Source organism: Gasterosteus aculeatus, chromosome 15 (genome assembly GCF_964276395.1).
Source record: "Gasterosteus aculeatus chromosome 15, fGasAcu3.hap1.1, whole genome shotgun sequence".
NCBI lineage: Eukaryota > Metazoa > Chordata > Actinopteri > Perciformes > Gasterosteidae > Gasterosteus > Gasterosteus aculeatus.
In genome coordinates, this window is record NC_135703.1 from 5314327 (window position 1) to 5378360 (window position 64034).

The 64034-nt window shown below is 46.4% G+C and overlaps 9 protein-coding genes across 15 annotated transcripts in view; 5 read left to right on the forward strand and 4 right to left on the reverse strand.

Annotated features, from left to right (window-relative positions):
- Window positions 1-3109, reverse strand: part of pabpc4 (poly(A) binding protein, cytoplasmic 4 (inducible form)) — a 7375-nt gene extending 4266 nt beyond the window's left edge. For both annotated transcript variants that reach the window (XM_040199709.2, XM_040199705.2), the window contains exons 1-2: window positions 2430-3109; window positions 299-492 (exon numbers count right to left, since the gene is read on the reverse strand). In XM_040199709.2, the coding sequence (XP_040055643.2) occupies window positions 299-492; window positions 2430-2622 (387 nt within the window). In that variant the 5' untranslated portion in view covers window positions 2623-3109. The remainder of the gene's footprint in view (window positions 1-298; window positions 493-2429) is intronic.
- Window positions 3110-3744: 635 nt separating this feature from the next.
- On the forward strand, window positions 3745-6827 carry tmem54a (transmembrane protein 54a). Its single transcript, XM_040199710.2, has 6 exons — window positions 3745-3957; window positions 5203-5399; window positions 5549-5608; window positions 5862-6056; window positions 6191-6328; window positions 6437-6827. Exons 1-6 carry the CDS (start codon window positions 3945-3947, stop codon window positions 6566-6568), a joined length of 735 nt encoding a protein of 244 aa, XP_040055644.2. The 5' UTR covers window positions 3745-3944; the 3' UTR covers window positions 6569-6827.
- Window positions 6828-6912: 85 nt separating this feature from the next.
- LOC120832977 (putative histone deacetylase 1-B) lies at window positions 6913-11882 on the reverse strand. 2 transcript variants are annotated; one of them, XM_040199711.2, is made up of 14 exons: window positions 11379-11882; window positions 10590-10702; window positions 10389-10506; window positions 10228-10302; window positions 9982-10120; window positions 9585-9726; window positions 9412-9504; window positions 9205-9313; window positions 8972-9112; window positions 8601-8709; window positions 8358-8488; window positions 8082-8252; window positions 7887-7938; window positions 6913-7802 (listed from the first exon to the last, which is right to left on the reverse strand). In XM_040199711.2, exons 1-14 carry the CDS (start codon window positions 11428-11430, stop codon window positions 7775-7777), a joined length of 1473 nt encoding a protein of 490 aa, XP_040055645.1. In that variant the 5' UTR covers window positions 11431-11882; the 3' UTR covers window positions 6913-7774. The 2 variants fall into 2 exon arrangements, with proteins under 2 accessions (XP_040055645.1, XP_040055646.1); XM_040199712.2 differs by having other exon boundaries at window positions 8100-8252; window positions 11379-11678.
- A 248-nt stretch (window positions 11883-12130) lies between these two features.
- lck (LCK proto-oncogene, Src family tyrosine kinase) lies at window positions 12131-22582 on the reverse strand. The gene is made up of 13 exons (XM_078089820.1): window positions 22331-22582; window positions 20818-20939; window positions 20225-20285; window positions 19397-19487; window positions 18491-18589; window positions 18255-18358; window positions 17969-18118; window positions 17721-17873; window positions 16692-16871; window positions 14704-14780; window positions 13009-13162; window positions 12795-12926; window positions 12131-12704 (listed from the first exon to the last, which is right to left on the reverse strand). Exons 2-13 carry the CDS (start codon window positions 20923-20925, stop codon window positions 12508-12510), a joined length of 1506 nt encoding a protein of 501 aa, XP_077945946.1. The 5' UTR covers window positions 20926-20939; window positions 22331-22582; the 3' UTR covers window positions 12131-12507.
- A 2025-nt stretch (window positions 22583-24607) lies between these two features.
- Window positions 24608-26563, reverse strand: fam167b (family with sequence similarity 167 member B). Its single transcript, XM_040198730.2, has 2 exons — window positions 26125-26563; window positions 24608-25875 (listed from the first exon to the last, which is right to left on the reverse strand). Exons 1-2 carry the CDS (start codon window positions 26422-26424, stop codon window positions 25612-25614), a joined length of 564 nt encoding a protein of 187 aa, XP_040054664.2. The 5' UTR covers window positions 26425-26563; the 3' UTR covers window positions 24608-25611.
- A 913-nt stretch (window positions 26564-27476) lies between these two features.
- On the forward strand, window positions 27477-32123 carry LOC120832455 (myotubularin-related protein 9). 2 transcript variants are annotated; one of them, XM_040198726.2, is made up of 11 exons: window positions 27477-28021; window positions 28274-28330; window positions 28589-28697; window positions 28885-29010; window positions 29477-29650; window positions 29728-29945; window positions 30033-30194; window positions 30451-30592; window positions 31172-31392; window positions 31512-31663; window positions 31764-32123. In XM_040198726.2, the coding sequence occupies exons 1-11, from the start codon at window positions 27837-27839 to the stop codon at window positions 31862-31864; spliced, it is 1647 nt and encodes a 548-aa protein (XP_040054660.2). In that variant the 5' UTR covers window positions 27477-27836; the 3' UTR covers window positions 31865-32123. The 2 variants fall into 2 exon arrangements, with proteins under 2 accessions (XP_040054660.2, XP_040054661.2); XM_040198727.2 differs by lacking the exon at window positions 28274-28330 and having other exon boundaries at window positions 27478-28021.
- A 223-nt stretch (window positions 32124-32346) lies between these two features.
- On the forward strand, window positions 32347-35943 carry tdh2 (L-threonine dehydrogenase 2). Its single transcript, XM_040198729.2, has 9 exons — window positions 32347-32633; window positions 32777-32977; window positions 33526-33568; window positions 33655-33725; window positions 33844-33993; window positions 34080-34252; window positions 34352-34442; window positions 34538-34807; window positions 35027-35943. The coding sequence occupies exons 2-9, from the start codon at window positions 32791-32793 to the stop codon at window positions 35170-35172; spliced, it is 1131 nt and encodes a 376-aa protein (XP_040054663.2). The 5' UTR covers window positions 32347-32633; window positions 32777-32790; the 3' UTR covers window positions 35173-35943.
- A 147-nt stretch (window positions 35944-36090) lies between these two features.
- Window positions 36091-45971, forward strand: srrm1 (serine/arginine repetitive matrix 1). 4 transcript variants are annotated; one of them, XM_040198731.2, is made up of 17 exons: window positions 36091-36327; window positions 37251-37340; window positions 37435-37557; window positions 40384-40554; window positions 40775-40869; window positions 40981-41205; window positions 41418-41597; window positions 41716-41835; window positions 41940-42148; window positions 42292-42372; window positions 43008-43094; window positions 43279-43414; window positions 43498-43584; window positions 43689-44162; window positions 44284-44464; window positions 44825-44998; window positions 45136-45971. In XM_040198731.2, the coding sequence occupies exons 1-17, from the start codon at window positions 36307-36309 to the stop codon at window positions 45244-45246; spliced, it is 2565 nt and encodes an 854-aa protein (XP_040054665.2). In that variant the 5' UTR covers window positions 36091-36306; the 3' UTR covers window positions 45247-45971. The 4 variants fall into 4 exon arrangements, with proteins under 4 accessions (XP_040054665.2, XP_077945943.1, XP_077945945.1 ...); XM_078089817.1 differs by having other exon boundaries at window positions 45143-45971; XM_078089819.1 differs by lacking the exons at window positions 36091-36327; window positions 37251-37340; window positions 37435-37557 and adding an exon at window positions 37793-37918.
- Window positions 45972-46401: 430 nt separating this feature from the next.
- On the forward strand, window positions 46402-60581 carry clic4 (chloride intracellular channel 4). Its single transcript, XM_040199893.2, has 6 exons — window positions 46402-46888; window positions 54870-54979; window positions 56592-56717; window positions 57223-57329; window positions 58265-58446; window positions 58984-60581. Exons 1-6 carry the CDS (start codon window positions 46820-46822, stop codon window positions 59146-59148), a joined length of 759 nt encoding a protein of 252 aa, XP_040055827.1. The 5' UTR covers window positions 46402-46819; the 3' UTR covers window positions 59149-60581.
- Window positions 60582-64034: the final 3453 nt, after the last annotated feature.

Sequence of the window (64034 nt, forward strand, 5' to 3'; positions counted from 1 at the left end):
AGACCAGAAACAGTGGGAAATAGCAAGCTTGGGTCCGTACAAAATAATGTGTTTAAGCTTGTGCGTTTAATTTATGTAAAAACCAAGACGGAAATCTGTGGTATCATAGGGGTTGTTGGCCAGTTTTACTCTTCAGTTGTCACGCCAACAAACCTTCAAAGCTAAGTTTCTACAGGAAAGCAAATACGTGTTTCCCCCAAAGACGAAGAGCAGCTGTATGAGTTTACATTAGATGCATGAGAACGTTATTCTAACTGGAAGTCTCCTTATGCCGCAAGTCGCATCGCGCCAGTTGTACCTTGCAGGAGAGGATGTTGCCGAAGGCAGAGAAGGTGTCGTACAGGGCTTTGTTGTCAATGGACTTGTCGAGGTTCTTGATGAAAACGTTGCCCACCCCAGACTTCCTGAGGGAGGGGTCTCTCTGTGACCACATGATTCTGATTGGCTTCCCTTTCACCACGTCAAAGTTCATGGTGTCCAGGGCTCTCTCAGCTAGAAGGAGAGGGGCAGAGAGGTGGAGGGGGAACGTCATGGCTGGTTGTTCATATGGACCCGTGAGTCTGATCAAAACATTAGTCACTTGTATGTATATATATACACCAGATAACACTTCTATCAAGGGACAGAATGAGGCAGAAATAAAGCAGAAGTTCTTCAACCCACAAACACTGTGGTCTATTTGTCCTTTTGTGGGCTAAAATGGAGAATTCCTGCCCGCCAGCCCGTTTAACAACTCACATGAAATAAGGTAAAGAGTCTGCAGTAGACCATGATGCAGATGAGCAGCTGGGACAAGTGTGGGGGACAGCTGCAGTGGGCAAGCTGGGAGCACATGTCCCCCTTTCTCTAACTCGCCACATGCTCTTGGGCCACGTCCCACCGAGGCAAGTTGCAATAGCACAGCAGAGGGCCCTCAGATGACAAAATGGGCGTACAATGTGGTATCGAGATGTATTATGTTTCAATTCATCGAGTCAATATGCCTTATTTGAACCCAATGTGATCGCCAATGTTCAATTTATGGCTTTTCCATCCTTCCGCTGTGCTCTAACTCTCACATGGGCTCTCATGACCATGTAGCCACACATGCCAAAACATCCTTTTGTTCAGTCACTCACACACACACACACACACACACACACACAATCACACAGGCCGGGCTCTCCAGCTAAAAGTGTCTGGTAAACAAAACGGAGCTGCCTTGCGTCTGCTGGCATCAGCAGTTTGGCTCGCAATTGTACAGCTCGTGTGCTCAGAGACGGCGTGTGACCGCTGTCAAACATGTGGTCTTCTGGAAGGTTCAGGGAGGGAACCACGGGTTTCAGAAGGGGACAAAGCCACCCGCGCAACGCATTGTCCACATCGCAGAGGGAGGCCATTCGGCGAAATGTCGCCGGCGTTCACGCTTAAGAGCTTAAAACTATTACAGCCAGGCAAATGTTGGGCTGCTCAGAAAGACGACCTATATTTAGAGAGGGGTCCTGGGAGGTATGTGCTGGCGTGGAGCGTGAGTGGAGCAACCTCTATCATTGATGGGGAAGAGGAGACGAGACTCAACAAGAATGCTCAGATGAGCAACGCTGGGTCTCGTGAGCGGTCACAAATACAGCCGAGACGTGGGGAAATCCAACAGAGGGATCGCAAAACAACCTCGCCTGCTGTTTTACTCTGCATTATATCAGATGGTGACAGTTACAGTCACTGGTCTACACCGTCTACACTCCTTCGTGGTGTCTTCTCACCTCCTCCATTGATTCTTTCCAGTTGCAACGTGCCGTTACTCCAGCTTTCGGCGACTCACACACAGATAACGCACAATGTGACAGGTGTTAAACGTTGACACAAGAGGCCAAGAAGTCCGTGCAATGTAAACAGCGTGGCGGGGGCCTCCGAAGCCAACCATAACACCTGCTACTGTTGCTCAACGCTTTGATGGCATTCCTGTGGATTCACAACCCACATACGTCTTAGTTATTACAGGTAAACTAACTGTGAATCAGGTTATTTCCCAACAAGTAAACACTTTACTTGTGGACAGCGGATAGAATATTTGACGTTGATGCAGAAAATTCACTTAGGACATAAAAGAGGAGCATTGCAGCAGAGAGCAATGGGAATTAGTTTTATTCCGTTGTAACATGAGAAACGGGTCATTTGGGGCATTGTGAGCATGTGAGCGCAGTATTACTGGGACATGCGCCTATTTGGGTCTTAACTCCTCCAACCTGTCTGGGGATCCGCTGCTTTTACTTAGACTGTAGAAATATCTTCTACTCCAGCGACATTTTATTCGCCCTCAGTGTGTCGGTGACATTGTCCACATTTAAAAACGAATTCACGCGTTCCCTTTCGGCACACCGGTGCGCCAAATGCGCGCAGACTGCGCCGGGATCACTTGTCGGGGTTATTTTTTTTTCTTCTTTTCTTACCGTCAGCGGGTTGAGAGAAGTTCACATAAGCGTATCCGAGGGATCGCCGGGTGATCATGTCGCGGCACACCCGAATGGAGAGCACCGGTCCGGCTGGGCTGAACTTCTCGTACAGCATTGCCTCCGTGATATCGGGGTGCAGGTCGCCAACGTAGAGGGAAGCCATCGGATAACTCCCGGTCGATGTGTTCATATCTCGGGGTTCACAACAGGAATGCGGTCCAGGTTTCACTCAAAACGCCAGAAAAAAAAAATATGTATAATGATATCAATCCAGTCGGCGCTGTATTCCGGATCAGAAACTGCGAGTGAATTCTCGCAAATAATAAAAAGACAGCTGGTCGAGCTAGATGAGAGGAAAAAAAAGGTAAACCTGAAAAATCCGCGTATAAATGATTTCTTCTGAGGTATTTCTTCCTTTGGTAGGCCAAAAAACCTCGACCTTCTGTTTCTAGTATTTTTTGTAAATTAATATTTTTCAATTTTTTTAAATGAATGTTTGTATTTCTTTAAGTAAATGTTCTGGTTTTTATAAAGATTTTGTGGATTTTGTATTTTTTTATATTATTTTTATTTTAAGTTTTTGAAGAGCGGTGAGTTAGACACTCACGGTTGTTTTGTGGCCAGGGAAAGAGACTGCGTTTGGGAACTGGTGGGCACTTTATAGAGAGTGGCAGTGCGGAGGAAATAGTGACCAGGGTCACTCATGGGACAGAAAAAAAGAAAAAGCACAACTGCGCATGCGTTGGAAAAAAGAAAAAAGGAAAGGGGGGCGGACTGCAGAGCCCACAGCGACATCTGGTTGGGAATATAAAACACAAAAACTGGCCTCACTCCGTTTATTACTCAAAACGTCCATTTATTGAAGTGCCGTTATAGAATATTCATTGTATGATGGATCCTCCTGAGGATGAGAGATTGAGCCCTACCAAATTAGTCAAATCCACAAGCATAGAACATGATGACATAAATTAACTCAACAATTCCAGGAAAGTTGAACGCAGCCCTGTACGTTTAGGCTCCGGTTTTCTTTATAAAAGCAAAAAAGAAAGAATCTCAGGAGATGGAGAGACAAAACATTGTTGGATGAAAAGCTGATGCACCATCGTTGTGGTTCTGAAGTCCTAAGGTTGACAACTTGACCTAGAATCTGCAGAACTGGTCCTGCTGCTGCAGGAACCAAACAAACGAATATAATCCAACGTATGTGTGAACCAGATGACTCATCTCATCAAACGTACCTGTACGGATATGCAGCACTGTCGTCAAACTAGAACGGAATCTTTTAGTGGAACCACCGGTACTTCCACTATCTAGTCTAGGCATCGGGGCGGAGCCTCCTCACAGGTAGGCGGGACTTCCGCACAGGTAACGCCAGTGTGCCTGCAGGTGAGCGGCAGCGGAAGAAGACAGCGACGCATTAAAAAAAGACCGCACACACTCAAACGCTCTGTCAGAAATGACTTTTATAAAACATTTACACTAATATGATCCACTGTTGACATAACATCCACCATGGGGAGTTTAGGTAAGTTGACCTTCACGTGTATTTCATTGTCGTGGTAGAATAAATGTTGCGAGCGAAAGCGTTTTTAGGCGTGGTCTGCGCGGTAGTCAACTGAGACGTAACGTGGAAAGGGTTTTTTTTCTCTCTCTCTCTCTCTCTCTGTTGTTTGAGTGACAAAACACAGTGTGATATCTTAGTATTTCCGTTCATCAATGGAAACAGTTCCAAATACTGTTTGAGCCTCGCGTTTATTTTGGTAGTTTCCCCTGAATGAAAGTGAAACTTTCCTATATGATTCCTTGTGGCGTTGTAGTGGCACAATATGACTCCCACTGTGAGAATTTAAAAAAAACGTAATTGAGTGTCAGACATCAAACAGGATAATATCAGAGATCAGTAATTAACAGAGAAACAGAGAGAAGTCATATCTGAATAAAGGATACATTAGTTAGTTACCACGTCACAATCTTAATTCTATCAGTGTTTCTATGTGAGCTATGAGGGTCGTCATGGCGCAGGGGGTAGAGTGGGTGTGCTGGGAACCGCAAGGTTGGTGGTTTGAGTCCCGGCCGCCTCATGTTGAAGTGTCCCTGAGCAAGACAACTATCCGCTAATGTAAGTCGCTTTGCATAAAAGCATCTGCTAAATGATGTAATGTAATGATCACGTGCAGCAAACCGTCAATATTGTGACCAAAACAAAGTGGCCTTTTTGTTCAGCTGCATATGGTTTGAATGAGATAGACCGGAGGACGATATGTGTTTCTTCCTTACCCTTGGGGCCGGTTCAATGTGGGGGGGGTGACGATGTTTAAAATACCCAAACCAAAGCTTTGTCCTGGTTATGGTTGAGTGGCTTCCTCAGAGGATGGAAGGAAAACAAGAACAAGCAACACAATCCCCCTCAGACCTCCGTCCCTGAATTTCCCGCTATTGCTGCAGCCTCTGGCAGCACTGCAGGGGGTTGATTGGAAGTGTTGTCATGGTGTACTAAACATGGGCTCGCATTTTTTAATTTTTTGCTCTGCTGAAACCACAGGCTGACAATGTACTGCAGTTACATCTCGTCCACATTAAATCAACTTCTGTGTGCTTTTGTCGACAACGCTGACCCTCACACAGCTGGTATTTAAATACAGTCCGATGCCTCGGTGTGATAATATGGACTGGTCATACAGGCATTGTTATGCATTATTTACACATCTTGTCGGCCTAAGTCACAATGTTCAAAACAAAAGTTAAAATATCACCTTTCTGCCTCCTCCAGGAGTATGTTGTGCCAGCCTCAAGGACAACAAGGCCCTGATGAAGATGGGACTGGGGCTGGTACTGGTGGGCCACGTTAACTTCCTTCTAGGAGGGCTGGTGCACGGCGCCATGCTCAGGCACGTCAACGTGAACGCGGAGGCCCGGATCCTGGTGTACGCCATCTCTAACGTCATTGCTATTGTGGCAGGCTTGGTGGTAAGTGGTCTGAAATGATGAATATCTCCAAAGCAAATTGATATTTTTATAGCGGCCGGTGGTTTGAAACAGGTTTTTAGTAATAGTGTGGCATCCATATTTGTGATAAAAGACCTGTTTTGTTCCTGTTGGACTTCTTTTCCCCTTAGGGAACTATCAGTGGAATAATTGCCATTGTCCTGTCCAAAAACAAGAGGAACAAGATCCTGGTAAATACTGATCCCCCTCTTCTCCATTTAGCACCCACACAGTGATTTGCAAGCTCTTGTCAGGACCTGCCCTCCTGTTTTTTGATTGAGTGCACGAGCGTAAACATACAGAAGATGATATCTGCAGCAACAGGCAGCCTCCCTTTTCTACTACTACTCGACGATGTTATTTTGTCGGGAGGAAAAGTCTCTTTCACACAGCAGGTCCGGCGTTGTGTTTTCCCTAACGTCCCGTGGTGTTGTGTCCTCGCAGCAGTGGGTGCTGCTGGTCTTCAGCTTCCTGGCGGGCCTCCTGTCCATCGCCTGCACCGTTGGCTTGTTGGTTGCAGTGGTGAAGGCCATCATCAACAAAGGCAGCAACCTGCTGACACACTGCAAGTTTTCTGGGCAGGATTACGGCTCTTCCAGCATCACATACGAATGCCCCTTCGACCCCACCCGGATCTACGTAAGCGCGACGTAGATATTATCTGCTACGAAAGACTTTTCCATCAGCAGTTTTTGTATTGACTTGAAACACTGCAAAAAAAGAAGACAAGGTGTTCATGTGTCGTCGTCTTTTTCATTTCTTTAATCAACCAGAGCACCACGATCATCCTGTGGGTTCTGCTCATCTCGATGTTGGTGGTGGAGATGGTGTTCTCCTTCCGCTGCTTCGCTGCCTGCACTTCATTCCTCTACCTCTGTCCATGCAGGAGGCGGCCGATCCGGGGCATTAGGGTAAGTATCTGCTCCATCGCCTTTGTTTGCCCCGCCAATCTCACCGTGTCACATATACACACACAACTATCCTTTCCTTTAGCCAGTTGCCTTGGTTTGAATTTTCAGCCGCGCAGCCACGGTGAAACTCCATCACTGCCTCCGGAGCGAAACCTGGACAGCGACGCCGAGCGAGCCGAGCCCGCGGAGCACATGGAGCTGCTGGAGGACACGGCAGCGCAGCAAAGCTCGTGGCTCTGAGGCAGCGGAACCTAAAGAGAGAGACAGACAGACGTGTGGCAAACCGCTGGTCCCGCCTGCATGAAATGAAACGTCGGGAGTTTTGGTATTTAAGAGTCTGTTACAGATAAAATATCTAAAAAAAGATATGTCTTAAGGCAGAAATGGCATTTCGCTCAGATAAAGTACTGCCATTGTTTGTTTTTTTTTAAGATGTGTGATTTTGTGTGCGTTTGTGTGTACTTGGTATGGTCTTGAAAATAAATACAGAGCACTGTCACCTGCATCTTGAATCTATCGCCTTATCAGACCCCGTAAAATTTTATCAACTCTTTTTTTGGAAGAAATTAGGAGAACAAAGCTACTTCACTTTTCTGGGCAATTTTTATTGGTGTAAAAAAGGGGTTGTCAACGCACACTGGGATCTGTCAGATTTAAACAACACTTTTGAGAATACAAATATATACACAACAAATGCATTCTGGCATTTGTCTCCCATTTTAGATTAATACACTCTGGATATTTAAGTCCAAATTAGCTCTGACGGCAGCAATTATGGGATCCAAACAGTATTTTGCGGCAGGAATCCCAAAAAGACAAAGCTGTCAAATGTTTAAAGGACACATAGTAAATTACAACCTAAAATATAAAACTGTAATTTCAAGTTTATTGTGCCTTGTTAAAAAGGTGTTCAGGTACACTCGACCCTCTTGACCACTCGGTGACTTTAGCAGACAAAACCAGTGACACAAATGTATTACAGAAAAGGATCTATTGCATTAACATGCTTCAACTGCATTTTTAAAGACATGACAAGTCATAAAGACAAAACAAAGTAGCCAAAATATCTATGATTTAAATAAGTTAAATCCATCAGATATATAAAAGCATACGTGTGCTAAGCCATTTTTACAGAGTTACGTCACGGGGGATAAGCAAAAAGTCATAGAATAAAAAGATTAATAATAAAAAAACGAGAAAGCATACAAAAAACAACAATACTCCGTTGAACCTCAGTCCGTAAAACCGGTACAGTTGAAAAGGTGTCCTAGAAAACATCTGGATCCCCATCCCATTTGGGGGGGGGGGGGGGGGTGGGGGTCTCATTACAAAGATACAGTTCTTCACTGACTTCAACAGCAGCAGCCCAGAGAGAAGGATTCAAAACAATCTTGCTTTAAGATGTGTCCCGATCAGTTGCCATGGCGTCATTGGCTGCTGAGGACCTCACGGTGTCTTGGACTCCTCTTTTGGCCTAAAAAAGGACATAATTAACACACAAACACAATAAGCCAACGTGATGAACATGGGTCAATAAGCGCGTGCACGGTTTTCTCACTTTGAAGTGTCCATTTTCTCCTCCTCCGGCACCTTCTCTTCTTCTTTTACTTCTATAAAATAAAAAATAAATTCATAGTAGTAATAATACAGCCTGAACGATAGGATGATCCAACTTAAAATTATGTTCTTATCAAATAACATGAAGACAAGGGAATGGAAGTGTAAAAATAAATTAAAAAAAATGGATAAATACCTTTTGTTTCCTCCTCACCTTTCTTCTCTTTTTCTTCTCCCTCTTTCTCTCCTTCGGTTTTGGCTCGTTTGACTTTCTTGAAGCTGGCTGCGTTCCTGCGGCCTCCTTCGCCTTCATCCTCCGAGTCAGAGAACTCCTCCTCACACGCTATCCTTTTGTCGTGAGCGCGGACTGAACACAGACAAGTAGGGGAAGGGTCGAATCAAAACTATAAACTGCGCCGTTTCCAGAGATGCAGATTCATTCTGATTAAACATCAGGACTCAGCGTTCTTACTAGAGATGCGTTTGTTCGGGTCCTCCTCCTCCTCGTCACCGCTGTCCTCCTGCACGGCGTCCTCTGGGATGGCCTGCATTTGGACCCCGGGGGCGTGTGGCAACATCCGCAAGTTCTCAAACAAGCGCTGCCTAGAAGACAGAAAGCAGGTTGAACTTAAATTGGGACACAAACCTGTCTACGATGTAGAATGTGGTCACTTCAACCTTTTCACAAAACAAGTTTAAAAACAAACAAACTCACTTGATCTTCTCCAGATAATCATTTGTGTTCTGATTGGTCATGTTGGAGGGGCTGATGTGCAGCTTGAAGTCTGGTCCGAAGTACTCAAAGTAGTCGTTGTATGGGAGCTCTGTCGAGTCAATTTTTTTCACAGATTAATTGTTATAAAAGTTATTTTACCATTTGTATGAGGCTACTATAAATTCTCTCTATTTTCTCTCCCTTCTCAGATAAGCAACTAATGATACATAAAATATATTGTGGTTTCATGGTCAATGGACATGGTGATAAATAATTCATAAATATTTAATTATTGAAAAAACAGTCTATTATCAGCTCTAAAAAATAAAAAAATAACGATTTTCCATGTAGAATTGGCATGAAAGACTGACCGTTCGGGATGGAGGTGTCGAGGGCCACTGCAGTCTCATATGTCCAGCAGCGTGCCACATTACGGATGGTGTAGCCTCCTCCACCCAGCATCAGCAGTGGCAGGTTGAAACTCTTCATGTACTCCACACACTTGGCATGGCCTGAGCACAGCACGGGGGAGAGAAATTCAGTTTCTCAGTTGTTGTTTATATTTGCTTTCAGTGCAATCAGCAAAGTGGTGTTAAAAAATGACCTTTGATGGTGAGGTTAAAGCAACCGAGCCGGTCCCCTGACAGAGAATCGGCTCCACACTGCAGAACCACGGCGCTGGGTTGGTACATCTCCATCACCTTGGCCATGATCTGCATAAACAATCATCAACGCTCTCAAATTCTGCTGTCCACCCGAGGGAGACGTCAACTACAGAAACACCACTGACAACAAGCCTTTGTTTACTCACAGGTCTAAAGATGGCTTCATACGACTCGTCGTCGATGCCATCCCTCAGCGGGTAATTCACAGCGTAATATTTACCCTTACCGGCTCCGATATCCTGCAACGAACGAGGGAAATGTCAACTCACTGTATGAAAAACGACGATGGAAATGGGGGTTAAAATTATTCCAGGCTCACCCTCAGGTCACCCGTGCCAGGGAAGTACTCCCCGTACTTGTGGAAGGACACAGTCATGACACGGTCTGTGGTGTAGAAGGCCTCCTCCACACCGTCGCCGTGATGGATGTCAATATCTATATACAGAACTCTCTGGTGGTACCTGGAGAGACGAAACAAAAGGTCAATGACTCCCTAAAACGCTCGATCTAGCTTAAGGAAAACTTTGCGCCGTCTTTCGAGGTATTTAAATGATGCATTTTAAATAACTTCTGAAAACAAATGTGCCCGTTTAAGATAACGACCAGGCCCTTAACTCATTAGTTTCCTAGACAGACATTTTTGATCAACCACGAGTCCCAACCACTCGTTCTAAACAAACCGACCCCTGTGTGCACGATGGGGCCGCTGCACTCACTTCAGTAACTCCAGAATAGCGAGTACGATGTCGTTGACGTAGCAAAACCCAGAGGCCTCGGACTTCTTGGCGTGGTGCAGGCCTCCGGCCCAGTTGATGGCGATGTCTGTCTGCTGCTTGTTCAACTTCACCGCACCAGCTGCAGCACAGAGAAGGATCAACACGCTGCTTGTACCAAATCTTGATATGATTACCGGGGGAAGCGATGGCACAATAACAATGAAGAGGAAAACAAATAATACGTACCGACGGAGCCCCCTCCGGAGAGCTGGCAGAACTCAAACAAACCGTCAAACACGGGACAGTCCTCTCCCACGTTAACTGCAAAGCAGAGAAAGGCAAATTGTGAATACGGTTTGTTTGATGAAAACAATATATGTCAATTAAGCCCTCCCCACTAAACTTACATCTCTGCATTTGTTTGCTGTACTCCGACATGTTGTCCGGTCTAATCGAACGGAGGAACTTGATGTAGTCGTCGCTGTGATACTTGGTCATCTCTTCTCCGCTGGCTTTGTGCGGACGCTGAAACAGGAAAAAGGTGACAGGTCAGTTCCTGGGAGACGCAAGACGAGAGGGTGAAGCTCCGTGACTGTAGCTCATCGTACATATATCTCCATCTTTCTGTAGAGTCCATAGTTGAGCAACAGGTTGTGAGTCATGCGGATCCGGTGGGGCTTCATGGGGTGCCCCTGCCCGTAGTAATAGTTTCCAACATCACCTGGAGGGGTGAGGGGGGGGGAAGAAGAAGAAAATAAACACACACGTTTATTTCACATGCAAATGTACACACGGGGCAGGCAGCGATCACCGAGGAGAGGACTTCCGGCTCGGATCGGGTTTACGCGCTGAAAGGTGTCCAAACATCAACCACCGGTAAACACCGAGGTGCCTCCGTGAAACTACCGATGAGCCCGGCTACACGTACACGGCGGCGCTTTGCTGCTTAAACGTCGATTAACGTCGATGAAAACGTAAACCCAACGCCGGCAGGGAAGATGAGCAATTTTAACGTAGAGGCTCGAACGTCAATGCCACCCCGCCCGCCCCCCCCCCCCCCCCCCATTGTTAGCTCGTTAGCTAGTGACCCGTACAAAATCACGCTACAAATCTAATGAAAAAACTATTATCTGCTACGAAAACGCATCGGAAACACATCTCGGCTGGCAAGCCGCGCGCGGCATCGACACCGTGCGTGTATTTGGCGACGCTCGCTCCACCGCGATGAGGGGAAAGCCGCCTGCTACTCAAGCTAGCCCGGCTAGCCAGCCAGCTAGCTAGCGCGCCGTGCTAGCGAGTTGGGGGAACAAACGGAAGCCTTTCGGTGCGCGCGAACTGTGCGAATTCGGTTCACCCGCGGCTCCGCTTCGGTGAAGTAACCGCAGGCGAGTACTCACCGTCGTAGTAGTAGCAAACTTTCTTCTTTGTTCCTTGAGAAGTAAGCGCCATTTTAGCGCTTTTTTTGTGTGGCTGGCTTGTCTTTCACCCCCCCACTCGCACACCGCAGGAGACAACAGCGACAAGAAGCGGATAGTTTGTATCACGTCCAATCAGAGGGGAGTAATACCGGCTGCTTCCGGCAGGGAGCGAGCGAGTCCTCCCCTTACTCCTCCTCCTCCCCTTCCTCCTCTTCCTCCTCCTCCTCAATGTCGATGCTTATTTGACACCGTTGAACTAACGTTACCCGTTAACTATATAACGTATTAAAGGAAGTAAAGCCACAATGTGCAAACTCAATTACAAGTGCAGGAGAAGTCAAATGCACTTACAAGTACTGTTTCTGCAGCAACGTGCTTCCCCTAGTATCGCATTAACTTCTATAGCCTATTCATTCATATGTTTTCAGATTCTGAGAGATTTATGTACCAATGTGTGCAGCCTTTTAATAATGCAGATGTTCCAGGTGGAGCGGTGTTCATTCTTTATAAAGGCCCAAATGTGCCCAGAAGTATAACGTAGAAAAGGAAAGTAAATGAAAGTACTGAGAAGCAGAACAAGTAGTAGTAGTAGTAGTAGTAGTAGTTCCATATTTAAAAAAAAATACAGTCCTCTACTGCTTGAGAGACGTGCACAATCACAAATACATATTTTTGGTAACTGGGGAAAATGTTGCCAACTGGATACAAGATCAAAACTACAATTTCCAACATTTAGTAAGATTGTATTTAATACATGTGTATAACAAAGAATTCAAACATTTTCTTCAAACAATCTTGCATTTTTGTATTATGAAATAATGAGCAAAATTGATCTGCCGAGGTAAAACACAGATGAAGCACTTTGAGGGTATTTACATCTTGGTTGCATGGCGCTCGCTATCCGTTCGCTATCCGCTCTGCAGTGATCCAGCTCTCACGGGACTGTCCAATCTGGAGACTATCTAAGAGCACGTTTGGGTGATCACAGTTTCAATATCAATATAACGGCACGTCCTCTTTACAAACAAAGGGCAAACAATATCCACCCTCCATCTCCAAAGGCTTCGCCTTCAGTTTAGTCTGATGTGCGTCCGCCGCCCAACCGGAGCTATTCCTGGTACTGCCTCTCTGTGGCAGTGAAGAAATCTTCCAGAACGCTCTTCAGGTACTCAAAGGTGGGCCTGTCGTCCGGGTTCTCCTTCCAGCACAGGCCCATGACGCCATAGAGTCCATCTGAACAGTTCTCCGGCTTCGGCATTCTGTAGCCCCTCTCGAGGTTCTGGATGACCTCCGGGTTGGACATACCTTAAAAACAAGTGAAACACTTCTTATTTGAGTATTTTTATAAACGGACACTGCGATGGAGGGGCATGGGTACAGTTCACGAGTGCTTACCAGGGTACGGTATGCGTCCATATGTCACTATTTCTGTCAGGAGGATGCCGAATGACCACACATCTGATTTTATGGAAAAGGTGCCATAGTTGATAGCCTCTGGGGCTGTCCATTTGATGGGGAACTTTGCACCTGACACGGGAAGAGCGACGTGAGACACATCATATGGCCTGAAGATGAGGATGAGCATGCGAATTCGCCGACGCTGTTTTACCCTCTCTTGCTGTGTATTCGTTGTCCTCGATCAGCCTCGCCAGTCCAAAGTCGGCAATCTTGCAGACGAGTTCACTGGACACCAGAATATTGGCTGCTCTCAGGTCTCGATGAATGTAGTTTTTCATCTCTATAAAAGCCATGCCCTCGGCCACCTGCAGGGGGAAGCACACCCTTAGACGGGCCCTGTGACCCTACGTTTCAGTTCGGAGGGACCTGTGGATGTTTTCCATATTGTGTTTGCTGGTCAGCTGACCTCCTTGACCAGGGAGTCTAACACTTCCCCAGCCTACCTCCGTACTCCACCCAGGTACACAGCTGCGCCGGCTCCACTTCCTGATATATGAAAAGCTTGCCGTGCTGCCTGTAGCTTAGTCTCCTGCAAGACTGACGGATAACTCCTGCGACTGCGTGTTTCTGACTCAATCAAACACCGCGTGGGTCACCTCGACATCGGCAGAACTCAGAGGGAAGTTCATGCTTCGCCTGATATCATAAGGTTTCCACAGAACTCACAACGCATAGTTTACGCATCTGGGCCTTTTGTGAACGTTTTTTATAGTTCAGGCTCAAGAATCTATGACGTAGGTGCAAATGGCCCCGAGGGTCTCGTCACAAACGTGTGACCTACGTATGTCTGTCTTCTGTTGTCACGACTCCCCCGTCGGGCAACTTGACACCTATTCACCTTCCGTTTGATTGTGGTGCGACTCAATCCGAAACTTTAAACCATTACTTTGCGTTCGTTGAACTATTTAACTAAAGCACGTTTCTTTAGCAGAGATGAGGATGTGGACATCGTCCAAGACCAGATCAAGGCCATCAATCATTTTGATTGTTATGGTACATCACGTGATGGTGGGAGATTTTGTCTTCGCTGGCTGAAGAATCGCTTGTCGTGTTCAACAGTAAAGTTTCAGTCTCTCATCCTGTGGTTTTATTTTCCATTCCCACGCTCACAATATATGTAAGTTCCTTTCCTTGCAGGTATACATTTTGAGAAGTAGATGTGAGCGTGATTGTTCTTATAGAACTAGATAGGAGCATTGATATCATATCATATTGATCATATTTTTACGCTCAAACAGAAGCCAAAGCCGGTAGCTTGGCCTAGAAAAAAGGGTCTTTCAACAACTAGGCAGTTAAAAGTGCATCACGTAAAAAACATTAAAAACATCTAAAAATAAAGCAAGAAGATTTAAAAACAGTCAAGAACATTGTTTGTGCTGAAACAAGCTAATGTTGAATTTTGTGGAATTTTACATTTCCCAACATTGTTTTTCATACGGGTGACAGAACACGACGGGTGTCACATCGGCGAAGCTGTGACCGAGCGTCTTATTGTATTTGTAGAGAAATTAAGCGGAAGAATCTGCATAGTGTGCAGACTGTACCAGGTTTTCCCTGTGGTGAATTTGTCTTTTTTTAATCCACTAATTCGGGCTTTCATTATACAACAGTTTTATTTGTGCCAAAATGTTGACATCGGAGTTTACGGCAATACACACACACACACCTCTGCTCACACACCTGTGGTTGTTACACGATTGTTGAGTGCAAGCTCTGTTTCAACAGTAGCTCACATTTCAGTCTATGAGTATCGCGCTGAGAGAATAGGAAAGGGAATCCGGTAAATGATGTATGGAGAGAAGTATGGAAATATTCACAGTAAAAAAGAAAAATAAAGATTTCTTGCCTGCGCCGCCATGTCAATCAGAGTGTTCATGGGTAAAGTGCCTCCCTCTGCTGTTTTCAGGTAATCCACCAGGCTTCCTGGAGAAAACAACATTCAAGACTTTGCTCAACGATATGAATTCATATTATAAATGATGCCACCACAGCTGACGGAATTTAGCAACCTACTTGTGCAAATTATGAACTGGTTTACCACCATCATTGCAGCCATAAATACATCACAGACAAACCAAAGCCGTGCTTTGTCAACAACAATATTTTCCTTGTCATGACCCCCCCCTTCCCCGACATAAATAGACAGTCGGACCGGAAATAGCATTTCAAATCAGAGAACATAACATTTTGAGGAAGTACACAGGACATCTGTCATGTTGATGCAAAGTTTCTGACAACATATTTTGTGCTGCGTTAGATTAGCAGAGAACAATACCTCTGCATGCCAGCCAAAAGTCAAACCAAAGGAAATAAGAGGAATGACTGTCGCAGGAAAGAGGACGCCTTCAGTCCAGAAGCTTTAGAAGTCTGAGAGCCAGAGGATCGCTCTTTGTCGAGGTCACAAAGGGAAGCTGGGATGACACGCCTGTTATTTTCCATCTTTGTTGGCTCCAACAATTATTTTTTTTAAAAAGGTCAAACTGGAAAAGACGGGCCCTTCGAGCCATCCTTTCTCTTGACAACAGAGGCGGCGATTGTGTCCTGTCCACACGGGGACAGCGGACAAAGAGGCGGCCTCGTGTAGGGCCGCTGCTGGTGGTTTACAGGCCGCTCATGCAAGACAAAGGCACTCCATTCAACACAGCTGGAAGGCGGTTGCTTTGCTTGTGACGGCATCTCTCCGTGCATTTTGTAGTGTTCATCCCAGGGAGAAAAACAATTAGAAAGACTTTTGTAATTATTTAAGGGAAATGGATCACTTTTACGCGTATGCTGCATTTGGGTCCAATAAAGTATTTGTTTACAGCTGTTACCACGTCTCCGTTTTATTAACTTGTGTTTGTGAGTTGCAGCACTCTCACACCTACTTTGCTTTGTAATGTTTTAGCTTAATAGGGTTCATGTCTGTGGACACACGTGTGTAATGCAGACTTCGGGATACAGGCTGGAAAATAGCCAAGTATCATAAAGGCTTCTGGGTGAACAATAACCTTGTGAATCACCCTCTCCTTGACACCTCCTCGACGCAGACGGGCCGCGGGAGACTTCCCCTCGGTGAGTAAACACCACGTAATCTGTCTGGAAAAGGGGCCCGGAAAAGAAGTCAAAGTTCATGTTTGCTCTGAACCCATATTCAGCAAAGAGCGGCGAATGCGGGAGCGCCGTGGGGAGAGGCCGAGAATAGCAGGCCACTTCAGCGGAGCGGCGTGCTTCGGGAGGAGAAGCATCATGGCCTTCCCTTCCTAAATTTAGGTTCGCTCCCAGAGCGGCATTCGCGTCCAATCGCGATTGATGATTGTGCGCTATTGTTCCAGTAATGTGCACCTCATATCATTTCCATTAGTTAACACGGACGCACAAGGAGGCAGCTGTGGTTCTGCGAACAAAAGGCGTTCAGGTAATTCAACGGAGTCACGTCTGAAAACACAGTGACTCACGAAAAGGTCGAAGCACTCACTGGGCAGACGTTGTCTTTAGTTTAAGGATGTGCTCCGGCAACCTCAGTGCGGTACGTGTTTGGTCCTGAACGTCTCCCACTCACCGCTGTCTATAAAATACTTTCTTTGTCTTGATCGGGGCAGCAGATTATCGAAGAAATAAGTTTCAGACAGGTTTGGGCGTATTCCTGATGACTAGACTGAACTGAGTTGGTGTGATGACAGAAAAGATATTTTTTTTGATTCAGCTTGGAATGAGCATTCCTTTCACAACGATACCCTGGGACCAAGCTCATCCATGTCCTCAGAGGCTTTCGGTGATGAAATTCCCTCATGATGGTCGGTGTTATTAGCAAAATGCCGCATGCTGTGACACGTCTACAGTATTTCTACCCACCATTTTCCATGTACTCCGTGACAATATAGATTGGCTCCTGGGTAACGACGGCGAAGAGGCGTACGAGGCACGGATGCTGCAGGTTCTTCATCATGTTGGCCTCTGCCAGGAAGGCTTCCACTGACATTGTTCCCATCTTCAGGTTCTTAATAGCCACCCGCCTGTCGTTGTTGTAGATACCTGAGAAGATACATACATTTCGATATCAGCGGGCCATTGAAAGACATCCATAAGAAGAAGGCATGAACTATTGCATTGTACATAACAGCTTGTAGGGTTCATACATATCGCTATCATGCCAATCAAACCCACAGCAACATCCTCAGTCATCCAACAAGGCCAGCATTGCACACCGTGCGTGAAGCATAGCAATAGGAAAAGATTGCATTCACTACTCAAAGCATTCCTCCATATTTATTTGTTAATTTACAAGAACAAACACCTAATAGCAAGTGACAGTCCCATTACTCAAGCAAGTAGTTTATTTAACCAACGTTTGGATGAGGACAGAGAAACAAATACAATGCCAGACGCCATGCAAGAGGATACTGTAAATAGAAAGTGGCTGTGAAATGAGACCACGTTCCATGGTTGGCAATGTTTATCTCTGGTACAGCGGTTGTTTGGCATGAGGTATTTTGCTGGCAAATGCGAATGGAAAATAAAAGGGTAAATACCCGTCCAATTGAATAATAAGGGGATTGTGGTACAGATCATTTCAACTGATATCCTCGTGCTCCAAACATAGTGCCTTCTTGTTCGGGAATCATTCCTCCCGTCAGTAAGGTCTTTGGAAATGTATATTTTGAGTGATGTTGCATTACGTGTATAACACAACTCATCATCCTCCAGTTAACCAACTCATACAGGCCTACAATTATGAATGTGCTGTGGAAACTATGCTGCACAAACTGCAGAAAAACCCTGGCTCAAAAATATTCAAACTCCTGCGCACAAAATGGAAATATAGCTCTGAATTGACGGCATTTGTAGTCCATCCCACCTCCACATGTCCCCCCTGTCACTTACCCATCCAGACTTCCCCAAACTGTCCCGCTCCAAGCTTTTGCTCCAGCTTCAGGGACTCTCGGGGAATCTCCCACTCGTCCTGCCACCAGGGCTTTTGTGGTGCCCTCGACTGACACGGCTTCATCAGCTTTGTGCACAACCCGTCTGCATCGCCTGGACGACAAAGAGAGTGGGGGGGGTTAAATATCGCTGCAACGAAGACCCCCGGCCGCGAACCTTCATTAGTGCCCTCAGCGGGCCGCACGCACGTGAGTGATGCTGGACGAGCTCCTTCAGCGAGCTAAAGGAGATCTTGGCTGTGATGTAGAAGCCACCATTGTCCATGTTGCGGATTCTGTAGTGCTTGACTCCTTCCCCGGTGTCGTGGTCTAAGTCCCTGATCGAAAGGGAATATGAACCTGGAACAAGGAGGAAGCACGTCCTTCTGTGATGTGATATCTTAACATATTATGGAACAGTGGAAGGCCTTCCTCAAATATGCTGCTGAGAAACTACCATGTGCGCAAATAGTGTTTAATTGTGTTAAAAGTTCACCTTGGGTCGTCTCACTCTCTCGAATCAAGAAGGAGCCCAGCGTGTTCCCAGGAGACAAGAGGAGCCTCATGGCTTCGTTTCTAGAAATGTTCTTAAAGAACCACCTGCAGCACAAGCACACGACATGCATCACACTTTGAGCTAACCACTTCCCCTTGGCCCGGGGACACAGCGTGCACGGTGCGAGTGAAGTGCCGTCGAGAGAGAGGCATCAATATGTTTTCTGTGCGACGTACGGTTCGGTCTCCACTGTGGTCATTGCCACAAAGTTATGCGGGATGTAGCCTCGCTGGCCCGTGATGAGGGACTCTGCCAAATACCACTCTGGATCATCCCTGGATGTGAAAAGAGACAGCAGTGAGTGAGTTCACATGGGGGGAACGAATACACAATCACTGCGAATGAAAGGTGAAAAGGTAGGTAACATAAATGTCTAGGCTATGTAGTTTGGACATTCATAGGAGAGTTCTCCCTTGAATCAAAACCATGATATTCTTAAAGATATCTTCCAGGCAACAAAGTGGTAAAACCAATTCTGACTGAATGAACTAAAAAAGACTCCATTAGAATCTGATGTTTGTATGTATATATGCACTCCATAGATAAACTCTTTACAGTCCATTAAGGTTCTGTCTTTATTTAATAGTTAAGAGTAGAGAGACGGGAAACTTGAAGCCGCAGTAAGGGGTGCTGCTGACATGCAACACATCCCCGGGCAGGAAGCTGAATGCATGACACGTGCCTACTTTCATCAGATATAAACGGCTCTTTAGTGCAGGCTAGAGCGCACAGCACAGAGCTGGCACCTACAGCGACATTTTTTGAGTGCTGTTCTAATTGGCGGAAGGACTACCGTGGGTGGTTGTCCTGCGAATAGCGACAACAGCAACAAGGTCAAAAATGACACCTCGGTTTTTTTTTGTTGTTGTTGCCTGAATACACTGAAAAACGACCGGGCTCATGTAAAAGTCCCCGGGTCACCTTGAAGACCATGTGGCTGTAATTGATAACTAAGTGGGCACGGATGTCCCTGGCATCACATATTGTCCTTTACTAACTAGCCGAGGCTTTTCAGCTGGTGGTACAAATTCTTGTGTTTTCTACCGAGCTCTGGACCAAATATATTTCAATCAGCAGCTTACTTGTTGATGATCTTGAGCGTGTCTCCCTTCTCAAAGCCCAGGTCACCATCATGGGTGGGTTCATAACTGTATATGGCCACCACAAGGTTGTCTGCAAGAGGGATGTCTTAAGATTTTGGCAAACAAAACATAAATGAAATATATTGATACATTTCACACAGCCAATGTTGTGTGCTGGTTGTTTGGATCCCGTGCGATCTGATATTTTGACAAATGGCTGTCGCTAAAGGCTCGATGGCAACGTTGAATGGAAGTAGTGGGACATTTCTACTATATATACAGAGCATGTATATATGTGTATACATGTCCCGTGTGTACAAATTGTAAAATCCAAAATTACGAATCCCAAATTTGCCTCAGAGGGTCTTACAATCTGGACGCATTTACTTACTCGTATGTATATATACATATACAGAAATAGATAAAAAAAAAAAAAAAGAATTGTGGAAAAAAGAAGAAAGCAGATTACACACTAAAATATTTATGGGATATTATTAAAACAATAAGGGAGATTTTGTCAAGCAAAGCGTCAAATGTTGAGGGGGGAAAATATAAAGCGCATTTACTAGAATAACTTATTTTAATAACAAATTTAGTGGAGATGGGAAAATTCTAAGCGTATCAATATACAACATATTTAAATATAATTCCATTATGTAGCCAATCCTATTATAATACAAACCATTCATATTCACTTATTTACTACTACTTATATTCACTAAAATACATTTGCTTCATAATAATGCCGTTCTGTTTTTCCACATTTCCCTTTAGTTTACTGCCACTGCTTGTCCTGTAGATAAATGAAGACCTGCTGCATCGTGTTACCTGGTAAAGGAGATGTAGGAGGTGAATGCTGTGCTGGGTATGGAGTCAGCTGGTCTGTGTACTAGTGAAGGAATTACAATATTAGATTCACAACTTAATCTGAACTTTTCAACAAACACCAGAAGATTGATGCGCTAAAACAAGACACCAACACACACCAGTAAAATGTCACCAGTGACATTTTTTTTCTCCCAGACAAAATGTCTCGACCTATTGTAGCACACGCAGGTGGCTTCCCCCGTTATTTTAATCTAATAGGACATCTAACTCATGCAGAGGATCCAAACCACTCTGGAAATAATCTCTCTCCCACTACATCAAACGCACAACTGAGAACTTCAAAATGTTTCTGGATTCAAACATACAGAAGGGTGACGCTTTATAATTTACACTTAATGAACCGTGGGAGCACTTGTTGTGTTCACACCATCCCACTGGTACCGTGGGCGATCTATAATGATGACCCACGAGTGGGGTCATTCACATTCAACCGCACTGTAACCCAAACCCACTCACGTTAATCTCACTCCCTCACAGACAGACTCTGATTCATTCATGCGCTGCAACGTGCCACAACGCACATTGACACTTACTGGATTGCATGACTGGGGAGGTATGGGACAGCTGCAGTGCTCACAGATTTCATCCAGGTTCTCCATCCACTCCCCGTCTGAGTAGTCCGAACTGCAGTTACATCCCATGTTTTCTGCTTTCTCTTTTTAGGATGAAATTAAGGTTTAGAGTTTATCATACGATATTGATTAAAGCTACTCACATTGGAATGAAAAAAGGGCCAGATATTAGAATTGCAGATTCCCAACTCGTGGTTGAGTTTCCTTAAAATCACTGTGATCGGATGGGACAGGGGGCCTCGCTTCAAAATGGAGGCGAAGCGCTTGAATCGAGCCGGAAACTAAAAAACCAACACTTTTAAAAAATCTTCCATTTTAGGACCAAATTTTACACCATTGGAACCTGCACACACCGGCCCACTAGAACCCGACCCAGAGCTGTGTCACACAGCGACACCGCAGTTGCCACCTGAAGCATCGCACATAGCGAGCGGCACATGTTCCGACTCTACTTCGGGCCTGAGAAGCAGGCTGCACGAAATCTTGTGTAATCCGACGACGCGCGCGCCCCATTGTGCTTTATACCGGTGCCCTGCACGCATGGGCTTTCTCGAGCTCACTTGGCTGCCGTTGGGCCGCTCCCAGAACAGGGTCAGTGGGCTAATCGCCCCAAAGGCTTTAGAGCTGTGAGAAAAATGTGGAGAGGCCTGACCCGGCGATAACAATAACAGGCCGCCAGTGTACTGCGACCCCAAGCAACGACATCACAGTAATCCACCAGGGTATGAAGAGGTTTTTCTTATTATTATCATCAGTGCTGCTACGCCGAATGGCCAACACTCAGGGGGGCTCAGATGAAGTCAGAATTTTCCATTGAGGGGCTTCCCTCTTCTTTTTGTGATCTGCAGCTGATGGCCTTTATAAAGAGCCTTCCTTGTGAGACTGACCAAAGACTTCTAGCTTTGGTCAGTGAGTAAACTAATAATTTGCAGTTTCCTGCAGAAATGAAGAAGGCTACGAGAAGCTAAATGAATAAAAGAGGCTTTGTTAAACTTTAGTTTGCTTCAATTTTGATGTTTCACACTGTGATAATGTATTATCACATACATTATCTTACACAAAGTTACCACGTAATTTAAAAACACATACATGTCTGAAGTTTATATTTTAATTTTTAACCCCCCTTTTTTATGTTTTAGTTTTTTTAACAGATTTTTTTCAACTAAGAAAAGGACACAACCAGCATCGGCTTTGTGTTTATGTTTATATCATGTAACCCCAAGAACAATTTAAAAGGATTTTTACCTGATTCTGGGTTTGGACATTTTTCTTCTCCATATATCAATTTATATATATTTTATAAAATTCAAAATATTTTCTCAACAAAGCTTCTGATTTTTTCAGCATACTTGATACAACACATGTGATGATAATAGGTTAAGGGTTTACAGTAACCGTCTTTTTATTACTATTATTATTATATTTTGAACCTATGTAACGCTGATAGATCTTGATAGATAAGTTGGAAACTTACCTCTTGAAATATAAAATGTCTCTTAACGCGTCCAATGTCAGATTTCCTGTACCGCCATAGAGATATTCTTGATTGAACAGTTATCCGGAGCCCGGGTTTCGAGAAATCATCGTCCGCTTCTCTTATTATAACTATCTCTGCGCTCGAGGTGCCGTGCTGTGCGTCTGTACGCGCGCAGATACACACTCAGGAGGAGTGGAGCAGAGCGACTCACAGGGTTTCCTGTCGTTGAAAGGTTGAGGGTTGCTCTGCACGCTTCTAGCAGGTGCTTCACCTCTGCAGCTCTGTGCGAGCAGGAGGAACGTTGTGGGCTCCATGGAAGTAAATGGGTCAGGACAGCACGTCTATCAGCGATGTTTCCAATTTAGTTTTTAAAGAAAAAAAAGAGGCCATGGTAGGGTTGGTAGGTGAGGTTATGTTTATATTTTTTATTTTTGCGTGTAACGTCTGTGCATCCGTGACCTTTAATCTGAGGAGCATCAACGTAAAGTCAAGGTGAGGTGGGAACTTACCCTGCAAGAGAGTATTTGATAAGGTAGTTTTACAACTAATTATAAGGTAGAACATTTGCAGTGATGTAAATGTCAATACTGGCAATTTGGGACAGGCATATTATCTCCGTAGGCCTCAGGTTCCTATGAAGTCAACCTGCCTATTTTTGTCAATCGCAAATGTGGTTTGTAGCTGTTCTTCTTGTGGCCAGCAAACCTTTTTAAAAATAGACTTTGGCCGTGGTTCATGCCACCAAGTCAAAAGTGAAGGGAACTAAGATGAAATGATTCTTAAATATCGCACGCACAGAGGAAAAGAACCAAACAAGTGTCACGTAGTGAATGAACCCCCCACCCCCTCAGGCCAAACCATCATTTTATTCACGGGTTCAAAGCCGTTCACTTTTAAGCCCCCGGAAGGACACATGAACAAGGGTCTCTCAGGATGCACACACTCAGACACTATACGCTGGTGCCTTTCCTACCTTATATATAGGCAACTCCGCTGTGGGCTCTTTTCTTGTGGGGAACGGCTGCTGCTACAGAGCCGGCGCGGGCAGGAAGTCAGACCAAACATTACAGGAAGTGCACAGACGTGTGTGCTAAGACGCCATAACGCAGATCGTGTCTCACTTGATGAAATTATTTTTCCGTTGAAGCACAGAGATTGTGAGGGTGGGTGAGGCGGTTTAGCTTTTTGAGGGGAGAACGTTTGATATTGATGTTATGTTTCAGAGTTTTTTACCGAGCTAGTTTAAATAGCCCGTCGTCCAAGCGTATCACATCTTTCTTGCAGGACAGAATTTTATGCAACACAAATTTAATACGAAGGGAAGATAAAAGAGCCTAATTGTTTCTGGAGATCTGCTTTCTCCTGGCCCCTGTGAGGCTTTGAGGGTATTCCTACTTTCCTTTGGACCACAGCTGTCGCTACCTTTCAATGTGGTTGGAAATCAGATTCTGTGACGAAACTGAATCAAGATGCTGTCAAAGCGCGGAGGTTTTTCTTTCCAACCCTCCTGCCGACCCGCTTTGCAATGCAGGTGCTGGCCTCCTTTGTGTGAGCGAGTGCTGCTTCGGTTGTGCTGCTAATGCTTACTCATGTTCATTTTAAAACGGCCCTCTACCCATTCAAACAGCATGCATATTTAAAATTTGTTAAGTGTGAAGACAAACACGGCCGCTTCTGGCCATGCAATGACGTGTGGTACGATATATAAAGTAAAGTTCAAGTGGAACTATCTCCAGGGCAGAGCTGGGTAGAAGCAGAGGTCTGCAGAGCTTTTCTTTCAAAGGCTTCACTGTACAACGGAAGCCTCAAGGTGCGATACTAAGGCCCCTGTTCATTTTCCATATCATCTAAATTTCTACGCTACGGAGGCCTAACGTCTCACACGAGGTCCTCCGTGTCCTGGCGCATGCCACATAAGAATCCACGCAGTAGTCGCACTCTGTTAAGGCATATTCGATTTCTTGTTCGACTAATTATGTGCAACAATATCTGTGGTTTTGCAAAATCCCCCTGGGGCCACGTTCTTACGTTTGGATGTTTCAGCGAGTCGGGAATGTCTCATGGCAGGAAAGAAGAGACCATTGTGCAAGATGGCCTTCTGACCGAGGATGGATCTGATGGAGCACGTGGTGACATTTGACCCCGGATAAGACAAAGAGGAAGCCCCAAAGTTCTAACCATGACCAATCATTTAACTGCTAATCAAACACCATTTCTGAGTGACAGACCGCTGGTGAGGTTTCTCAAATATTGAGTTGCATGCGCAAAAAAACATTTTGAACGTTTAAGGCATTTCTTTTTATTGTCATTTGTCATAAAGATACATTCATATAGCAGTAGCAGGATTTAACAACGGCACTTAAAGTTTTTTTTTACATTTAACAGTTGTAACCAATGTCTCATATTATTAAACCAAATATCTCATTCATCCTACTTGCCGTTTCTAATAATATAAAGCTATAAAACAAACCGCTGAACTTGTCCTAAATTGCCCGAGCTGCCACTAAGTCACTGTCGAACCACATATATTATTTTAACCCGGGCTCTGCGGCATCTGGATGCGGTAATGGAAAACCAAATGCAAGAGGCATAGTTTCCTGGGTCCTATCACTGCGCTGCTGCGGATATAGAGATATATTTGGTTTGTGAGGAGGAGGCGTAAAAATGCTGGAGAGGGACCTCCCACTTCCTTTGAGGCTACTGGTAATCGTACTTCTTTTTACTCCACAAATAAATGTAATAGTGATCTGAAGCAGTAGTTTGCAGTGTGAAAACCCATTGATTTCCCCTCATCTGATAAAAATTGGTTGCCCCGAACCCTCGGGCATGACTTACAGTGCACTGACTTAAAGCGCACATGCACTGCGACCACAAAGCTCCCCCAAGACACCTTCCTGTCTGAAGTCAGCTTCTTCTTCTATGAATTATTTTTCTGCAAAGCAAAACTATGCACCCTATAACTGTTTTTCACTTTGGCACAAGTTCAACTTTTTCTTTTGCAATACAAAGCCATTGTTGAAAAAACACAATGCCGTAACTCCGCATCCACCTTTGCATCTCAGTCTGGCTCTTTATCCATCGACTGATTAACGTGACTGTGCAATGAAAAGTCAACAGCAGACCAGCCGGGGCGTAATGCCGCCGCAGGGTGTGCCTGCATTACACTAAGGGAGTGAGCCCCAACAGGTCTGCACACTCAGGCCTCCTCCTGCACGTCAAGTCAGCCAGCGGTCATTTTCCTTTCCACTAATAAATGTCAGTCCCTCTTATTTTCTTTTTCAACACAGTGAGAATCGTCTGGAGTTGATGTTCATCTTGGTGAGGCCCAGGTGCTTGAGCGGCGTGGACAGAGCGAAGGCGGCCTTCATGGGGATGTCGCACAGCAGGTCCGACTCCTCGTCGCACTCCTCCAGCTCGTAGGAGGCATCGTCCAGCATCTCCTTGTGCCGGTCGCACACCTGCTCCACTTTCAGCCGGTGGATCTCCCCGCGCAGGCGGATCAGCTGGCGGGCCAGGCGGTTGTCCTGGACCTGCATCTCCCTCTGAGTGGAGGAAGGGTGGAGGAGAAAGGGAGCATCAGTGAGATTCCACAGGGAAAATATGTGCGACTGGACTGGCGACGCACATCGTGTTGCACAAACTGGCTGTGAGGAGTCATGCTGCTGTGCCCCAGTTTAAGAAGAAGTGATAACAAAGTAGGAAGACAGACATCTATTTCACAAAACGTTGCATGCATGCAAACGTTTTTGTTTGTTTGACAACGGTGTCAGCTGTGCTCAAGGAAAACTCACCAGCTCTTTCCTCAGAAACTCCAAAGCATCATCGATGGTGTCGAAGCCGCAGATGTTGCGCACCACCAGCTCAGAGTTCCCGTCTCTCAGGATCGTCGGCGCGGGGACGGCTTGTCCCCCGGGGCCCGCGCTGTCCGCCGGGTCCCCCTCCCTCCACGGCCGGCTCTCGACACGCTCCTGCCACTCCAGGTAGGACGGCCTGCGGGTCTGCAACTTCAGCTTCTCCGTGAGCGCCTTCACGCTGTCCAGGTCGCCCGCGTCGCCCTCGGAGGACTCTCCTCCGAGCTCTCCGAAGTCCATCGGAGGGGATGTCCTCGGGGTGGAGGAGGCAGGTGAGGGGTGGGGGAGGAAAGTGGATTTCAAGTTCTCCTTCGGGATCGGGCGGCGCGTGCGATCAGAGCGTCAGCGAGCTCCTTTGGTGCTTTATAGGAGAAGGAGTGACCGCCCATCCCGCAGACAGGCGGGGGGAGCAGGCGGGCTGGACCATTCATTGGCTTCCTATTTTTTATTTATTTCAGGAAGACAGATTTCCAGAAGTGAGGGTGAAAGAGTGCTGTTTTAGTGTATTTAAAATACAGTTATTTTTGTTAATGTGTAGTGTGATAAACGTGTAAGTAGTGTTGGAATAAGTATATTAAGATGACGTTGTACAAGTTACATAACACTAGTACTATTGTATACTAGTAGTAAGTGTACTTTATTAAATGTAAACTTGTATTGGGAATCTCTCATGTGATATATAATGTTTTCTGATCATTTATTATAGTCCTGGTGGGATCTTGTGTATAATTAAGTTCAAGTTCAAGTCCTGATAATAAATAGATTTTCTGGAGATTTGAGAAATGTTCCTCGTATTATCTATTTAGTCGAGAAAGGGCCTCAATGTGTATCAGGATGTTTATGACTTATGACATTATTTTATCGAAAGATGATATATTATCATATTCAATTGTTGGCCACTGCAGGCGTTGTATTATTCTCTTGCCCTATATTCCATTAATGTCTTAATACATTTCGGATTTGTGGGAGAATATTATACTGTTACAGTTGGTTCAGAACTACTTAATAGGTAGTTTAATGTATTGTAGTGACGTGTATTTTACTGATATACGCTACATTTGTTCACGTACTTTGTGACATTCCACCCCTGTATTGTAATACTGATTATACCAATACTGATACTTATTGAGCATTTTTATAGGCTCAAATCTTTCTGGCACAAAGACAAACACAAAGCACCATCTTTCTGCTTTTGAGCACTCTGCCATCTAGCGGCCATTTATTGTACAACAAGCGCATCAGTGCTTCTCTCTCCCCCACACATCTCCCTCCCACCATGTGTGCGAAACTTTTACCACCAATATGCGTGACACATGTCGTTGCTGCTGTTTCTCAGGAAACAGGAACTTCCGTCTTTTGTCGCCTCGAGCAGCACATCGTTCTTTCCACAGCAGTCTGCTGCACAGCCACCTGTGTGAGGAGAAGGTGTAACGTTAGTGGCCGGCCATGCTCAGAAAGAAACGTCTATTTATAGGCTGCGTATCACGTGCAAACAACGCGTAACGCGAGGTGAGGAGGGGGCTTTTTATTTAGAGTCGAGGTTTGAAGTTATCTGGCCACTTGTGCACCAAGAAGTTCAGCAGCGGAGTATTTTTTTTAATTTATTTATTGGTCCTTCTGGTTGCCGCCGTGTGACGGAGCCCGGAGGGCTGATGGAGTTCGCAGAACACATCAGGACCGCCAATGTGGAGGGCGTGGTGCTCCATCAGCCGCTGCACCCTCCGGCCAGAGGCACCCTGTGCGTCACCGGCCACCACCTGCTCTTCTCGGACAGGGAGGAGGGCGGCTGTCGGCAGGTGTTGCTGCTCCTCAGGAACATCGATGCCGTGGAGAAAAGGTGAGGCCGGAGGACCGGAGGGCGATCGTAGCAACGACGCGATGGACAATGTAGAACAGTGGACCAAAAAACATTTGATTCCAAATACAGAAATCAACGAACCGCCTCAGTGGTGTGTTCAATGGCTCGGAAATACAGATTGCAGCATTTATTAAGGGTTTATAGCTAATCATCATAACTAATCAACACCCAATCGTCAGAGAACGTCTAATTGATATCTAATTCCATTGTTCCTCAAATCTTTCTAACCAGTGTGGAAAACCTTTCGGCCCACTCCGGGCCCTTCTGTAATCAAGGCCGCAGTCAAAGGTTGGACATCGTTTGTGTTGCTACTCTGATTGCCCACAGGGCTGAAGGAGGAAGTGTCCTAACAATATCTCAACGTGTTGCTTTCTGCTAACAACGTCTTGCTTGAAACCGCTCAATGTGTCTTTGGTCAGCGGGTAGGGTTCCCCTTCCTTCTGCCCTGCTAGAGTCAGAACAGGAGGCGGGTAACACAAGGGTATTGGTTCCAATCTTTTTAGGCGTAGGAATCATATGTGCGTGTGTGTGTGTGTGTGTGTTTAGGATATCTGGATCTTCAGGGACCATTACTATCAAGTGTAAAGATCTGCGTGTGCTCCAGCTTGACTTCCCGGGCATGGAGCAGTGCCTCAACATCGCTCGCTCCATTGAGGTATAATAAGTGACCAAATAATCCTGCTGAACCGTCAAACACACACGGATGGGGAAACGTGATGGGGTCTTACACCCGTTCTTTGAGGACAACGTTTCACAACATTTCCCCTGTTGCCCTCTCTCCTGTGCGTTCTGATAACGCTGTCTTTGGAAGGCAAAGCTAATCCCTCTTTCGCTTTCCCCAGACCCTGTCCTGTCTGGACAGTGTGGAGAAGATGTATCCTTTCTTCTACAGACCTTCTGATGTCAGCCTGCAGGACCAGTGGGGCCTCTCGTCCACTGAAAAACACTACAGTCAAATGAAGGAACTTGTAAGCGACACACAGATTGTCAGGAAACAGATTGATACACACATAGTGGTCCAACAAGCACATGACAGGAAAATGCCCGGGAAACTTAATGCTTGGGTCATGACTCAGGGTATCCCTGTCCCTTAGCTTTTTATTTAGCTGCGGCTAATAAGCCAGGCTAGCTGTGTCCCCCCCTTGACTCATGAATGCTAAGGCTTGTGTCCTTGTTCCCATGCTGCACTTGGGCTCTTTTGGCAAAAATGTAAAAAACCAAGAGTGAAAAGTTGACGTGTCCTCTAGCTTTTCAGAGGAAGGGGGATCCACCTACTCTAGAGCTGTTTCCTGTAGCTTTCGTTTCCTTTGACACAGAGCAGGTCGGTGAGGGATGTGTGCAAGTTGCATGCATGCCCTGTGCGTAACAAAGATCAAATAGTTACCGTGACCTGCAGTGACGGTGCCCTCTCTCTCTCTTTTTCCTGTTTTTCAGCATGATAGGTGGAGACTGAGCACTGTGAACAGAGACTACTCAGTGTGTCCCTCCTACCCTCCAGCTGTCATCGTCCCCAAGAACACGGATGATAGCATGCTGGAGAAGGCGGCCAAATTCAGGCAGGGGGGACGCTTCCCGGTCCTCTGCTACTACCACAGGAAGAACGGCATGGTGAGGCGCTGTCACGCGTCCCCGCGGCCCCGCACCTTTACGCATGCAGCTAAACATTTTTAAATCCAACTCTTCAGGTCATCATGCGCAGCAGTCAGCCGCTGACCGGAGCCAATAGGAAGCGCTGCAGGGAGGACGAGCACCTCCTCCAGGCCGTGATTGGAGGCTCGGACAAAGGCTTCATTATCGACACGCGCTCCAGTCAGCAGGCCCTGCAGGCCCGGTTAACAGGCGGAGGGTTTGAGTCCAAATCGGCTTACGGCAGCTGGAAGAGACTGCACAGGCAGATGGAGAGGTGAGTGGGAACGCCGGTCCCCCCTCCCCCCCGCCGTTTTAATGATGCTGATGGGTCCCATCCGACTGAACGCCGCTGCCCCCACAGGGGAAAAGCACTGCAGGAGAGTCTCGTTAAACTGGTGGAGGCCTGCGGGGACGAGTCTCACAACATGGGCCGATGGCTCAGTAAGCTCGAGAACTCAAAGTGGCTGTCTCATGTCCAAGTCGCCATGTCCACCGCTGGCCTGCTGGCGGAGTGTGTGGAGAGGTAGGCACTGCACTCACAGTGTGCGTGTGTGTGTGTGGTGGCATCTCTTGTCTGGTAGGAAAAGTTTTAATATTTGCACTCTTCCTACTCCCCTTAGAATACATCGAGTTTGATGTACTTGATGCATGTAAGCACATGAGGATAGCGTAACAAATAACGGGACCTTCAGCAAAGACCAATAAGTGCACTGACGCCTTTTCGTGTACACAAAGGAGTGTCAGACCTGAGTTGTAGCGTGTCTATGGGTTTTATGCAGGGACGGTCATTCAGTTCTGGTTCACGGTTCTGAGGGGACAGACTCCTGTTTGCTCATCAGCACTCTGGCTCAGCTCATCATGGACCCATGTTGCCGCACGCTGGAGGGCTTCCTGGTTCTTCTAGAGAGGGAGTGGGTAGAGGTGAGTGTTTGTGTGTTAAGAAATCTGAAGAACAAGTGAAAAATCCTCAAATAGACTGACACATATGAACACAGTATTAGTGACACACGGTCACGTCAGCCACAGTGTGTATTTTAACGTACCGTCTTTCCGTTGCAGAATGCGCTACTCGTGATTTTTTTTTAGGTTACTTTCAGCTTAGTGAATTGTGTTACTTTTAACTTTGGCTGCAGAGCTTTCCCCTTTTTATCTCACATGGGCCACATCTCTTGCGGAAAGGATATTGCTTCACAATCTGCCCTTTCCAGGAAATGTCTTCAGAAAAAAAAAATGTTTTTGGGTGTAGCGCTCGTCGCCGTTTGCCTCCACTGACCCTCTATTACCAAATATTCCCTTCTCCAAAAATTGTACCTCCGGTGTAGTGGAGCATTTGACAAACATGTCAAAGGAACCTTTTTTCTTTTTTTTTTAATCCTTAAATCTATAATCATATTTCTGCTTTTTACACGATCCACCTTGCATGTGTTGGAATGACACAGAAAATGACCCACAGTACACAACAGTCTGTGGTCCCGTATGAACGCGTGTTCCTCCCTCCAGGCAGGACACCCGTTCCGGCGGCGATGCGCCCACTCGGCGTACTCCCACGCCCGCCTCCAGCAGGAGTCGCCGGTCTTCCTGCTGCTGCTGGACTGCGTGTGGCAGCTGTGGCGTCAGTTCCCTCTGGCCCTGGGCTTCTCCGAGGCGCTGCTCCTGAGGCTGGCGGGCGAGGCCTACGTGTCCGACTACGGCACCTTCCTGTGCAACAGCGATCGGGAGAGGTCAGTCCTTTCAGACTCAGCTCTGCTCGACCGCTGCGCGCCGGGGGGGTGGATGTGGGGGGGGGGGGGGGGACGAACGGCCGACTCAAAACCTCCCACCTCGCTCTCCTCCTTCCCAGGCGGGCTCTGCGAGCGAAGGACAACACCCACTGTTTGTTCCGGGTCCTGCTGAGGCCCGGGGAGAGGGACTGCTACTCCAACCCCCTGTATGAGCCCACCGATCTCGCCATCTGGCCCTCGGTGCACCCCCAGTCCCTACAGCTGTGGAGAGGTGGGCTGTGTAACTTTGTTAATTCAGCGTCTTAGCGTCAATGCTTTCGTCGCCGTAAGCCGACCGCGTGGCCAACGTTGAACCTTTTTCCTGTCCTCAGGTCTTTTTCTGAGGTGGACCCCGCAGGCTCGGCACCTTGAAGAGGCTCAGGAGGAGATCAGGAACATGATCACTGAGTGGGGGAAGCTGGTGCTCAGCTGATGCCAGGAAATGAAGGGGAGGTTGTGCAACCTGAACATGTGGAACGTGTTCAAAGGAGGGACAATGGCGACGTGAAATGCCCTTTTGACATGTAGATGTAATTTAAGAATGTTCGACAACCTGCTGTGTTTTAATGTACAGTCATTTTTGTATTCTTTCATAAAGCATTTCAAGAAAAAAAAGCACAATTTCTGAGTTAATCTGAGGAACTTCAGCCATCACACCCCATTTTAAAATATGAATAAAATATATCATAATACACCATAGGTTATGGTTTTAGTTTACAATACAATTGTAAATAAAAAGCTGTTTCTGATATTCATTCACAGATAGCATCATAAGAAGGACGCTATATAACCAACACTGCCACCCCCCCTCCCCAGTCCTGTTAAGCTCAGCTAAACACAGTTCACAATACAAATCCCTGTGCACTGCAAGTCAGCATGTTTGCACACACGGAGCTTTGCAGGCTGGAGACTGTAGTCCTCTTCAGTAAAGAGCCACAAGCCCCAGTGATGACACAACGTGGACATGAACCACACGGCCCAGCATGACTTTCTACCACTGCTTAGTCATCCAGTGGTTACCCGGTGAACTGAGATGCTCAGCAATCGGATGGTAATCTTTTAACTCTGATGCTTGATGCCTCCATCTTATCAGCCCTCATTTCGTAAGTTAGTTCAGAGTTCAATAGTTTGGGATTTCCCAAATAGCACCTGCTGGTTTTTTGGACCAAGAATCTGTGATTTCTGATTTTGTCAGCACACAGGTAAACAACTTTTTCCGTAGACTGTTTATTTGTTTGTCTGTATTGTACTGTATTTTTGTATATTTTAACACAACTTGTACACCCCCCAAAGGTGACCAACATAATTTGAGAAGTTCGAGGTTGTGTATTCTTTATTTTTGAAGCACGTCTGGTGGACATGCACCCCGGGCTCTGTAGGCCCAATGCAGCTTTGCTGCGCTCGTTTTGCCGATGTTGTCTCAGCAGGGCGCAAAGTCTGCCCGGTGGAAGCTTGAGCTCTTTGCCCAGGCAGATGAGCAGGTGGAACAGCCTGGAGAACAACAGCCCCTCACCTGCTCAGAAACCCCCCCGTGTCCTCATCACAGGTAATACATTATTTCTTTTTTTTTCCAATGACCTTTTAAAAGCTGAAGATGGACTTTTCCACAGCTGTGAAGCAGCCATTCTTCTCTCCCACTCTCACTGTGAGGCCCCTGTTTTGTACTCAGGTCCGCAAAGCAGTCACAACAAGGGGTTGATTGCCTTGCTCAAGGGCACCCAGTAAGGGATTTGAGAGCTTTGCTCACTTCCAAGCAGATCATATGTTTAGAGGAAAAGCAAGTGACTAGCAGGTGTAGCATAGTTTTTTGTTTTTTCAAGTTGTTTTCACCGCACCAGCCGCAGGACGCCATTTTGACGCATCACAATAGGCTACACACAGACGGTGCTGCTGATATAAAAGAGCCAACGAGTGACTGGAGGGGGGAATAATAGCCAACTGTTGCTTTTTGTCCTGGGATAAAGCTTTGGGACAAACAAAAAGGTGAAGCGTAGTACACCAAAAAACATTGAATCCGCTAGGACACCAAACTCCAAATATTCTTTCTATTTTCTGTTAAAGAATTAAAATACTAAACTGTGGTTTTATATGCAGGTGGTCTCGGGCAGTTAGGTGTGGGACTGGCACAGATACTGAGGTGAGATGTGTGGACACTACTTGAGACAACGCACCTTGTGAAAATGTTCGAAATTTGAACAATATCACATCTCTCTCGACATTTAGGGAACAGTACGGATCAGAGAATGTAATCCTGTCCGACATTAAGAAGCCTCCACCTCACGTTCTCAGCAGTGGTATGCAAATTGAAATGAAGTTGTTTTTTTGCATCTCCTTAAATTGATCAGAATGTACAACGTATTCCCCGGCTTGTTAAATCCTTCACTGACCAATATTTGTCTCTTTCCCCATCAGGTCCCTTTGTGTACGCTGATGTGTTGGACTACAAACATCTCAGAGAACTGATTATAAATTATCGTGTCACCTGGCTGATACACTACAGTGCTCTGCTCAGCGCTGTGGGCGAAGCCAATGTGGCTTTGGCACGCAAGATCAACATCACAGGTCTGCTGAACACACGTATGCCGTCTTTTTTGGGGGGGGGGTTATTATGTTTGAACTCCTCTTTGTGTGTTCTACTGCTCATCTAGGCCTTCATAATGTGCTGGACTTGGCCCTAGAGAACTGCCTGCGCATCTTCGTCCCCAGCACCATTGGAGCATTCGGCCCCTCTTCTCCACGTGACCCGGCCCCTGACCTCTGCGTGCAAAGACCTCGAACCATCTATGGCGTGTCCAAAGTGCATGGAGAACTGATGGGGGAGGCGTGTAATTCTTAAAATCAACATGTATACACACGCACGCGGTATTGTGACACATTGTTTTGTGAAATTTGGTGACATCTCAATATTCTTTTTCTTTAGTACCTCCATCATAAATATGGTCTTGACTTCCGCTGCCTGCGGTACCCAGGCGTGATATCAGTAAACACCCCCCCAGGAGGAGGAACAACTGGTATTGCATCACGTTCCTACTTGTGCAAGCACCATATATTCAGCGAAATCTGCTTGATGTTATTGACAAGGCACTCCGGTCCGCTTTCCTCGCAGACTATGCCGTTCAAATCTTCCACGATGCCCTCAGTACGGGTCACTACGAGTGCTACCTGCGTCCAGACACCCGCCTTCCCATGATGCACATCTCTGACTGCCACCGTGCCACCATCGAGTTCATGCAGGCTCCAGAGTGCCAGATGTCTCTGCGTACCTACAACATCGCCGCCATGAGCTTCACTCCAGAAGAGGTGGCGCAAGAAATCCGCAAGCATCTCCCTCACCTCAAAGTCACCTACAATCCCGACTCTGTCCGCCAGAACATCGGTATGACGAGATGCACGTACCTACACACACTACCTGTGCAGGATTGTCCAACTTTACATTGTTTTCAGTCTGTTAAATACATTATACTGGTTTGCTATCTTCTCGAGTATTCACTTTAATTGTTATTACATTTTGAATTGACATGATTTGTATTGTCTATCTTCCATTGTAACTGAGGTGATTGAACTTAACGTGGCCGTGTTGCGTGTCACTTTGCAGCAGACAGCTGGCCCGTGAGGTTTGATGACACCAATGCCAGGAGAGACTGGGGCTGGGCGCCAGCTTTCCAGCTCGAGGAGCTGGTGTCAGACATGCTGCGCTCCGTTCGAGACAAGAGGACAAACGAGGGTCTGCCAGTCAGTTAGCAAAAACATGGTCCACAAAGACTGACCGCCTCGCCCCTGACTTTTTCTTCCAGCTGCATTTATGCCCGATACACTTTCTTTCACTTCCCTATCACATGTTGTCAACGGGTATTATTCGTTACTCTGGAGAATTACATCAACCAGCCAGTGACTGTTTGCAAAGGAAAGTAGGACCTCTCTATCAGACAGTCTAAATATACAGTGGACAATGAGATGTCACACACGTGCACTCAAACACACATCTCATTTTTTTTAGAGAATAATATACTGTCAAACTGTCCCTTAATCGTTGTTGTTTTTATTGTAATCATGGTATAAGCATCACATTTTTTCTCTGACGGATCAACAAGAGACTGCAGAGATTTCCAAATGTCATGTGACTGGCATCAACGGACACCACAGTCTCCTACAATGTTTGATAAAATATGTAATACAATATGGGCAAGTTGCACATTGACAGCAATACATCTGTTGTACACTTTAATTCAAGGATCATCTGGAATGGCTGGTTCAGTTAACTCTGCACTGCAATGACACACAACATATTCTGCCTGTTTTCAAAGCCAGTATTTTATATCAAGTGAACGCTACACACTGTGTACAACCTCACTACTCTTGCTGTGGCATCTAACAGGTGTGATTTTATTCATGAATGAGTGCCTATAACAAAATACTGCCTTGTTTACTGAAGATTGCTTTGGAAAGCAATGTATAAAACATGCTGTGTACTTTTGAATCATACCTTGAGCAATAAAAGGTTATTTACCCAAACAATAGTGCTTACTTTCAGGCAATTGTACTACTCAGTAGGCCACGTGGATGGTTTGGGTGATGCTGATATTGATTATAATGGTAACTACTTACAGTTATTACAATATTTCAGGGAGAATTATTGTATTTTTTTTTATTTCCCCGGCGTTTCGACATTCGGATTTTACCTGCAAAACACACGATGGATAAATGATTTTATATTTCCTATCAGTCGGGCTGATGTTCTCTCCCCTCACTACAGCAGACGCAGTGCTCGTTTCTCTCTCTGGGGGCGCACACGTCATCCGGCTCGCCACTCAGAATTTCACCGGAGCAGCGCACGTCTTTCTCAACAGCACCTGTTAATATCCATTTTCTCTGATAATGGACGCGGGATTCTTCCGCGTAAGTTGTTTGAAATCCTTTGCATATTGTTGCGTGTCTTTCTGCTCAGTGCCACGGAGATATAGTCATTGTTGGAGCATTAAAATTGTGTTTTTAGTGTGGAGGCCCGCAGAGGCGGACGGTATGGTAACGATGTGGTCGGGGCTTCGTCTATCAACTGATAACCTTACTCGACAAGAGCCGTCTTTCCTGTGGTATATATTCAGAATGCACGTGCCTTCTAAAGAAGGACGTCTGCACGTTCTATAAACTTATTTGGAGATATGTGGTCAACAACTCACAGCCCTTTCACACGAATTTGAAGGCGACATAGTTGCAGGAAATAGACAAGCCAACCCTAGCTAGCTTACGTTAGCTAACCTACTGCTAATTTGTTAGCCATGGCTAAAGATGGCGCCTGGGTGGTGCATCGTTTTTTTAAACTGTGTAGTAGTGACGACCACCGCTACGCGAACGTTGGCTAGATTACGCTAAAAGCGTATTTAATATAGACCCTCGTTTTACTATTTGGTGTTCTGTCTTCGCCAGCGCTGCCGCCGGTAAAGGTAGCCACGAGGCTAACATTAGCCTCTTAGTTCCACTCACAGGATTAAGCAGGCAAACAATTAGCTTAGCTAACTTTAGCCTATTTATATCAATGTCGTGTCTGGCTCACGTTGACGATACGATACTGTCACCACGTGAGCTTACGTTATCAAATATTTAACGTTAGATTTTGTACGTTGTGTGTTACCAAATGCGCGTTAACTCGGTGTTTTGGTTTCGTTTCTGTGTCTCGCTTTAACGTTACGCTTACATGCGTGGATGTTTTTCTTCAACTCAACAGACTAATGTGAGACACGTGTTTGAAGCATGACTTTTCGGGTGTATGATTGTGAACCCGAATTGCTCTACTAAGGGATGCTTGTTTACTTTTGCTGTAGGGTACAAGTGCGGAGCAAGACAACCGTTTCAGCAACAAGCAGAAGAAGCTGCTGAAGCAGCTGAAATTTGCAGAATGTCTCGACAAGAAGGTACACGATCACGCACGTGTGCCTTTTCCGTTCGGTGTTTTTAGGCACAACAATATATTTGTTTCTCATCGCGTGAACCTCTTTCCCCCTTTAGGTGGACATGACCAAAGTTAACCTAGAAGTCATCAAACCGTGGATTACTCAGCGAGTCACAGAGATTCTGGGGTTCGAGGATGACGTCGTCATAGAGTTTATATTTAACCAACTTGAAGAGAAGGTAATGTCTCTGTTGTGTTTTGTTTTAATTTTCAAAACTGTCATGAATTTGAGGGCATTGTGTAGTTAGTAAGAAGGGATATAAGCCAATAATTGCACATCCTAGTCAAATTTGAAATGGGTAAAGTAACAATTGGTATAAACTGATTAATAAATGACATAACTATGTTTTGCTGTTATGTGACAAAGTGCCTATACTCAGCAGTCTTCTAATGATGATGTGATTTATGATTTAAAAGGCCTGAACCAATATGGATGTTATACCTTGCATCAGAAGTATAGCACCAACACCTAATTAGCTCTCTCCTGAGCCCAAAGTCACTGAGCCCAACTCTCCTTCATGATGCAGTGTGTGGTTTGAGGTGAGTTATATGCAGGGATCAACAATATCATGTTAGTGAAAGACACACCTGAACAATGCCATAATCATGTAGGTATAATTGCCCAGATCCCTGTTAAAAGTGATTTCCTTTTAAATTCTTTAGAGAGCAACTGCAGGAGCATTTTAACACCAAGCGGAAAAGTATCCTCCAATGATCCCCTCTGATTGAAAGTGTTGTCTTATGCACCTCTTTTGGGTGCGGTCAGAAGTGTGTTCTGTTGCACCCTAACCACACCTTACAGTGACCGGAGGGGGCCATGAACACACACCACAGGTCACTGTAGAAAGTTGGGAACGTTGGAGGTGAACAAAAACACTGGTAGAATCCGGTAAACCTCTGACGACACTCGTATGCAACACACTTGAGTTTTTCCAAGTGTAAACAATACTTTTCTTTTTGGTGTTAAGTTACTCTTTTAAACTGAAAGGCCATTAGAATATCTGTATTGGTCATGTTTTGGATCTTAAAAAAATCCTTCTCGCCGGTAGGGCTGTAATGCTGAGCCCCCCTGATATTGTGTATTTTATTATTTAATATCAAATTGTGCATGTTTTGTTCATCCCATAGGCTACTTTAATTTATTTAAACATAATTTGTACCTCACTAATGGGTAATTTCTAGGGGTGTGTATCTTTCCCTCTCAAGACGATTGAATACGCATGTCGATACATGATCTGCGATGCAATACAAAAGCTATACAGTTAACATGTACAAATGCACCCCAGGTGAAGTTACAGGAGCTTTATTTAACTTTTCTACGACTATTTTCTGCGTCGAGATGCAGTGGAGTAATTCCTTCCAGTGCATGTGAGCGTGCTCCACGCGTATTGTCTTGGTCACTGCTCCGCGTTGCTCTTAGACCACAATTACAGCGTATAGCGACCCCTGTGGAAGCTTAGCCGCCCCCTCAGGTAAACTCTGTGCTGTGAGCCATCATTGCAGTTGTTTGCACCGTCCGCTGCGTTCAGAGGAAATTTAAAAAGCCTTCAATCTCGAATCTTGCACCATTTTGATAGTAAACTCTGTATTGTCCCACACTGAGAAATGCTAATAATTGGGATTGTCCAAAAGACACTAGGCTAGTTCTAGGCTTGTGATGATAAATTATTAGCGCTGGCGTAAGTCTCGCCAACAAGCCAAACAATATAAGTTTCTGCATTCTCTGCTATTGTAACGGAACACACAGGACGCGTATCTTAATCTTTCCATTCATTTGCACAGATAAAAAGCTCCTTGGGTGAAGCAGTTTCTGTGAGAGTTAAAGATTTTTCATACACCCATTCAGACTAAATTCAGAGTTTTGTATCGACGTAGCCGTATTTAAGACTCTTGTATTGATTTTCCGAAGTGTATCGGTAAATCTTAACACCCCTAGTTATTTCCATTTTTGAAGTAGGAAAACTGCTTAATGAGCGGGAAATAAGTAATTCCTGCACAGTATCCTTTATGATACTATTACTAGGATTCCATTCCATTGGATTCTTCAATGCAAGTATGGAATATATACGTAATGACTTCGTTAATTACTTTTATTCTCCTTCGGTGCTAAAAACCACATGTATCTAATATCAAAATGTGTCACCAGTACTTAACATAAAATACATTTTCATCTTTTAATGCTTTTGTGGGGTTTGCCTGTTAAAGCTAAGATTAAAGAGTACTGTTGCATTATGATGAGAGAAATTTAATTGAGATTACGGTATCTCACAATAATCAGATGTTGAAAAAAACAAAAACATTCTTGTGTAACTGTGTACTCATTATTGCTTGTTCGTCTCTTGCAATTTAGATAAATGATATAACATTAAGCTCAAGGTGGTTGAGTCTCAAGCAGTAGGGATGCGGAAGCAAGCCAAGGGAGCTCGGTGCCCACTGATCCCACGGGACTCACGGAAGACACCGGAACTGTACTTGCAGTGTTGGGTTTTAATGCACTCTGTATTGTGGCTTTTTGTTTAGCTCCTGAAGTGTAGACTGTGGGGAGACCGGGGAGCAAGGAAAGACATTTAAAGTAGTGGGGATAGTAATGACACATGAACATTTCTTTCTTTCTGTTGTTTTCTTGATTTGTAAATTTGGGGAATAACAATCTGAATGGGTTTAGCAGAAGTATTGCATGCCATTTTTACACAGATATGTCTCCCCTTAGCTAGCCAGCCCACATTCCTAGTTTGATTATGTGATTTAAATCAATCACACATTTGTTTTGATTTGGTTACTGACTCAATAATTGGACCCAGGTATGTTCAATGTACCAATCAGTGTCATAACATGTTTAGAGTATGGTTAAATGCATAGCAACAGTTTAGTTAGTATTAGAGGGTAGGCAGACCCATTTGTGGGATCCTTAACCCCCCCCTCCCCCCCACCCACCAATATTGTGCCTTCTATTATTTCAATGGCCATCTGGTCTTTTCTCTGCCTCCTTCGTGTGTGTGTTACAGCACCCGGATAGCAAGATGATGCAGATCAACCTGACTGGCTTCCTGAACGGGAAGAATGCCCGGGAGTTCATGAGGGACCTGTGGCCGCTGCTGCTGAGTGCCCAGGAGAACATTGCCGGCATCCCGTCTGCTTTTCTTGAACAGAAGAAGGAGGAAATCAAACAGCGACAGGTGAGCTTCTCCCAAAGGTTAATTTGGTGCAATGTCTCCGTTAGTGGGCGGAAGGCAGAAGAAAACCCAGAGTAAATGTAAACAATGCTGTAATAATCAGGCTGAATGAACCATAGACTGGGACAGTAACACAGCACCCTGTGTTTGGACCGTATGTGATCATTGCAGGACAGAATGCATCGTGTGGCTCATAGTGATGTGCTTGTACCCTTTCCGGTAGATTGAACAGGAGAAACTAGCTTCGCTGAAGAAGGTTGATGATGATAAGAAGGAAAAGGAACTCCGAGAGAGGGCTCAGTCCAAAAGCCCAAGGAGGTAAGAAAAAAAATAAATGTCTTCAATACTAACATCAGTGGACAGAACTAGAAATGTGTGTTTCTGTCATTGGGCGTGATCACAAACTCTGTTTGCCTCTTGTCTGTCCAGGAGGAAGACCCGGTCACCGTCCCCCCGTCGCAGGTCACCGGTGAAGCGGGAAAGGAAACGTAGCGCCTCTCGCTCCCCAAGACGCAAAGCCAGTCCAGTTGTTAGCAGTTCACCACCTCCACCTCTGATGCAGCTGCCAACAAAACCGCTGGAGCAGCTGGTAGAGTCAGAAACATTAGACAGAGCCCTGCCAGAACCAGTCCCCCAAGAAACTCCTTCTACTGGGTTTGTAGAACACTTTCCTTGCTTAGAATGTAGTTTTCGTAGATGATAGTTGTTCCTCATCTATACGTTTTTCATATTGATCCTTTCATCAACAAAATATTATTAATTTATATTTTATATATTTACAATTGGAACCTCTTCAGGAATCAGGAAACATTTATTGCCAAAATATGTCAAACATACAAGGAATTTGTCTTGTCTCTGGCCCGTAGCGACACAGTTGTGGAGGTGGTGAATCCAGACCCAGTGACTGAAGTCAAAGAAGCCTCACCAGAGAAGAGCCTGAAGAAGGAGGAGAGGCCCAGGTCTCGGGAGAGAGAGAAGGACATCAGGAGGGAAAGACCTCACCACCGCTCTCATTCCCACACTCGCAGGCGGCGCTCCCGTTCTCGGTAATTTATGATATTTACTTTGGAGTCCTCTGAATCTTCCAAAAATATTGTTTTAAGTGTAAGATCAAGAACTTAAACCTTTTAAAAGATGATCTCCCTTTTCTATATCCCATTTTAGATCTTTCTCCCCACGTAGAAGACCGAGTCCCAGGAGGAGGATGTCTCCTCGTCGAAGGAGCCCCCCCAGACGTGGCCCCACCAACTCCAGAAACAGACATAGACGCTCCCCTGTCCGCAGGTCAGTAGCTGGAGCATAAAAGCTTCCTTGCTCTGCAACTTTTTATATTTTTTAGAATTTACCGTCCAGACGCTTAATGTTGTTTGGGTGTTTGCGTCCTGCAGGAGGCGCTCTCGCTCTGCTTCGTCCTCCGGCAGCAGCTCCTCCAACTCCCGCTCGCCTAAAAAAGCTATGAAAAGAATATCTACCACGCCGCCCCGAAAGCCGGTGCACCATCCCAACAACCCAGTCAGCCCCGCGGGGAAGGACAGGCGGTCCCAGTCTCCACGGGCCCGCAGGGTCCGCGGCTCCGCCTCTCCAGCCAGATCATCCGGTATAACCCCTTCATCTTTGTCATCCGTCCGTCCGCAGGGACATCAGGGACATCCTCCGCTGTGTTTTTATCACATTTAACTATTCATTATTTGGCTATCAAAGGTGCATTTATAACTAGTGGTGTCTGTTTTTTTTGTACAGGTTTAAAGAGAAAACCAGGAGGAAGGGGGGATTCTCCATCTGATAATGCCAAGCCTAGAGCTTCTGAAGGGTCTGAGTCCGGTAAGCGTTTAATCGTGTCTGTTTTTTTTTGTTTGTCATTGCAAAACTCGCCCTGAATGAGTATTTATCTGGTTACCAGTTTTGTTCTATTTGAACATTTTGGACAATAACATTTAAAAAATGTTTTTTGCTGTGTAGACTTTTAGATTCGTGTTGGAGGATGTTTGGCTTTTGATCCACCTTAAAGTATAAATAGTGAAAAAGAACGTGGTAAAACTACACTAACAGGGGAAGTATAAAGCAAATGCAAATATGCATTTTTCTTTTGTATAATCTAGGCCTGTCGCGATATGCATATGTGAATATGTTGACATATCGCACAATATAGGAAAATGAGTGCGATAATTTTTGGTGGTGCGAGAATTGTTTTACATATAAATGAATGTCACCAACATTTAGTCGATTCGTGCTTCCCTCGTCTCTGCTTTCATTGTCAGAGGCGGGGCTTAGGCAGTGCCGCCACACGCAATGCTGTTATATTGTCATTATGTTATCAGTGGCATAAATGGTCTGAAAATTATATCGGAATAAATGTTTGTACAATAATCACACAAATTTAATATTGTGACAGCCCTAGTATTATTGGACGTTTCTATGGAATTCTGTTTCACTTCACATGAGGCTCTACATTGCAGATGACGATAAAAATGAGAAGGGCGCCACTGCAGATTCGGTGCAGCAGCGACGTCAGTATCGCAGGCAGAATCGACAGACTTCTTCAGGTTATTAGTGGTTTATTACCTCGTCTCTCGCTCTTTAACTCTGTCCATGTCATCTTGCTCTCATTGTCTCATGGACGTCTAAAGCTGTACCCTAACACCTCCCTTGGTGTTTTCTCCCCCCTCTCGCAGCATGCAGTTAAGGCTCTAATGAAACGGCTGTTAACTTTGTCTTGTCTGTTTTCAGACACGGGGTCTTCCTCTTCCGAAGACGAGGGACCCAAGAGGCCAACGGCAGGGCCAGTGGCCAGAAACGGAGACATCAGAAGGAGACGCAGCCGTACGCCGTCCCCACGGAGGCGACACAGAGATGGCTCTCCGAGGTTAGTGCTTTTTGTATCTGAATCATTAGATGTGATCTGTCATCAAATATTGACATATGTCATTTCCCCCTCCCTCCCCCCAGGAAAAGACGTTCTCCATCTCCTGGACGCAGACGGCGCACACCGTCTCCCCCACGACGCCGCAGATCTCCGTCTCCCCCTAGAAGAAGGTATGACCTGGTTCATTTGATCTCTTCGGCTATTATTTGAATGTCAATGTCAGAAAATGTACAAGATGATGATAAAGGTTTTGACAAAATTCTGCTTTTCCCAGGTCTCCTTCTCCGCCTCCCCGTCGTCGTTCTCCATCCCCCAGGCGGTATTCTCCCCCTATCCAGCGCCGCTACAGCCCCTCACCCCTGCCTCCACAGAAGCGGAAGCTGTCCGGCTCCCCGATGAAACGCCCGTCTCCGGGGGCCAAGCGGCGCGTCTCCAGGTCGCCCAAGCGCAGAAGCTCTCCCGCTCCGAGGAGACGCACCCCTCCTTCCTCGTCTCCGTCCAGGAACCGGAGGAGCCCCATGTTGCCTCTCGTGAGACCGGGCAGGGACAACCGATCCCCCGTGGCCAGCCGCCTCTCCCCGTCGCCCGCCAACCGCGGCCGCGGCGCCCGGGGTTCCCCCAGTCCTCCGAGGCGCTTCGACACCTCCGGTTTGTCTCCATCTAACCAGCGAAGGCAGCAGTCCCCTCCACACGGGGGCAAGCCCATCCGCAGAGTGTCCCGCACCCCGGAGCCCCGCAACAACCAGAGGTAAGCGAGGCAGACGGCGCTCTGCTGCTTTGGGATTATATCAGTAGGATGCACTTCTGTCTTTTTTTTGTATACATCCCACTGCTCTTTTCTTTAACGATCCCCGTCGGCCTCTCTGCAGACCATCACCAAGTCCCCAGCCTCTGAGGAGAGCCCCCTCCAGGTCCGTTTCCCCCCAGCCAGCAGCTCTGAAACGTCCAGCCCCTGCATCCGCCTCCCCCTCGCCGTCCCGCTCAGCCAGCGGTTCTCCACCACCGGCCAAGAAAGCCAGCAGTGGTTCCGGCAGTCAATCCCCAAACAAGGTTTGAGACTTCAACTTATTTTGAAATTCTGACTTTGTTGATTGCAAAGAAAAGTGTGCAGATACTGCAGCAAGCCGGACTATTGCCCTTTAACCTTCTTTAAAAAGAAACAAACCATTGTGTTTTTCTCTGGAGATTAAATCTGCAACATCGGCTCATCTCAAGCACTTTTACTGACTCAATAGTATATAGGTTCCTCAATCTATTCTGAACGGCAATAAGAACATTAATCTTGTACATTGCTGTTACAGCGTAATCGCTACCTGGAATAATAAAACATTCCTTTGACCATGTCTGTTATACAGTAGCGCTGTTGATGCTGTCCCCATCCAAAGACCCGTTTTCTTTGTTTCACCGCAGAATTCAGATGTTGACGCCAGCGGAAAGAAAAAGAAGAAGAAGAAGGAAAAGAAGCACAAGAAGGACAAGAAACACAAGAAGCACAAGAAGCACAAGAAGGAGAAGAGCGGCGCCCCCGTTGCTGGAGACGGACATGAAAACCACGGGGGGGAGGAGGACGGAGAGTCAAGAAAGGTGATGTCTAGTTTCTGCGTTTAGTAGCTACTAGCGCCCTGTTCTCAGAAGGGATTCCAAGTAGATGATGTTATTTAGTTTATTGCCACGTCCCCGCATTTTGGTTTTGTGTGTATTTCATGCTGTGTTTCATTTAGGAATCAGACAGTGAAGTAGATGACAGCTTGGATGATCTGGAGAAACACCTCAGAGAAAAGGCCCTCCGCTCCATGAGGAAGGCCCAGTTGTCTCCGTCACAGATGTCCTGAAAACAAGGGGCTTTCTCACTTTTGAATTTTCCACTCACTCTTGATGTTGGTCATCAACCTGGTTCAGCTATAGAATGTACAAATTGTTAAATCTTGAGTCTTCTTTTTGTTTTGTTTTTTCTTTTTACTGGTTTGGTACATTCTGAAGAGTGTTTAAGAGCTCGATTTATCAGTTAGTGTATTATCTTAACTGTAAAGAAGCTTGTGTTGTCCATAATTTTAAATTGTCGAGCAGGGAAAAGGTTTAAGCTTAGAGGTTTGAGTTGTGCAGGTTTCAGATATTTTCCACAGCCTACAATAGATTCAATTTGAGAAACGATTGCATGTGCAGTGATTGTCTCTAATGTGCATGAACCACTGACCTTTATGGAAGGAAAAACCATCGTACAGTAACACGCTGTTACTATTTGCCTTTTGTTAGAGGAAACATTTGCACAGCTGTGTGAATTGTTAGAGGCTGTAACAGAATGTCTTATTGTAACTTACAAGAGGTGTTTAGCATCGTTTAACCTGCAGTTTTTCCTGAATTTGTAAGTCTTGTTTTAAGACTGAAACAATCCAATGTGAGACAGTTTGCTTTAATTTTCCAGATTGATTTGATATGCAATTTTACGTTGATGCCCTTGCCCCATGTTAATCTCTGTGGGACTGCTCTATGATTTGTATTTAGTACCTGGCTCTTGTCATCTTGTCATCCTTTCAGAATTAAAACCTTTTTATAGGAAGTGTGGTTTCCTTACTCTTAAGACTGTCTTTTCTATGTGGGTTTGGATCTGTTTGACAATATCATTTAGGTGGGGATGTTTCCTACCATTTCAAAACCTCCCTTTACGCTGTAAAAATGCATGTTTAAAAATGTGGTTCAATTAACCTTTTCCTTTGTCACCTTTAGCGTGAGCTAATTCCCCAAACCCCAACCTAAAAGGTACATATTTAAATAGATGAAAGATAACACATCTGATTTATGGCAGAACCAAACAACATAACGGCTTTTATAGTATTTGGGGGAAATGCATGCAAATTGAGTTGAGCTGAATGAGCAAAAAAAACAAACAGCTTGCGGAGAAGTTTAAGACTAATGTCTGGTTTTTAAAACGACATAAATGAGGAAGCTGCGGTTTTACTTCATGACAAAGGGCAGAATATAACCGTACGCATCTCCTCATGCTCCGCCTCACGTCCCCCCTCCATCCTGCAGGAAGACTCCTCTCCCTGGACCCGCCCACATTGCTCCGTGTGTGTGTGTCTGCGCGTGCTTGCGGGCGCGCGCCTCGGATGACATCACTGCCTTAAATATTCCCGTTGCTTCTTCCCGGCCGTTGCGTTCATCACCTCCACCCCGACCAGCGTGAAAGAGCCCCGCCGGATCCCCGCGATGTGCGCGTAGCTCAACTCTGGTTTAACTGAAACACGGCTCATCGATTCACGCCGCTGCGCTTCCACGAGACGGAGAAGAACAGAAGAAGAGGACCGAGCTGCTAACGTTAACTCGGGCGTGGTAGCGGGAGAAGAAGAAGAAGAAAACCCCCGCTCAACTTCGTTAGCTTAAAGAAGAGGAAAAGTCCGAGCCAACATGTCGCTGTCGGTGCCGCAGAACGGAGTGAAGGCTGACGACGAGCCCGTTATCGAGCTGTTCGTCAAGGTACGACAACTTTACTCTTCGTCGTCATCCTCACGAACGTCCGCGCGTGTTTCTGAAAACGAGTGCCAGTTTCTCGCCATTAATTAACGGTATTCTTTCTGCTAACTAGTTTTTATTTGGTTTGTTTTTCTTTTAGCTAGCCGCACGTTGGTCTTTCTTCCACGGGGAGGAGGGGTGGGGGGTCCTACCTACCAACCAGCCTGGTAGAAACACCCGCAAGAATATTTAAAAGAATAGTTATTTTTTTAAATCCTATTTTCATTTTAGTTTCAGATCCATTTGCCTGTTTCCCCACAGCGTCACAAGCGGGGGGGGGGGTCAGTCACCTTGTCATCACTCATCAATCAAATATATGTGTACATTTTGTATTGATTTTCTGTAACCGTGTTTTTGTGATGGGCCGTGTTCCTTTGCTATGGTACACTAATGGCTCCCCAGGCCCTGCTTGTTATTTAACGGTCACTGGTTCCTTTTGGAAAGCATCATCCATCCCATTTAGACACAGTGATCAATGAGGGTTTTGTTGACGTAGGCATCTCTTTTATGAGATAGGGCCCCCCCCCCCCAAAAAAAAAAATCTGAGTGTGTTTTAACTGTGTGTGTGTGTGTGTGTGTGTTGTCTCTTTCTTCAGCCTGCTGCTTTGCAGGGCGGGAAAATGGCAGAGGGAAGAAAAAGAGGGGGGAGCATGAGGCTTGGTACAAGTGGGAGGGAGTTATGGGGTCCGGACTGGGGGAAGGGGTCCAGGGCTCAATGGTAATGCTGAAGGTGGAAGCGTGTCGCTCTTGGGTGTGTGTGTGTGGGGGGAGAAAAGGGCCCTTGTTAAATGCTCTGGCCTCTGAAGGCTCCCAGTACTCCTGATACAGCAGAGCCTCTTTAAACCCCTCTGCCCCACCTGAAGGGTCGCCCACTCTAAACCACGAGGCCTTTTGTCATGAGGCCGAGCAGCAGGCCCCCGTGGAACCAACGGAAACCAACCATTCCTCTTAACTACCCCCCTTCCCCCCCCGCCACACACACAGCCCACAGCAGAGGTTATGTCACCCTTCACGTGTCGATGATTCTGTTGTCCTTACCGTGCTGCATTCAACACGCTCATGGGAGACAATGGTGTGTTGCCACAAGCTTCTGGGAAACGTTCGATACCGAAACTGCGTTGTCGCCCCGACACCCTTATATATACACACACACCCCCACACACACACGTGTCAGATCTGTGAGGCCCGCGCCACATATCAACACAGACTAATTACTGATGAGTGGCCACGGCGTCTGCACACAAAGATTCACCCAGTAAAAGTAGGCGAATGTCCCAGTTCAGAGGCCCTCGCAACATTTTCAACCTGTCGTGTTTACAGCCACGGCGGCCGCGCTGCCATGGGAACGTTTTAACATTTCGCTCATCTTTTGATGGGCGCGGATGTGAGGTTTATATGGCGCTCTGTTGCAAATGAGTGTTTTATAATGCCCTGTTTATGAGGGAGGATCGGCCCTTGAACTCATCGCCGTGCAGCAGATTAGATATTGTTTTGCACACATGAGCAGTATCCGACGTGCTGCTGAGGGTGGATTCCCGAGCATCCACCCATGTCTGCTTCGCTAGGCGCTTCCGCACATCACATGGTTGAAGTCGTTCAAACGAGACCCGGATTCTGGTGTGAAACAGACAAATCGTATAATGATGTAGAATAATTCTTGTAGTATTGGAGGAACGTCCCCCTTAAACCGCAGTGCGCCGGTTTACTGTAACACAACGTGTTGGACATCTGCTGTTTATGAATCATTCACGAGTATGTTTACGTTTTCATTCCAGTTCTACAAAGCTGCGTAGCGAGTCATCCTCCGACCGGCGTACGAGCCGGCTGTTCGGCGCTCGACAGAATATAGATGAGTCAGGCTCCTGTGTGTGTTTGTCGAGATCACACCACCATTTCACAAAACCTTCTGCTGCCCCCAGACTCCTACGCTCTCGCCAGCAGGGACCGAGAACCTGTTGCAGGAGTGCTTTTAAAGTCTGGACGGCACAAGAGCCCTTCAGGCAACATGGCGGAGAGCGGGGTGGCGCTCGCGTAGACCTGATGTTCGACCCACAACGCAGTGAGCGGAGGACGCTCCTCATTGCTAAACGCCTCGGGGAGAGCCGCTCACGTCGTATGGCGCCATGTGACAGACGTATAAAGACCTTGTGATGAGCGGTTTAAAAATTCGTGCAAACGAGTACTGCTTTTTATGGGGAAAGGAATAGTTTTTTTTGTTGTTTTTCTTTCTCTCCTTGAGCACACAGCAACGCTGCGGTCAGCATCATGAGTTCAGGGACAAAGATTAACTTCTTCTGTCGTGGCGTGCTGGGAAATGAGTCTCTGTAGCACCTGACCCGTCCATGTCTGGTTGACTCTGGACGAAGGAAGGCCCGATCGAATGTCTCACATTTCCGCTTTCATAGCCCGATACCGCCATTATTAAAACAAAGAATGTTCACGAGAGAACGGATCAGATTGAAGAACTTTTGTCGGAAGAAATGCGTAAATATGACCGCTTCTACAAGCCGTCATTGGCGGGTTGGATTCACGGAGGGAGATCGCCGCAAATGCCGGTTTGCCGGTCGAGAGGTGCACAAAGTTGTGGAGGAAAATACGGGACAAATGTGTCCGCGATGAAAAGCAACAGTGGCGATGCACGGGGCAATAAAGTCTATGCTAAAAAAATAAAAAAATAAATAAATAGACGTGACTCTCTAGGTCGACAAAAAACATGAATTGAAACGAGTGCGTCGACGCAACGACGCAGAAGCATGCGCCAGCCTTTAGACTTGACCCACCCAGAAAGTCTTGTTAGTTCATGGGTTGGTGTCTGGCTCGAGTTACCGACCAGATCAGGAGTCACCTCTGTCCGAAGGGGAGGTGGGGGGGGGGGTTGTAAGACCCCTTTTTAGAAGAGTAGAATCTGCCCTTCTAGCTACCCATGCAACTCAATCACTCTCTACATGAATCTCTATATGAATCCAGCTTGTGTTTCACCTGCTTGTTCCCCTTAGCAGAGGGGTGTGTGGGGGGTGGGGGGGATCTGTCCCGAGCATCATCAACCCTTCGAGGTACATAGTGCTGTTTCCCCAAATATCAATCCAGGTAGAGACATAAAGGTTCGCTCATGTAAACACAAAGCCGCCCGCTTTGGATGTAAAAACACATCGTCCCACATGGGGACGAGAGACGACTCGACTGCAGGTCGAAGTGTTACGGGTGAATCCTTACTGCCATGCGTGTCCGTTGGGGGGGGGGGGGGGGGGGGGTCTAATGCTGAGACCTTTGTTTGTTTGTTTGTTTTCTCTGTTGCTCTGGTTCTGAAATGCTCGTCACCGAACACCCGTCCACCCAAACTTGGGTAGCTTGGGCAGCGTGCCTCCTTTTCTTCTTTTTTTAGACGGCGCTCACTTGCCTGACGGGAAGCGTCAAGGTTTCCACTGAACGCCGTCGGCCTGAGTCAGAGCCACGCCAAGGATGTGATGGCGAGTCCGTGTTGTGGATCTGACTCCTCTCTGAGCGTGGTCACAGGGTTTCTAGTCATTCAGTCATCGGAACCCTGGGAACTTTTATAATATGCAGCTTGAACTTTTGAATGGTTGAATTCATACTCCTCTTTGCTTATTGGTTCATCATGTTTCAGGATCTGTCATTTATCCAGTTTTTAGACTTTCATTTGTTTTAAGAAATGTTCTTGAAAGGCTGCTTGTGCTGAGGTGATATCATATTTTAGGAATTTGGTTCTTTTTTGAAACACTGGAAATGTACTCTGTGACCCACTGAAGGTTTTCTGGACCTCCGGGTTGCTGCAGAAGAGCATATGATGCCATTGTGGAAGTTAACATTAATTTTTATTTAAATGAATATAAACAATATAGTTTTTTACCAATTCCTCTGCTATGTGGCTCTAAACTCGACGATATTGAGGCAGATCCTCTTTATCCCGGTTGTAACTTCCTGAAATGTTGAACACTTCTTGTTTCTTCAAATGTGTAAATGGGGAAAAAAATGTCCGCATCTTGAATCTCTAAATATTGTCTGTGAAGTCTGAAATGTTTGTAGTTCACGTTGATGACTTGTGTTCGAGCATCCCGCCCCGCTGACATGCTCTTAAGCAACGAATCATTCCAGGCTGTCGCTGTCATGCCGCGACCTCTGAACCTTTTTGGAGTTTGACCTAATTAGAAAAAGGTTTAGCCTGTCTTCAGATCTTGGGCGTAGACCCCCCCCTCCCCTCCGTCCCCGGCCCGCCCTGGTTTCAGCTGCTTTGTGAATTTAGCCCTAACGGACTGTGTACTTGTCCAGCAAACAGGGAGAGGCGTTGTCGTGACGTTGCCATAGCTGCCCACCCTCAAACGGACATTCCTGCTGTGTGTCAGAGCAGCAGGAGGAGGAAAGCTGCAGCACTTGTTATATCGTCAAGTCCTTTTTCGGTCAGAGGCTCGCCGAGCAGCCCACCCAATTTAGAACATGAAGTGTGCTGGGGAGGGGAAAGCAGGGCGGCCATGTTGCTAAAATTAGGCTGTGAGCAGAGACCGGGAGGAGGTCCGTGACTGGCCTTAACAGTACCCCAGTGTCCCTGAATGCCCGACTACTGCAACGTGGTCTGGAAGACCTGTCGGTCTCGCATGAATATCGGAGGAACTTATGACGAGATATCTTGGTAGAGAACAATGGCTCTTGTGGGTTTTTTCTTCTTTTTTTCTAATATGCCATCTCGTAACGTTTTATAGGCCGTGACGCCTTTTTGTACCTGTAAAAAGCGCAAATACCATCTAGTGCGTGCGTGGCTATATGACGTTTTAAAGCCTCTTTCACCCCCCCCCCCCCCGAGATGAGAGACTTTGGTCATTGCATCAGGGTCTTCACAGGGGAAATGATAAAGAGGTAGTGAAAACGCTGTGTGGGTGTTTTTTTTTAAAGGGAAAAGACACCAGTGGCCCCGCTGAGGGCCAAGATCTCATCCTGCTGTTACGGGAGCATTCAGTCCTGGACGCAACCTCCGACTAAACCGTGACTCACTCCACTGGGCGTGTGTGTGTGTGTAGCATTAAATGAACACGCATCTGTTGACTCACGGGCCTCCGCTGCTCCTTTTTATAAGCTTTACAGTGTCTGTTGGCTCTGGTCAGCTGTCGCTTCTGTACTAATCTACGAGAAAGATGGTGTAACCGTCTGCAAGATGTGAGTCATTTCTGCTTGTATTTGGAAGGAAACTGCTGATTTAAGGAGGAGTAAGGGGAACATTCTCAACTGACACGCTTTGCCTTTATAAGGGTCTGCTGAAAATAGTTTATTTTTATTGGGGTGTTTTCTTTTTTCTTTCCTTCCCTGGCCGACTGGCGGTGACGTACCTGGAACTCGACAAACAAAAACGGCTTTGTTGTTGCTGGAGGTTGAATGTCACAGTGTATTAGTGGGCCCCCCCTGGAAAAACGTCCGTAGGGTGCAGGGGTGTCCTTCACACACGTTTCTTTTGAAATGTTGTTGTTCAGCCCGATTCTCTTTTTGGCCGACCGGCACCTGGCTTGAGCTTGTAACCAGTCTACGTCTAAGTCGCAGGCGGAGGAAACGCGGCTCCGACAGACATCGCCGGGTAAACTAAACAAAGCACCCTTCTTGGCGGGAGTATCCGGACATTTCTGAAATAGTTTCCTCCCTCCCTGACTTCGCCAAGGGGCCGGGAATAAGGGGAGAAGAGGAAGACTACACAAGCAGGGGGCCAATGAAGTACACAGCCACGAGCCCGCTGTCTTTTTCTCTTCTTCGCACTTAAAGCATCTATTACCCCCTGCTCCTCTTCGGTGATGCCTGGTTTCCTTCCTATTCTCTCTCTCGCTGTCTGGCAGCAGATCCCTGTGAGCTCTGCTGCAGGCGCCGGTGAGAAAGAGAAAGACTGAAATGTCCCCCTCAGCTGCTGTGGCCTTTCTTCTCAGCCACTCGAGAACTTGAGATTTGAAAGCAGCTCATCAGTGTTTGATTAATCAAACGCTGATGTCAGACTGTGTCTGTCTATCGCTATGGAAACGGTCGCTGCGACCCAGCACTGAATGCGCTGTGGGGGAAATGGGAGTAATCGTCCCATTGATGTCCATCAATCATGGCCGTGGACCATGATACCCCACACCCCCCCCACACACACACACCAACACATCCTGACCTGAAGCTTTATTTCAGAATTGAGTCATGTAAGGTGAAGGGACGAGGGGGGGCTTTTCATTTGCCAAACAAAGGCAGTGACCTAATCCAAGCTTTTCACATATTGAATCCAGAAGGGGCTGGGGAGTAGGGAGGACAGGCGGAGGACAATGGGAGACAGAAGGCAGATCAAACGGAGCCATCCCACTGGGCGTCACGGCAGCAGCAGCAGCCAGCCTGTCCCCCCTCAGCGTGAGCTGCTGGACAGACGAAGTCCACTATTGACCAGTGACCACGGTGCAGAACCCGCATCTGATACCCAACAAATCCATTCTGTTTAGATAATGGTCCAGCAAATCAAACCGATTTGAATCCTCCTTTTATTGTTTCTTTGCAGGTGGGACAACACAGTTGTTCTGTGTACCTCCTTTGCATTGCACGTGTTGTCACACTTTGCATGATACCTCACCCGGAGGAAACTGGGAGGGACCAGTGGCAAAAAACCCAACATATTCAGCCGTTTGGTTTGGCTCTCCGAGGTTCATCTCAGAGCCTGAATAACCTGCAGGCTTGTCCTTATCAATGGACTGATATGGTGCATTCTTTATTTTCCTGGACAATTGCGTACCTTGACAGGCTTGGTATCCACAGAGCACAGCGTGCTCCGTGTATCACAAAGAGGCACTGGCGTGTCAATGTTCAAGGGTGGGGTTGGGGGTGGAGATGGCTTTTCTTTTGTTAATTAAAAGAGACAAATGACTGATGATTTCAGTCTTGCAGTGATTTCTCATTTGTTTTTTAGCCATTATGTGGTTAAAAATGTGTCTTCTTGAAGCGGGAGGGGGGGGAGGGGGGGGCATTATTTTTGCACCGGGCAGATTTCATTACAATAATGTGCAAAGCTTAGTCAAATAAATGAAATGCTCATTCTTCCGTTGGATATAGGACTCAAACCCTATCTGTCCCCGCCGCGGTCTGTCGAGCACGGCTGGGAGGTGATCAAAGTGAGGGATCATTTGGGGAGTTGGAGAGAGAGCGAGAGAGACGGGATACAAAGAGATGGAGGGTTGCCGGGACGACCGGAGATATCTCTGATTCTTAGCAGCCTCTCTGTTCTCTCCTGCATGTGTGATCGCAGAGACCCTCTGCTACAGTTACTCGTCCTCACCAGAAAAACGATTTTCCATGTTTGAAATCTCTCCCTGGAACCCCACCTCCCCTTTCTTAATTTTTCTTTATTTGGAGGACGCGCGCCTCCTCTTTTGATGCCATTCCCGCCTGCGCGGCCTTGTGTTTGTGCAGTCTGGCGTAAGAGGAACCAAGAGGCGGTCGTAGTCTTAATTACTCAAACGCTGTCCTCTTCCTCTTGGGAAGTTGTTTTTTACATTAATAGGGGGTAAGTGTTTAGATCAGAGGGGGGGGTTGGGGTTACCCTCTCCACTCTTACCCTCCTACTTGGTCTCTTTCGAGGACAGCCTGTAATTTGTATGAAGGAGTCATTGTCTGAAATGGGCCCTCTGGGTGAGCGCAGTAAAACAGCCCAGCCCGTAAAGGTTGTGCAACAGAGCTGGGATTTCTACTAAGACGTTTGGGTTATTCTGGTCTCAGCGCCGAGCCAGTGATAATAAACCTGTTGGAGATTTTTAACGATTTGCTTATCTAATGTATGTCATTATGTTTTATGCTTGTCGTAATTGAATCCCTCGAAGATAAAAAACAAAACAAAAAAACAAACGAACTGGTGTCTTCGAGGATTGGTACCTGTGATTTTTTTATATATAGTTGATCGCATTCTTAACTTCCTTTCTGTCTGTGTTTGCTGAAGGCGGGAAGCGATGGAGAGAGCATCGGGAACTGCCCCTTCTCCCAGAGACTTTTTATGATCCTTTGGCTTAAAGGAGTCGTCTTCAACGTCACCACCGTGGACCTCAAGAGGTGAGTCCTCCCTCCTTCCCTCCCTCCCTTCCATATCTCCCCCGTCGGCAGCTTTTCCCTTTTTGTTTCGATAGCATCCTAAATCTTTTTTTTTTTTTTATCTGGGCGATTCCTCAAAGGGTTTGGCGGCTCCACCTCTGACACGCTCGCTTTATCCCCTCTTGCTTATTTGGTTTTCCCATGACCCTTTCTCAAGCTGGGGGGGATCTGAGGAAAGTAAACACTGTCTCTGGAGAGGCTATTTAAGGTTATTTCTCTGCTCGCTTCCTGTCTAGATTTGGGTAGGCAACATGTTATTTTTTCATCACAAAACTCCGATACTCTGTAATTCCGCCTGCTAGGAATCGGATTCCACATGTGACTGCCAATACCAGCCGCTCTTTACCAAAACCCGCCGCGTTACTGCCTGTGTGACTCTTCTAAATGCCCCTCAAAGGTTTTTGTGTGGTCTTTCTTCGTCGCCTACCTTTTTTTTTTTTTTTAAACTCAAGAGATTAAAGATTTCCGTCATCTTGCTGGCTGGCGAAGCCCAACAGAGATCTACTTGATAGATACCGGGCTGCTTTTGTACAGCTAAAAGAAGGAAAGCAGTGTCCCATTTGACTGGACCTTTGGTCTCTGAACGGGCCTGTTCGAGATGGCTGCATAGGTTCCGGTATGTTTGCATGTATTTTCCATAACAGAGGGCGAGTAACTCAAAACGGGGCCAGCTGATGTCCTCTAAAGAGCAACGTGGGACGTCCTCCCACTGAGAAGCGGCTGTTCCCCTCATCAAACAAACCTTTTGTTCAGCCGGCGTGACACTCTCCAGAGGAACAAGTGTCCCCGGGCTCTGCCTCGTCCCCATCGGGTTTGTAACCTTCGAGTAAACACAAAGCGTGTGTAAAAGGAGGCGTGTGCCCGCCATGTTTATAGCTCTTTTTATTGTTGTATTTAAATGGGACAACGGCGCTCATTGTTGCACCTGTGGGACACGTAGGACATGAATGTCACGTGTCACTGGCATACGGCAAAATATGTTCGCATCCCTCAGTTCAGGCCTTCTGACGGCCGTCGTGACAATATATTTGTTCCAGCGATGAAAGACGTGAAATCCTGAGGCAGTTTGTTGCGCAACGAGTGACATCAGCGGGCGAGGTCGCCACTTCCCCCTCCGCATGCCAAGGAGTCAAAGTCACTTCCCATCTGCGCTGCCCTCGGATGGCCTTTCCCCAAAGCTCTGCCGCCGTTGGGAACGTCGTTGTATGCTTACATGTTGTTTTTTGTGAGGTCAGAGCGGATGCTTGCTGCCCGCTGGCTAACAGGCGCCTTCATGCTGCAGGGGTTAAAGCTCTGTGCGTTTTCATGGCTGTGTTCACGCTGATCATTCAACACATGCAAATTTTTGTTTTATGTTCGTGTCATCTGCCTGCCAGAGACATCTGGTTAAAAAAATGTGCTGGTTTCAAGGCCGCAGAGACAAAGGGACGAGTGCAAACACACACACACACACACACGCACAACCGCTTATGATTCTTGTCTTATTTACAGATCATTTGTTTTCTAATTCACAAATGGGAATGACTAATACTTTTACTATTAGATTATAATCCATTATAATCTTCTTTTCCAGGAAGCCGGCAGACCTCCAGAACCTGGCCCCCGGCACGCACCCCCCCTTCATCACCTTCAACGGCGAGGTCAAAACCGACGTCAACAAGATCGAGGAGTTCCTCGAGGATGTCCTCTGCCCACCCAAGTGAGCACTTTCTCATCGCCTCGGCAACGCTTTCATACACTGCTGCCACGTGCACACAGCGCTGGAGTCCTTGTATGGATCCAATGGAGTCAAATCTGTTACTTAATGCATAAGGGTGAAATGTTTTCTACCGTATCCCATCAAAAACGTTGATTTTCCACTCAATCTTTCTCACTTGTATGCATCCCTCTACTTAGAATTTGGCTCTCGACTGTATACGTTTATGTATTTATTGGAGCTGAATGATTAAATTTAAGCATCTGGGCTCTGTGTTGGAAGCTTATTTACTCCAAGTTACATTTGGCCTTCTTGTTAACAGCTTGGTTCTAGAAATAAGACCTATATCTGCGTTTGACAGTGCAAACAATCATTTTTTTATTATTTAAAGAAAAATCTTTTAATGCGTTTCATTTACACCAATTCCAGTAATGAACCTTTCTAGAACTATTCTTTAACCACCACACATAATCTGCGAGTGTGTTTAAGCTTGTGTGTTTGTGTGCAGGTACATCAAGCTGGGTGTGCGACACCCCGAGTCGAACACAGCTGGTATGGACATCTTCGCCAAGTTCTCAGCGTTCATTAAGAACTCTAAACCAGATGGGAATGAGGGTAAGTTACCCATGTGTGCATGTGACAGACACTCGCTGGGAGCGGATATCCAGGAACCTTCCAGTCCTGTTTGGAGAGCTCTCTGGTTGCTAGGCGACATTGATAGCCCTGCCCTGATTGGTAGTTCACAGACCCACGCTCATGAACACAGAGCCTTTGTTCCTCACCTGGTGGAACTCTCTGGAAAAGAGAAAAAAAACGCAGAGCAGCTCTCCTGACTCCTGTGCTCACAATCTCGTCGCTCGTGTTTTCCATTCCTGCATCAGGTCGAGTGCCGGCGGAGCAGATAAGACTAAAATATTAGGGCTATTGTCTCGTAGATTGCGTGGCATCCGGGCTGCGCCACTAAAAAGATGTCAGTGTACCAGGATACCAAGATTCTGTATCATGGCTTCAGTCGTCTGCTCCCCACCTTGGGAAAATATTAAACCACAGTGAGCTGGATGTGAAAACGAAGGCTGTGTCAACACAGTTAGAGGCTGAATCTCACGATTCAATGATAAGTGCCGTCTCCAACGCAACGGGTCGGGTCTGCTGTAGCGCAACTTGGGTCGGACATTCATGTCATATTTTCCAACAATGGAGTGACTTGTTGACACCATCCACATGGATGGATGGAGAGACGCGGCGAGGACAAAGTGCAATGAAATGTGTGTCTGGTAATGCGCTTTGTTTCAGCTGCACATTATTGTATCACAATGCTACCGTAGAGTTGTGTACAGTGCAGCCCATGAGGATTTATAATGCGCACAGTGTGTAGGTGCACATGGGGGCTTGTCTCTAGATCAAATGCTGCCCCCATGTGGTTGGACCGTGTATGACGCAGCAGGAGGCTTCAGGAAAAAATATACTTTTCCACTGCTGAAAGGTCACTTGCTCATAGCGACTATGAAATGAAAAGCATTCGTCACAACGTCTCATGTGCGTCCTCGCAGCTCTGGAGCGCGGCCTCCTGAAGACGCTGCAGAAGCTGGACGAGTATCTCCGCTCGCCGCTGCCCGACGAGATCGACCACAACAGCATTGAGGACGTCAAGTTCTCTGACCGCAAGTTCTTGGACGGTGATGAAATGACCCTGGCCGACTGCAACCTGCTGCCCAAGCTGCACATCGTCAAGGTGAGCGAGGGACTGATTCATCGTGCCGCCTTTTGTTTTAATCAACATTGCTGCATCGTCGGCCGCAGGAAAAACGCCTGCGAGCGTCCAAAAGGCCCGGCGTCGCAACATTTCGGCCAGAAGTCCTTTGCTTTTTCCTCATGCATTATTTTCTATTGTTGCAGAAAATGTTGATGCAGTTCTTAAGGGCTTTTGATCTTAAATATTTCTCAAATAGTGAAAAGTATTTTGGTTTCTATAAATAAAACGTATCACAATTTCCCCCGTTTCCGATGCCATCAAATATTTCAATGGGATTTGGTTCACTGTCCCGGGGATGAATAAAAACTGCAAATCTCCATATTTTAGGAGCTGGAACTAGTAAATATTTGCTTTTTTGTTATTGTCAAGTTATTGAAAAAAGTTTAGGAATAGAAAATTAAATAAATTCTTCAAACTGTTAAAGAAGCGTAATCTCTTCATTGAAGATTGTTTTGGGTTAGTGCGTCACAACGATGGACCCTCATAGACCTCCGATCCTTTTCTTTTCCTCTGCAGGTGGTGGCCAAGAAGTACAGAGGCTTCGACATCCCCAAAGAGATGACGGCCATCTGGAAGTACCTGAACATCGCCTACACGCGCGAGGAGTTCACCAACACCTGCCCCAGTGACAAGGAGATCGAGATAGCGTACGGAGACGTAGCCAAGAGGCTGGTCAAATAAGCTCCGCCCCTCCCCCAGTCTCCCCCAACCCCCACCCCACCCCACTCCACAGCACCGGGACTGATGTGCTCTTTCACAAGAAAAAACTCTGGTTTCCTTCTCATTATCTAGAGCAGACCCCCAAATGCATGAACCCATCTCATTCCTTTTTCTTTTTTTATATATACACAAAGACCCCCATTGTTAGTTGATTCAACAAAAAGAGCCACTGTTGTTCCACCTTTTCTATTGATCATTTAACTGCTTTTACTTTTTTGGTTTTCCGATGGATGTTGTGAGGCAGAGAAGCAGCAGCAGCAGATCTGTTGTTCCAAAGTTAGCCTCGTCAAACACACTCCCTGATAAGTGACCTTCACGTTGACTTTTCTCTTAGCTTGTTGTCCGTCTAATACTGACTGGTTGCTCTCTAGCGTTGCTTTAAAGGGAACACCGAGCTTTTAGGCGTCATAAACGGTGTTGGAGCTTCACTGTAGTCGGCAGGTTTAAGCGGAAGCGAAATTCGAATGTGCAAAAACGATTGTAGCCGCAGGTAAAGCCACCTGCTATCCGCTGTCTGAATTGAGCAGAAGTCTTGTAGCTCAGAGGACTCGTAGGGGACTTCATTTTTTTTTTTTTTTTTCACCGGCCCGCCGCAGAAGTTACGGCTCAGGATGAATCTGAAGTCTGAAATCTCTGACCGCGTAGCTCGCAGATTTTGCCGGTTGTGTAGATGTCTGAGGCCTTTGGCCAGTCGCCACAGCAGAACTCAGGCCGACCCATTTCTTCTCTCCTTAGAGCAAGTAGGAACGTCTTAGTTTACACGTGGCAGCCACCCCCCCCCCCCCCCAAAAAAAGAGGCTGTACGCCGGTCTCACTGTGGATAAGATGACTCCTGCTATGTAAACAAAGTAAGAAGAAACCACACACCCACTGTTTCCTCCTCCATAGCGCGCGTGCACTCGGGCCTCAGGGAAGGGGACACGAGACGTATTTATGAGCGACGGGAGGACGGGGGGCGCCTTTCTGTTCTGCCCGGTGCAGACGTGTGTTATGTAACAGGAGCTCCAGAAGTGCTTTCATGCTGACTAAGCAAAGTTTTCTCCCATTTTGCCATTTTTTTTTACAGACATTTGTTATGTAACCAATTTGATAAAATCAAAATAAAAGAAGGAATTGTAAATATTTTTTTTGATTGCTCAGAATCTGTTGTGTAAATTGTAAACATGTCGTGTGACTTTTGAACAATATGGGCTCATTTTTTTTGGCCTGCTTTGATTTTAAGTCTAAATGAACCTCCTATTTGCCTTACTCGTTTTCTCGCTGCGGATGTTTTGCAGTTTCTCAGATCACTTCATTATGATTGTGATATTGTACGAAGAAATTATCGTTATGTCATTGCTTTTTCTTTTTTTAACAATATTGACTGAATTCAAATAAACATAATGGCATTCTGACAGCGTGTTGGTGTTCTTTTACTTTTAATAGATGTCGTCTTTGGTCCTCTAGATTTATATATTAATATAACATGTCTTTACAGCTCATAAGCAGCTTTTTATCTTGTTTCTTCTTGACCTTGAAAAAGAGTCTGGCAACTTCCTCAATTCAGACACTTAAACAGCATCTTGTGGCCACGTGCCAATTAGGAACTTTTATTGAAAAAAAAAAAAAAGTTTTTAACAGATCTGTGTCAGTCATACATGGAAAATAGATATCTTTTTATACATAAACACAAAATGTTATTTCTTATTGGAATTACAGTAGTATATATTGCATTGGGTTTCTTTCTTCCCTTAATCCACAGACTGGTCTGGGAACCCCTGATCCAGAGCCTGTGTGTTTCCAGCTCCCTCTGAGGAATGTCCCACATGGGTGTCCACCCGCTGTGGGCTCCACCTCCCAGCGAAGACGCCCTCTGGCTGCCAGCGCCGCCGTGTTTTTCAGCCAATTCCCTACTGTTCCGATGCACAAACAAGTGTGTTCTGCAAGGACGTTTGCAGCCAAGTTTTGCGTTCTGAGTTTTAGGAGGGGAGAAAAAAAAGAAAGACAGGAATGCAGGAGTAGAGTTTTTGGATGCTCTCCAGATCATTAAAGTGTCATGTTTCAACCCCAGACATTCGCTACTCCCTCACTGGTGAACACGCAGACAAAGTCTCCAATTGAAATTCACAGGGAAGAAAATCCACCCATAAGCAAACAGACGTGTGTGTGTGTGTGTGAGGCAAAAGAAGACATAACAAAGGCTGGCTGTCATTCAGACCACACACTCATTACAAGCAGGTTGAGTGTATTAGTGTAATGGGGTTATGAAGGTGAGCCCAGGAGGGTGTGTGTGTGTGTGTGTGTTTAGAGAAAGCAGGACTATTATCAGACACCATGCGAGGGAGCCAGTCAGCTAAACTCACACGCAAGTCACAGTTGCTTCATTGGGCTTTTCTTAGGACGAGAATCTGCTTGACCATTGACATACATCTCTCCTATCATTCTTTCCACTTTCTAACAGGTGAATCAACAGCTGTGTATTCTCCTGCTACTCGATACGCTCAGCGGAGGCTTTTCTTGCTGCCTGGCATCGACCCTCTCAGTGCAGTGCCAGTTCAGTTTGCCGGTTTTACACAACACACATTTATACAGCTGGCTAAATATTTACACTGGTAAAGTAGCTCGCTCAAGGGTACACAGTGATATCCCAAGAGGGTTTTGAAACCTACAATGTGTGAAAATCCTTCTTTGCATATGGACTCTGTGCACCTGACCTTTGATGTGACTACATTGTGTTGTGTTTAGGTTCCCACTGTTAATGGCACACAGGAGTACAGGTAGAAAAATCCATGGCTGCAAGAATATTGGGATTCTCTCAGTTTGAAAATAACAATTTATGATGCCAACTCTCTGGGAATTGTAAGGCAGTGCTTTTCGGCCTTTTTGTGACACCTTATAATAAAGCTACTGTCACACCGCGGTGAAATTGTCTGTTGTTTTACTCTGTGGGGCATTTTGTCTTGTCATTTACGGTTTTATTTTGAAATAATAACTCCTCTCGTTTCAGGTCACTTACCCTTCCTCATGTGTCACCAGTCTGATTGTCTTCCCTGATTCCTGATTGTGTCCACCTGTTCCCCATTCCCCTCCATGTGTATTAATAGTCTGCGTCTCCCTTTGTCCTGTGCCAGTGTGTTCGTCATTACCCATGTGTTCTACCTCGTTCTGCCACGTCACAGGTTCCTTTTTGTTGTTATTCAGGATCTTCGATCGGCCCAGTGCCTTCACCTCCACGCAGGTTGTTTTTGGTTTTGCTTAAGTTTTGTATTCCTAGGTTAGATGCAACATTAATCTTTCATAGTTCTTTGTTTTTCCTCCTATAAGGAGTGATTTTGTTTTGAGACGTTGCCTCCGTCAATAGAGTGCGTTGGTTACTTTGATAAATTTAAAAGCCTTTTTGTTTTCCTCCTAGAGCGGAGTGATTTTGTTTTTGATAGTTTTATAGCCACACTTCTTCCTGGTTTATTTTATCGGAAGAAGTGTGACCTAGGATAATTTCATAGCCCGCTTTAGACTCTGTCTGGAGGACCTTCGCTGCATAAATAAAGATCTCCTTTCCTACCTGAGAACCCTGCGCCTGCTTCCTATCTTCCTCTCGGGCTGACAGTACACACTGGCCAGTATGGAAGCAGCAGGGGAGGACCTTCTCGCGCAGGCCCTAGCCTCTCAGGGGGAGCGTCTCTTCCAGCAGGAAGAGCAGATGACTTCACTGAGCCAGGGACTCAGAGGCCTGGCCCGTAGTCAGGAGGACTTCAAGGCTGCTGTTTTTGACCAGATAGGGGGTCTCGCGGGTCAGCTTCAGCAGCTTCTCAGAGGTTCTGAGAGGAGCGACCCGGCACCTCCTGCACCTGAACCTTCGCCCCCTCCCACCTTCCCCTACGCAGGAACTGGGGTTCGGCTGGCACCTCCCGAGCGATATACGGGAGACCATGGACAATGTAAGGCATTTCTCATAGACTGCGACATGCATTTTGAACTCTCGCCTCAACACTTCCCCACAGATCGAGCCAAGGTGGCTTACGTAATCTCCCACCTGTCGGGAAGGGCGAAGGCGTGGGCCGTCGCAGAATGGGAAAGCGGATCCTCAATCTGCGACTCCATTCAGGATTTTAAAGAAGGGCTCCGAAAAACTTTTGATCCGGTCACAACAGAGCGAGAACGGGCAAGAGAGCTCAGTGGGCTGAAGCAGACAAGAGAATCCGTTTGTGACTACGCCATTCGCTTCAGGACTTTGGCGGTGCAGAGCGGCTGGAATACCACAGCGCTTTATGACGTCTTTCTTAAAGGATTGGCTGCGCCCATCCAAGAGCGATTGCTGCCTCTGGACCTTCCTCCAGACCTGGACTCCCTCATCGCCCTCGCTATCCGAACGGATAATCGGCTCCTGGAATTTAGGGCTCTCCAGGGACAACGCCTGGACGCTCCACATCGCTCACAGCACTACCCCGCCCCCTCCGGGTGGGCTCCCGGCCGGGCGCCACCAGATCAGCGCCGGTCTTCTTCCCCGGTTGGCGGAGACGAACCTATGCAGCTGGGTGGTGCTCGGCTCACCCCGGAAGAACGGCAGCGCCGATTGAGGGAAGGTCGGTGTTTCTACTGCGGGGAGCTCGGTCACCTGGTAGCCGCATGTACGGCCAAGACGCCGTGGTTAGGCAACCGACCCACGGCTCCAGGCTCATCGACACGAGTTTTGACCTCCATTAAGGTACAACACAACACCACAGTCATGACGTTGGATGTTTTAATTGACTCAGGGGCTGACGAGAGCTTAATGGACTGGGGACTAGCAAACAGACTGGGGTTAAAGACAAAGACTCTCGCACGTCCCATCAGGGCTAGTGCTTTAAGTGGGGAAGCATTATTCACCA

What these genes read in the sequence shown, in the direction of transcription:
- tmem54a (XM_040199710.2), top strand. An exon ending in CTATTGTGGCAGGCTTGGTG is followed by an intron (nt 5,400 to 5,548) that starts GTAAGTGGTCTG and finishes TTTTCCCCTTAG; the next exon opens with GGAACTATCAGTGGAATAAT. An exon ending in ACAAGAGGAACAAGATCCTG is followed by an intron (nt 5,609 to 5,861) that starts GTAAATACTGAT and finishes GTGTCCTCGCAG; the next exon opens with CAGTGGGTGCTGCTGGTCTT.
- LOC120832977 (XM_040199711.2), bottom strand. Translation starts at nt 11,430, where the DNA reads ATGGCGCTTACTTCTCAAGGAACAAAGAAGAAAGTTTGCTACTACTAC. An exon ending in CGACACCTCCATCCCGAACG is followed by an intron (nt 8,710 to 8,971) that starts GTCAGTCTTTCA and finishes TTGACTCGACAG; the next exon opens with AGCTCCCATACAACGACTAC. An exon ending in GATTATCTGGAGAAGATCAA is followed by an intron (nt 8,489 to 8,600) that starts GTGAGTTTGTTT and finishes TCTGTCTTCTAG; the next exon opens with GCAGCGCTTGTTTGAGAACT.
- lck (XM_078089820.1), bottom strand. Translation starts at nt 20,925, where the DNA reads ATGGGATGTAACTGCAGTTCGGACTACTCAGACGGGGAGTGGATGGAG. An exon ending in ACGCTCAAGATCATCAACAA is followed by an intron (nt 18,590 to 19,396) that starts GTAAGCTGCTGA and finishes TTTCACATCCAG; the next exon opens with GGATGATCCAGAGTGGTATT. An exon ending in CGAATACACAGCAAGAGAGG is followed by an intron (nt 12,927 to 13,008) that starts GTAAAACAGCGT and finishes TTCCCGTGTCAG; the next exon opens with GTGCAAAGTTCCCCATCAAA.
- fam167b (XM_040198730.2), bottom strand. Translation starts at nt 26,424, where the DNA reads ATGGACTTCGGAGAGCTCGGAGGAGAGTCCTCCGAGGGCGACGCGGGC. An exon ending in AGTTTCTGAGGAAAGAGCTG is followed by an intron (nt 25,876 to 26,124) that starts GTGAGTTTTCCT and finishes TCCTCCACTCAG; the next exon opens with AGGGAGATGCAGGTCCAGGA.
- LOC120832455 (XM_040198726.2), top strand. Translation starts at nt 27,837, where the DNA reads ATGGAGTTCGCAGAACACATCAGGACCGCCAATGTGGAGGGCGTGGTG. An exon ending in CTGCACAGGCAGATGGAGAG is followed by an intron (nt 29,946 to 30,032) that starts GTGAGTGGGAAC and finishes CTGCCCCCACAG; the next exon opens with GGGAAAAGCACTGCAGGAGA. An exon ending in CTGGCGGAGTGTGTGGAGAG is followed by an intron (nt 30,195 to 30,450) that starts GTAGGCACTGCA and finishes GGTTTTATGCAG; the next exon opens with GGACGGTCATTCAGTTCTGG.
- tdh2 (XM_040198729.2), top strand. Translation starts at nt 32,791, where the DNA reads ATGCACCCCGGGCTCTGTAGGCCCAATGCAGCTTTGCTGCGCTCGTTT. An exon ending in GGACTGGCACAGATACTGAG is followed by an intron (nt 33,569 to 33,654) that starts GTGAGATGTGTG and finishes CTCGACATTTAG; the next exon opens with GGAACAGTACGGATCAGAGA. An exon ending in ACCTCACGTTCTCAGCAGTG is followed by an intron (nt 33,726 to 33,843) that starts GTATGCAAATTG and finishes TTTCCCCATCAG; the next exon opens with GTCCCTTTGTGTACGCTGAT.
- srrm1 (XM_040198731.2), top strand. Translation starts at nt 36,307, where the DNA reads ATGGACGCGGGATTCTTCCGC. An exon ending in TGGACGCGGGATTCTTCCGC is followed by an intron (nt 36,328 to 37,250) that starts GTAAGTTGTTTG and finishes CTTTTGCTGTAG; the next exon opens with GGTACAAGTGCGGAGCAAGA. An exon ending in CAGAATGTCTCGACAAGAAG is followed by an intron (nt 37,341 to 37,434) that starts GTACACGATCAC and finishes TTCCCCCTTTAG; the next exon opens with GTGGACATGACCAAAGTTAA.
- clic4 (XM_040199893.2), top strand. Translation starts at nt 46,820, where the DNA reads ATGTCGCTGTCGGTGCCGCAGAACGGAGTGAAGGCTGACGACGAGCCC. An exon ending in TTATCGAGCTGTTCGTCAAG is followed by an intron (nt 46,889 to 54,869) that starts GTACGACAACTT and finishes TGTTTGCTGAAG; the next exon opens with GCGGGAAGCGATGGAGAGAG. An exon ending in CCAAGCTGCACATCGTCAAG is followed by an intron (nt 58,447 to 58,983) that starts GTGAGCGAGGGA and finishes TTTCCTCTGCAG; the next exon opens with GTGGTGGCCAAGAAGTACAG.